The sequence below is a fragment of the Calidris pugnax genome, unplaced genomic scaffold (genome assembly GCF_001431845.1).
Source record: "Calidris pugnax isolate Ruff unplaced genomic scaffold, ASM143184v1 scaffold70, whole genome shotgun sequence".
NCBI lineage: Eukaryota > Metazoa > Chordata > Aves > Charadriiformes > Scolopacidae > Calidris > Calidris pugnax.
Genome location: NW_015090862.1, coordinates 5006986 through 5079074, shown reverse-complemented (window position 1 = coordinate 5079074; position 72089 = coordinate 5006986). Strand labels below are relative to the sequence as shown.

Genomic DNA, 72089 nt, shown 5'->3' with positions numbered 1-72089 from the left:
CAACCATGCATGCAACCCTGAGTGTTTTGGCCTTCCCAGCATGACTTTATATTTATTTGAACACAATTGCTGAAGGTCTGCAAAACAAAACTGGTTTTGGGTTCTGTGAATCCATTAATCTGTCTGTCAGGTTTCTCTTCTATTGGGTATGAGAATGGAAGACAGCACTGGATACAAGCAGAGATTTATGACATTAAGGAAAAGGATTCTTCATACTTTCATCTCATGGTCTTTCCATTTTCTTGGGCAACAAAAGTATTTTAATTCTTCATTTTGCAGTAGGTAAATGGTTAAAATCCACTTAACCTTTCTCAGAAGACTCAGTACAGTATATTAGACTGCCAGCATTTAAGAAGCATATTGTCATGAATCTTGTAAAATGGAACAGTATGTTTTGTAAAACAGAGATTATTGTTTTGCTGAGAAATATTTTCCCTTAGTAATGACCTATCCCCAGTTAAATCCAGCACTTTTATCCCTTCAGTAATCATTATACATGAAGTGATAAAGAATATCCCTCAGTATTGGTAGAGTGCTTTGCCATTTGTTTACTCTGCTTATGTGGCAACACAGGAATGTATGGATTGTTTAAATTCAGCTGTCTCAAGGGGAGAGGGGGCAGGCAGATGCTTTCAAGGCAAGACTGTTCAAATTATTTATGGGTGAAAAAGTACAGTTTTCACAATGTCAATACTTTCATCTTGTGAGATATTTTTCACAATAAAGTAAAATGTGCAAATTCAGTAATTTTTTAAATGTCAGCAAAAATGTACCTTCTTTAAGATCTTCTCTTCTGTTATGAAAACATCCCAAATGAGATTGTGATGAAATGCTGTTGAGAAATAGTAAATTCTGAATTTTGTTTCAGATTTCTCATCTTCTGAGCAGAGTAGAGCAATCAATAATGCAGCAAGAAGCAAAGCTGAAGATTGCCTACAAAGAGAGCAACCAACAGCTCCATCTTCTGGATACAAAGTGAGTGCCAGGGAAACCCTGCTGCTGCCATGGGAGACAGGGCCCCAGTTTTCCAAGCTTGACTGTTGTAACCTTCAGGTCTACAAAGTCATGAACGTGTTCAAATACGAGTGTGCGTGCAACGGGTGTTAGAAAGGTGTGGGGATATATTCCATGGAGATATTACCTCCTCCCCAGGCATTTCACTCAGTGGCAGTCCTGGCTTAAGCCACCCACACCTGTACTCCTTATTGCTATCCTCCCGCAAGCCCACCGGTTACATCAGTGAAACCGATTGCAAGCCAGATGAAAGAATAGATCCAAATTTCAAATATTCACTGTAAAAAGACTGCCCCAAGAAACAGTTTCACTGGCACAGTTGGTTGGTGTAAACTTGAGGTGGGTATAGGCTTTTATGTACCTCTAAAATAAACGGGTACCAAATCTTTGCTCAGATTCAAGGCCTATGGACACGAAGACTATAATCTGAATGGATGACCATATTCTGTTCTCAATGATGCAAAGAATTTGCACCTACTATGCCTCAAAATGTCATGCTGTGTTTCATATAAATAACTCCTGTTTTGTTGTGCTCTTTTATCTTTATTTTCTAAAACAACATTACTTTATCCAGTTCAGCAGCCTTAAAGTTCAAAGGTTCACCTTATTATCATGTCAAGAATGTATTCAGTTGTCATCAATTATTTTTATGAACACATTCATAAAAAAGTCACTGTTGAATGATGAAAAATTCTGCTCTTTTGTATCTGCTAATTTCTATTATGCTCTTAGATTAAAAAATGCTATTGAGGAACTCAGCAGCCAGATTTTGTCTGCACGTAGCTGGTTGGAACAGGAACATGAAAGGATTGAAAAAGAACTTGCGCAAAAAATCGACCAACTCTCATTGACTTTTAAGGAAAACACTGTAAGTTTCACTAAAAGGTCCTAACAATACTTCTCAGGAAGTATTCAAAAGCATTAGTAATAACTAAGGTGATATAATTAAGATATTATTTGAGTGAGATTTTCAGAACTCCTCAATATTTGTATAACTTTTCACTGATGTCAAGTATAACATCCCTACAGCCTGAGAACCTTCAAATAAATGTGATCACTTCTAAATAGATCAGTCATTTAGCCTACAGTAATCAAGTCAGTTTAAACCATTTAATTTAAAAATTATAATTTCTTACACTTTTGAATTTCACATAAAAGATTATTAATCAATATGGATTGCATGTTTGGGAAAGGCCACTGTAATTTCATATACAGAGTAAATCATTACAATTCTTTTTTCTGGCTCTAGGAAATGAGTGAAAGAGCTATAGAGATGAAATTCAACCAAATGGCAGAGAAAATTGACAAAATGGAAGAAATACAGAAGATAACCATGGAAGCACATGAAGCCAAACAGACTGAAGAAAAGATAAATATTCGCATTGGAAAACTTCAAAATGAGATAAATGAAGATATAAAAGAAATGAAAGCTGAAGTTAATGCCGGTAGGACCATAGTTATCAAGTTTTTTATTCTGAATTGTGGTAACAATGATCAACCTATAATAACGTGCAAAATGCCTTTGCTTGTATCAAAACAGTTTAAAGATTTTTGGGTCAGATCAATGGCTATACCTGTGGCATTAGAAAGGATATTCACTAACAGTGAAGCTCACAGCAACAAGAGGTGACATCTTATTAGCTTGGAAGTGCTCTCTCCAGAGGACACACGGGCACAGCTTGGCTGCCATCGGGGGTGGGTTTTGCCATCAGCACACAATGATAGCCCTATTTGTCTCCAGAACTTTTGCTGCCTTCCTAATGTAGAGCAGAGCATTATGATAGGAAGCACATTGTGGTAGTAATTATGCTTTTTACTCTTGCTTTTGATTATAAACTAATTTAATTTTCACCTGCAATCAGGGTTTGCAGCTATCTATGAGAGCATTGGGTCTCTACGGCAAGTCCTAGAAGCGAAAATGAAGCTGGACAGAGAAGAACTACAGAAGCAGATCCACCAAATGAAGCAGGAGGTTCCAACGTGGGGAGAGGCTGGACCATGACTAGAAGATTTGGTCTGAGAGATTAACGTTTACCTGGCTAAATAGGCAGACTATAATCTTGTTCCAGTCTGCAGTACAAATTAAATGCATGTACCAAATGACATGCTGCTGTTGCACAGGCCCGTACGCTTGCTCAAAGCAGTAAATGCAAGCTCTTCACAGACCAGCTGACACCAAGCTTTTACGGGCTGAGGTGCTCATTTGCCACTGCACTACTCCAGTTGCTCTCAGGAGAATAAGCACCGTGTAAAACTGGAGTAATATATTGGTGAAGCTGGCACCTAATTTGCTAAAGGCATTGCAGTGCTCCCCAGTTTCACACACTTGATCAGGCAGGTGTATGCTTATAGATATATATATAAAAGCACCTGCACACACTCCCCTTTTAAAAAAAAAGCAACCAAAAAACCGAAAAAAACCAACCCACACACAAACAAGGTGGCACCATTTGTTTAGTATCAGTTTGGCAAGGTTCTACACCATGATACAAATTACTTAATTGAAGCCAATGGACATTTTTACAGTGACTTTCTCTACTACTAACTTCCTGGGGAGACAGAATTGGTACTAGACAGACCAATTTTCAAAACCTAGATACCACCAGAACATTTTTGTTCAGTTTTGCAAATATCCTCTGTGTGTGTGTAAACTAAGTAGTGTTATAAAATGTAGTTGTAGACTAAGATGATTCATGAACAACATAAGAAACTTAAATCACGTGGTCTTAAGTATTGTGACCTTTTTAAATTAACAACCAAGTGGAGCTGAGACAAGGTGTATATAGAGTATTTTATAACTGGGCATGTGTTCCTGTGACTTGTTTCATTATATTTGTAAAAACTTTCAAAGGTTTGAAAACAAAAGGGAAGGTGACAATCTAACATAGTCTGAAGAATGTAATGTAAAATAAAATGCAGTTTATAATCTGCTTCGAAATTTTTATGGAAGTAAAACAACTGACTTCAAATTTGAAGTAGAGTTTAATAATTTAGTAGGTTCAAATTGCTAATTGCATTCACAGTATTTCCAAATAATGGTGCTTATTTCCACTCCCAGAACAGATTACATAATGAAAATCAGCACCAATATGGCATATTAATCTAGACAGGAAAATATATATATGTTGATTTTGTATCCTTATTCATAGCTTGATACTGCTCCTCAGTTTGTAAATCCTGCAGGATTAGGCATTTATGAAGAATAAAAGACTTATTCCAGTATCCTATTAATTTATACTACTAACAGTAATTCATATACAAAACCACTAATATTTTATACAATCATTACTGTTAATTTAAATAAATTAATAGGATGTCTCTGCACTGTCTTTAATGGACCTTTCTTCTGGCCAGTATTACAAAACCATATTCCTATTTGGAAAATCAGTGGCCAATTTCTCATCATGTCCCTGAAAGAAGGCTTGGCCCACAGAGTCACCATATTAAAAAAATAAAAATTAGCTCCAAAAACTTAAACTCATTAACTTCAGTAGGATAGCATAGTATGTAAAAATCATAAAAATGCATACATCTTTACAGGGTTAGCACCTAAATATATGTTCATTTCCTAGACAGCTGAAAGTAATTTAATGTATCAAAGATACATAAAGTTTTCGCAACTCTGGCATCCAATGCTCTCTGATAACAAAACTGCCTCTGTTACTCCCATTTTGTATCACCCGTGTGCTGTGAAATATAAGTACAATGGCAGCTAAGGGGAAAGCCCAGTTCAGCAAATGGGACAATGAAATGCTTGCAGATATTTCTTAAGAATTGTCTTAAAAATTTATTCTTTCTTCATGTCTCTATTCTTACCTGTTCTTCAATATTTAGCGATGTGCAGTGGAAAAGCTATCACTGGTGTTTTATAAAAAAAAAAAAGAAAGAAAAGAAAGAAACAAAAAAAGACAGAAAAAATCTAGCATTTCTTTTATTTCTGTAACTGGAAAACTGAGAGAATCTGGTATGATACGAAGGGCATACAAGGAATCTGAGAAATAATTTATATAGGACTTTAATAAAATGTTTATCTGGTAAAAATCTTGTATTATTCATCCAGATACAAAAAACCCATAAAAACCCTACCCAACTTTACTTTTGCTGTTTTGAAAATATTTTTTTTTTTGCTAACTCTCAGCTAAAGCAAATAACTAAAAGGCCCAATATTGAAATGTGAGCTACTGCCAAGCAGCGCCTTCCAGCTGTATCAGTGCTGTGCGGAGGGAGGCGCAGGTTACGGGATTTGTGTGCACAAACAGGGAGCTAGTCCTAGATGGACACACACCAGTGCAGCCTTCCCACCCAGTGCTCTGACTGGGCAGTTGTGGAAGAAGTCACATAGTTCAGACCAAGAGGGTTCTGCAGAGAAACTGAGGAAGAGCCAGAATGGAAAGAGGTAATATGAAGAAAGCCTGAAAAATCTGGAGGAGTAACGGAGGAAGAGAGTAAGTCAGAAAAGTGGAGCAATGGAACAGTAGCTGCAGGGGCAGAGGCAAGGAAGAGTAGCCACCTGCTGATGAAGCACAGAACAGGTTTGAAGATTGTAGAAAGAGCTGAAAGTTACAAACAATATAATATTTAATATAAGACACAGAACCCATTAGGATGGGCACATAGATTGATTTGTCATAATTCACACTTACTCCCCTGCTACACTTTACTCTGCTTCAACAATTGGAAAAATAAGTTCTTTTTGTTTGTTTTCCCTTCAGTTACTTTCCTTTTTTTTTAGCTGGGGGTTTTTTGTTTGGTTGGTTTTGTTTCTTTAAGCCTTCTGCAAAAATAGGTCAACAATGTCTTGTCTGCACAGTCTGTCAGGGAGTCCTCATATCTGACAATTAACAACTGAGTCAAGGAAGAATTAGAGTCCCTCTATCTTTCAATCATCTTAAAGTAGTATGGCCAAATCCTCCCCTCAGGAACAGCACATGCCTAGGGGGATAATTGTGACACCAGGAGGACAGTATTACAGACACAATAGTCTATGAAAGCTTGATTTTTCAAAGCAGAAACTTAATTCTGAAAACTAACCTGCAGAGACCACATGAAACCAAATATAAGGAAATAGCTGTTCTTGAAAGTGGAGCTGCCCCTTTAGCTTTCTTTTTCATGCTGGTCTCCAGTGGCATTCCTGCCGGCCAGTCCTTCAGCAACAGAGAGGGCTGCTGATGGTGGCAGTAATGTGCTTTCTTCACTCAACATCGGTGCCCTACAGATAGTGACTCACAGTGCGAGTACCTATCACAGGGTGCCAGTGCCAGCAAACGAGGAGAGGCAGGGTTCTCCTGGATGACACTCAAGGAAATGGAATGAGACAGTGTATTTGGGAAGTGAAATCCTGAATACATATGAAATACTATTTAAAAGACAAAGCACACTGACATAACCATAAGCTCACTGAAGGAAGGACAGGGACAACCCTTGAGAAACCATCTGCTCCATCCCTCCACTTCAAGACAGGGCCAACTCTACCTAAAATATTTATCACAGTCATTTGTCCAACCTGCTTACAAAAATCTTTCAAGAATAAATTATTGACTAACACAGTCAATTCCAATACTTGAAGAACCTCGCCCTGCCATTCCAATGCCTAACCTAAACAGACTCTTGATAGGTCAAGACATAACGGGCCAAAATCTCAAGCACAGAGGGCACAAAACCTAATTTATTACATTCTTCCCTAGATTTCCATTCATTTTCTAAAGTAACTTTTGTTGTACTGAAGATTCAGATGAAGTTTCACAGCAATCTGTGCCCAATATTTCTTAAACACTTTTCTCCTTCCTACACCTCTAAAAACAAACAAAAACCCTAAAACCACCACCAGCAAAACCCAAGCCAGCCAAAAGCAGACCACTTCCTCTCATGAGGTTTTAAAATCTTTTGTCAGCTATTTAGCATGCATGAGGCTTAAACCACTTTGCAGCAGACCATAATACTCAGTCAGCTATGTTGCCTGAATGACATAGCAAGTGTCCAAGGATAAACTCATTAAAAATTTTTTAACTGGGGTACATGCTTTTTACATTAGCATGTGATAACACAGTAGAACTATCATACTGTGCAGTGCAGGACTTAACTGGAAACGGAATTATGTCAGTAGTTACAGAGCAATTGTATCATTTAGACTCATTAAGCAAACCAAAGTAATGATGCAAGTAAGACATTAAAAGGACGATCCTAACTTCAACATCTAGTTTTTTATGTAGTACTTTTTTATATCACGGATACTTTGTCATCACATAGCGATATAGTTGCATGAGGGGTTTCCACGTTAGAGAAAAATGCTATGAAAGACAATGAACAGCAGTATACTCCTGTAACATCAATTTAAACTGAAATGTAATTTTTTTTCTTCTTTTCTCAATTTCTACATTTCTTGCTCTATATTCTCAAGTCTCAGAGTGTGCTCTGTATCTTTGAATAAAAGTGCTCACTGGACGTGTATTCCAATAATGGAAACGTCTAATGAGATACATGACAAATCAATGAAGCCCTCCTATAGGTAGAGAAGGAATTCCTCCCCACAGCATAAGAAATTCAGAGACAAATTTGAAAGAAAATAATAATAATGTAAATTCGATGCAAGTCCTCTACTGAATTTGCCACAGGGTGTCACTGTTACTCTTGGCAAGTAAGGGAAGATGCTCAATATATCTATGTAATCCATAAATGCATACCACTGCAGTGGGCCTGAAAGTATTAACAATATTATGCATTTTGACAAAAGAAAAAAAAAACAAAGAATACTCTAAAGGCACCGCTCTGTAAAATCCAAATACTCTTGAGTAAAAGCCAAATACTCTTGGGTGTGACCATGATGCTCCTTTAGACAATGCTGAGTGGGGACCAAAGTTCTCCTTTGAGAACAGAACTTTGTCTTTTTCTGTCAACAGAACTTTGGTCAACACAATGCACTCTACCTAAAATATTTATCACAGTCATTTGTCCAACCTGCTTACAAAAATCTTTCAAGAATAAATTATTGACTAACACAGTCAATTCCAATACTTGAAGAACCTCGCCCTGCCATTCCAATGCCTAACCTAAACAGACTCTTGATAGGTCAAGACATAACGGGCCAAAATCTCAAGCACAGAGGGCACAAAACCTAATTTATTACATTCTTCCCTAGATTTCCATTCATTTTCTAAAGTAACTTTTGTTGTACTGAAGATTCAGATGAAGTTTCACAGCAATCTGTGCCCAATATTTCTTAAACACTTTTCTCCTTCCTACACCTCTAAAAACAAACAAAAACCCTAAAACCACCACCAGCAAAACCCAAGCCAGCCAAAAGCAGACCACTTCCTCTCATGAGGTTTTAAAATCTTTTGTCAGCTATTTAGCATGCATGAGGCTTAAACCACTTTGCAGCAGACCATAATACTCAGTCAGCTATGTTGCCTGAATGACATAGCAAGTGTCCAAGGATAAACTCATTAAAAATTTTTTAACTGGGGTACATGCTTTTTACATTAGCATGTGATAACACAGTAGAACTATCATACTGTGCAGTGCAGGACTTAACTGGAAACGGAATTATGTCAGTAGTTACAGAGCAATTGTATCATTTAGACTCATTAAGCAAACCAAAGTAATGATGCAAGTAAGACATTAAAAGGACGATCCTAACTTCAACATCTAGTTTTTTATGTAGTACTTTTTTATATCACGGATACTTTGTCATCACATAGCGATATAGTTGCATGAGGGGTTTCCACGTTAGAGAAAAATGCTATGAAAGACAATGAACAGCAGTATACTCCTGTAACATCAATTTAAACTGAAATGTAATTTTTTTTCTTCTTTTCTCAATTTCTACATTTCTTGCTCTATATTCTCAAGTCTCAGAGTGTGCTCTGTATCTTTGAATAAAAGTGCTCACTGGACGTGTATTCCAATAATGGAAACGTCTAATGAGATACATGACAAATCAATGAAGCCCTCCTATAGGTAGAGAAGGAATTCCTCCCCACAGCATAAGAAATTCAGAGACAAATTTGAAAGAAAATAATAATAATGTAAATTCGATGCAAGTCCTCTACTGAATTTGCCACAGGGTGTCACTGTTACTCTTGGCAAGTAAGGGAAGATGCTCAATATATCTATGTAATCCATAAATGCATACCACTGCAGTGGGCCTGAAAGTATTAACAATATTATGCATTTTGACAAAAGAAAAAAAAAACAAAGAATACTCTAAAGGCACCGCTCTGTAAAATCCAAATACTCTTGAGTAAAAGCCAAATACTCTTGGGTGTGACCATGATGCTCCTTTAGACAATGCTGAGTGGGGACCAAAGTTCTCCTTTGAGAACAGAACTTTGTCTTTTTCTGTCAACAGAACTTTGGTCAACACAATGCACAAAAAAACCCCCAAACTTCCAAATCCAGAAAAAAAATCAGGGGCAGTTCTTCTGCACTTTAAGTTCTTAAATCAAGCAAAGCTCAAGGAGCAACATGCATTTCACACTGATCTTCCCAGGAGCTGCTACAGACATGCAGAAGAGGTTCCTCTTCCAGCCATGTCCCCCCCTCCAAGACTCACTTTAACTGAAAGACCATCTGAATAGGTACTACCAGATGAAGCTCTGGGCCTAGCACAAAAAGCTGCCCTCAATCCACGCAAGGATTACCTTGATAAATAATACAGTGGAATAGCCTCAAACATTGCAACTTATGTAGTAGAGCCATAACTTTTGCTGGCATAGATCAGTGAAACAATGTTTTGAGCTCAGCAGAGCATCAGTGATGTATACCAAACCAGGACCTAGTTTAAGAAGAAAACTGAAGTAATAATTGCCATTATACAAAAAGCCTGAACCGCATGAGAGGATGAGTGGAAATTACTGGTGAGAGAGGAGAAAGGAGATTTGCTTCTTGTAGAGAGGCAGAAATGAAAATAACACACCTCATGCACTGCTGCACACACGCCAAACAGCCACTCTCATTAAACCCGACTTTCTGCTAAGGGTCATTTTCAAATGCCACTGCAGTAAACAGGCTTCCATTAGAGGCAACTAAAGTTGAAGCAGACTATAAATGAAGACAGATTTTACTGACTTTGCTGTCTCATTCTTGTGCTACCATTTCCTGATGACAGCAGGACTGCGAGGTAGGCATCCACTTCACTAGATGGCCTTTGTGATCTTGCTATATCCATTAAGAATAGCTTTAAGGGTTCAAAATTGCTTATTAGAGTATCTATATGTTTGTATATATAACACTGAATTTCCACGTTACGACACGATCTTTTCTTCTTCACTAGCTCTGAGAATTGTAATTTCAGTACATTGCAAGTATATTATCTTATATAAATCATGAAATTCTAGGAAAGTATAACAACTCAAAGTTGAGCTTTTAAAATGCAAATAACTGAAAAAATAGAAGTTAAGACATATTTTATGCTACTGCCATGCTTTGAAAAGATAAATGCTAACCTGTTTACTATTATAAATAATAAATCTTATTTACTTTAGAAAGATCTTACGGGGATTGATCACTTTGTATCTTACACAAGTTTGAATATGTGAAGCGCTGTGACCTAATTCCACATATGCTTTCTTTCGTGAGATGAATCTCCCTAAAATGAATGTGGCAGCTCACAGCGTCTGGTAAACTGCTTGCTTACCTCTTTGCATTCATAATGTTTTATGTTGCAAAACAAAAGGGATTGCTGGGCTCTGGTATGGTCTCCTGGTATCCAGCCACATTAATAGCAAAATCTCAACCTTTACTTAACATCATGGGTTTCCAGTTATCATAAACTAATGAAACAAAAAAATAATGTAATATTATCACCATTTATTTGTAGTAATGTGACTCCATTTTCCAGGGTGAGGGGAGACTAGAAAGATCCAAATAATACTGGCACCACGAGACAGAGCACAGTGGTGGTATATTGGATCTCCTCATTGACCTTGGGCTAGTTTGGGCCCATTATTATAAAGGCTTTGTGCCCTTTATTTCAGTAAACTACCTAGTCATGAATTGATTATTTATATGCATTAAGTTGCCCTGACTGTAGTGACTCCCACACAACTTTAAACTCAAAAAATTGAGGAAGGACATGAGTGTTATTCTGCCCCTGAGGCCCTACTGCCACCTGATGTCACTATTCCTGTCAGGTAAAGGCAGGCAGTCAGGCTGCGTATCTGCAAGACCTGCCAGCTCTGGAAGGGACCTAAGCAGGTAGGAAGCACTCATCATAGAATGGTTTGGGTTGGAAGGGACCTTAAAGATCATCTAGTTCCAACCCCCCTGCCACGGGCAGGGACACCTCCCACCAGACCAGGCTGTTTAAAGCCCCATCCAACCTGGCCTTCAACACCTCCAGGGATGGGGCATCCACAGCTTCTCTGGGCAACCTGTTCCAGTGTCTCATCACCCTCAGAGTAAATTTCTTCCTAATATCTAATCTAAGCCTCCCCTTTTTCAGTTTTAAACCACGACCCCTTGTCCTATGGCTCCACTCCCTGATGAAGAGTCCCTTCCCATATCTCCTGTAGCCCCTTTAGGTACTGGAAGGGGATATAAGGTCTTCCTGGACCCTTCTTGTCTCCAGGCTGAACCACCCCAACTCTCTCAGCCTGTCCTCACAGCAGAGCACCCAGGGAAGCACCTCTAAGGGAAGTCATACAAATTATTTCGGTAAGTCAAAAGATCATGCCTTACAGAGGGCAGTTGCTCAGACAAAGCCATTAACCAAGGCAAAACCAGAGACTCAGTTAAGCATGAGTCTCCTTGTGGTCTGCTGAGGCTAGGCAGGGACTGCTCGGCCCCTGGGCCACACAAGTGGGTAGGAATTCCACAGGGAAAACACCATATCGGGGAAAAAAGCCCTCCTCCACTTGCACTACTACAGCTTCGTTCCCAATAAAGCATAAAGTAGGAGAAACTCCTTAAATAAGATGATAGTTGTCTGACACACAAGATCTAAGCCCAAGCAGAGACCAAAGAACCTCACACATTTCATGATGACTGTGAAGCTTGTCATTGGCCCTGGAAAGAGTCCTCATTAAGCTGACAGGGGAACACCTGGGGATTCAAGGCAAGATTTAAACAATGGGGCCAGGAACAGAATCCTCTATACTACAGCAAGGTAATCATCTGTGTTCCCATCTGGGAAGGGCAATGGAGCACTATGGTATTAAAGGCAGAACAGCAAGGTTTTTCGGTAAGAAGACACTTCAATCATCATTCAGAAGTTTAAGAAGGAGAAATAAACAAAATGCACATCTATGCTCATTTGAGAGCCTTTCGCTTCACGAGCGGTCAGAGAAACAAGGAGAGGCCTGCTGGAAAAACAGCAGAGAGTCTGGCTCTCAGGGTCTTCTCAGCCAAGGCCACGAGGCAATATTAATTGCAAATGATGAGCAGGCTTAATTGTTATTTATACTCTTGCTCACAGAAGCATGCAGTAGTTATATACTGAAATATCTACATATATTTATATGTGGCATCTAAAATACATCTTATATATTGCATCTAAACAAATTTGCAGCTTCATGCATGATGAACCTGGTTTTCGCATGAGCACAAGACATATTTTAAATGGTTGGCTCACGTGGGATGTGTCAGACACCTTTCTGTGACTCTGGTTTCAGTTACACTATTAACCAATACCACAGAGTCCCAGAATAGATCACGCTCATGCTTGTGACAATCTACTATCAGCTAAATCACCATCTTTGTGCAATGTACGAAAAAAAAAAAAAAGTACATAGGCATTAATGAAGTTAGTGCAAGAGAAAAAGTGTCAACAACCACAAGTAACAGAAGGGTCTAGATCTTGCAAACTGTGATCAATTTGAGCTCCTAGTTTGGTACCAGTAGAAAGCAAAACCATTGCAAGATAGTGTTCCAGACAAGTAATGGCCTTTCTTTCTGTGCTGACTTTTTTTTCTTTCATTCAAGGCAATTAAATTAATATATTGATGGACCCTGGTTATCTGTCATCCTTAACTCATCCACTACTGAACCTGATGGTTTCAAATTCCCAGAAGCTGAAGGAGACCCTTTGTGAACAGATGTTCTTGCTGCACATTGGTTATGTCTAAGCACACCGATACCATTTTGTTGTATACTAAGATAATTATCAGTTTTACAACATCCTTGTTAGACATAACAATTTAAGCTAGAGGAAACGGCACACCATTAAAGTCACCTCTCAAGATTACACAGCAAAACTACAACACAAGTAGGTAGCAGTCCTTACTAGTTCCCACTTACCAGTGATAACCATCCTCAAACATCAAACTTTCAATTATACCATGACAGTAAATAAATGCTATTTATACAAAGCTTGCAGCTACAGTGTTTTTATAAGTGACTATGTGGGAAGCGTTGTCAAATATCAACTGATAGTTAATATTTAAATTGCTGCTCATTTACACTTTAGGCAAGTTTCATTGCTGCTATTTGCAAAGAATTTCAAAGCTCAGAATTCAGTGATTCACTTCAAGAATTTTTATAAATAGCACTATGTTTAAAAAAAAAAGGATAAAAGAAAAACTTATGACAAGAAAATCTTCTGGCTCCCAGGGGAAAGAATTGTTTCAAAGACAGTAATTGTTTTTTTTTTTTTTCCCCACCTATCAAAAGGACAGTATATACAAAAAACGTATTCAGGAAAGGATGCCTAAATCTTAAAGAAGTCCCTCAGAAACGTCATGAAAAAAGATTCTACATAGGATAATCTGCAGTTTGAAGTAACACAGAAGATATTTCTACTTTAGCAATGGCATAATTTACTTTAACTAGTGATGGTTAATGTCAGATTATTAAGACTGAGTTCCACAAGTAATACAAGCATTAATTTAAACAATCACACCCATGTTTCCTAATGAATTTTGAATTCTTTTCTATAAGGTACTCCAGACAGACAAGACGTGGATGCCTTCAGCACACAGAGAGAGAGAGAAACACATTTAAACCCTGCATGTATTCCCAGTATTTCTTCCCCACTTTGCTTTGGGTGGCTCTCTGCCCACATACAGAGGCTGCTCCCAGTTTTCCACATCTACCTAAAGGCACTTGAATGAAACTGGGGACCTTGCAGGTTAGTACCACAGCTTTGTATGGATGTGGGTTCCTTTTGTTAGCTCCTAGTCATTAAACAATGAACTTTCAGTTAAATTACACAGCTCAAAGTAACATTGGAATGATGCAGTTAAGCCTCGTGGGCCTAAGAAAATAGAGATTCAGCAGCAGAGCTCTACTGAATATTTTACCATACTTCATTTTAATCCTATTTTGTTAGGATTTAATGGGATTTTCCTAAAGGAAGACTCTTTAGAATCATGTGGCTCCAGCACAACATTCAAACAGAAAAATTCAAAACTTACCTGGTTATTATCTCCTAACTTGCTCTGTGTCTCAGCCTCATCAATTCAGCAATGACATTCTTCTCTTCATGGTCTATGCAGTCCCTGTTGAAGAAAATGGATGCATTGAAAATATCTGAATAACTCTCACTGGATTATGAATTACAGAAGTATGTTCCTTAAATGACTAACCTGAATGTGTGCTAGCACCACCAACAAAGTGTTCTATGAATCCCCAGAGTTCATAAAAAAGAAAAAAAAAAAAAGCCCCAAACCAGCAGTCCTACAATTAGCCCCTTTCTTAACAAAGCAAATGTCATATTACAATTTCCTCCAAAATTCAGTTAATCCTTCCCCAAAAATAAACCATATTGGCTAAGCAGATACCAGTTCAATTCGAAAAGGGGAGAAAAAAGCCATATATATATATAAAGAGAGAGAGCTACCACTCTCTTAGACTGCTAGCTAACACTCTCAAGAGAGCATCTCTCTCTCCTGCTCCTGTCCTTAATCCCAGAACCCAGTCAGTCTTCATCAGGTGGGATCCCTATCACAACCTGCTCATTATCACCTGGGCACTTCCACATTCACCAAACAACTCTATTTCCGCCTCCACAAAGGAATCCTGCCACTTCCTCTTAAAAACTAGAAAAAATTATACAGTGAAACTGGAATTTGGGGCTGAATTCAGCAACGTAATGCACAAACCAAACCAACTGCTACACGGGGATAAAGAAGCAGCAGAAAGCCCAGGGCAGCTCAGAACCCATTAGAGAAACAGAATGATTTACTGGAGTGACTCAACTTCAAACCAGGTCAACGGTGAGGAAAAATGTGTGACTGCCAAACCGCTGTTCTGTGAACTCTCAGGATCACGCTGACAAGTTAGTCACCAGTCCCCTGTCACAAAACACCCTGGAGCGACCCGCAGGGAGCCAGCACCTGTGCTTGGCTTCCATAGACACCTTCAGCTGATCTCCCGTCTGTGAAAGGAATTTGGGGAAACTGTGTGTTCTTGTAACACACTTAATTGGGGATTTCTGGGCTTCGACATTGACAACTTTAAATCTGAGCTTGTTACACAATATCTAAACTTTAAATACTAAAATTAAAACAAATTATAGGGTAAAATTTTCAGAAACATTCTGGTGATTTATCATTTATTTAATTCCTAAGAATAAAATGCGGCTGCCTGCTTAGAAAACCCACTCCTAGGTATATAAACTCATTTGGTCCCCAAAAGACTTCAGCTCCCAGGTGATCAGAATCTCTTTAAAAAGTATGACGTAGGCTGTAAATCACTGCACTGCTTTTAAAAACTGTACTATTATTAACATATTCTATCTTCTGACCATCATCATGTAAAAACACTGAAATGTTTGGGTTATAAAAATCAGTAGCATAGACAATGCATCAGCAAACTGATAAATTAAATTCTTACTTAAAATATTCTCAGCTACTTACAAGCTATCCTTGCACCCTGGCATTAGCAATGTCACTGTTGCCTCTGACCTGCCACATCGTATTACCTTCATAATTAAGCAGGAATCCAGAATAACAATTTTGACCACGATAGAAAGATAGCCTTGAATTACAGCCATTAAAGAGATCTGCAGCATTTTTATTTATGCATCCCAGAGGATTTATTAGGAGCAATGGCTTCAATTAAAAATTACGATTCACTTATGTAAATTAGCAAAAGTGGGAAAACAGTTTTAGTTAGGTAGACATTCTATGTATAGAGCAAAAATAGACAAATCTCTGAAAGTTTAGTTTCATTTAAAATGTCTGGGTATCCAAACATCTCTAGTTAAAAAATCAACTTGAAATATGAAAAGAAAAAGCTTTCAAAAAGCTCCCATAATTTTTTTGCTTTATTTGCCTGGCTCAGGTATCCGTGATAATTATTCTCATGTTCTAGTAACATACCAAATGGATCAAACTCAATACCAACAGAGTTACAAAATGAGGGATCTGGCTTCTTGTCTTTGCACTATCAAGACACGCAGAAGAAGAAAGTCCTAGAGCTGCGTGAAGCAAGATTATCTCTCAATGTAAGAAGACATTCCAAATACGTTGGTCTAATTGGTAGACAAATTTTAGGTCAGGTCACTTCTTTTTTTTTAAGGTTAGGTCACTTTGTTTTTATCATATCTTTGATCTTATAATTAGTCATTAAAACAACCAGTAGTCTAAAATTCCTCCTGCAAAACAAATGCTAAAGGAGATACCTGAAAGCTTATCCAAGCTTCAAAAATCCTCCAACCTCATTAAAATCACTAAAAAGCCCAGGCAGTTCCCTCCTCTCTGTACCTTATGGCCTCATTTTTCCTTTTTTTTCATCCTCTTTGTCATAGTAAAAGGAAGTTCTACCAAAAAATGTCCATAATAATTGCAGTCTTTAAACCTAGTTCAAGAAAAATATACCGAAAGCAATTCATATTCACTCAAGACTAACAGAACCCTTTTGATGTTACTGCAAAACAGGGGAGCTTTATTCTGAGAACTAACTATCACTAAAATCAAAGGCAGTTTTATTACTGGAGAAGTCTTCCTTCCGTGCACATGTCAGTTTTCATTGCTACCACACAGCTTGCTCATAAAATGGTTACTTCAGATATCTATGTGGGACCATTAGTCAGTCATTTATTCTGTCAGGTTCTCCAATGCTGAGGAGGTGAATCATGTACAACTGTGGGCTAGATTTTCTATATATTACTTAATTACCTGATTATAAGAGACCCGTTCATATGAATACATACCCCCACTGTGGTGATCAGCCCAGCTCTCTGGCACGAGCTGTTCACCTGCGGCTCCATTTAGTCAAGTGCCAGGGGCTGGGGGCTTAGATAGATTCACAGAACCATAGAATCGTTTTGGTTGGAAGACACTTTTGAGATCATTGGGTTCAACCATTAACCCAGTACTGCCAAGTTCCCACTAACCTATGTCCCTCAGCACCACGTCTACCTGTCTTTTAAATACCTCCAGGGATGGTGATTCCACCACTTCCCTGGGCAGCCTGTTCCAGTGCTTGACAACCCTTTTGGTGAAGAAATTTTTCCTAATATCCAAGCTAAACCTCCCCTGGCGCAACTCGCGCTGTTGCTTGTTACCTGAGAGAAGAGACCGACCCCACCTTGCTACAACCTCCTTTCACGTAGCTGTAGAGAGCAATAAGGTCTCCCCTCAGCCTTCTTTTCTCCAGGCCGCACAACCCCAGCTCCCTCAGCCGCTCCTCATAAGGCCCCTCCAGACCCCTCACCAGCTTTGTTGCCCTTCTCTGGACATGCTCCAGCACCTCAATGTCTTTCCTGTAGTGAGGGGCCCAAAACTGCACACAGTATCTGAGGTGGGGCCTCACCAGTGCCCAGTACAGGGGGACCATCACTGTCCTAGTCCTGCTGGCCACACTATTCCTGATACAGGCCAGGATGCTGTTGGCCTTCTTGGCCAACTGACTTCAGACTGGCTTTTTCACCTTCATTTACAGCAGCCAGAGCTGCTCGTGTGCACTCCCCTGCTTCAGGATTTATGCAGCTGACATTCCGTACACCCATGAACAGTTACTGGCCTTGCTGGTGATGCAAGGAGTAGACTGTCTGGTCTTTGTTTAAGCCAGGAATGAGCAGGGGACAGTCCCAGTTTGCAACAAATAAAAAACAGCACTCCAGCTGGAAGAAGGACTCACTACTCCCCCGCACTTGGCCATTTCAGCAAGCTTGGGAGCCAGTCGGCGCTTACACCTGCCACATCTGGAATGCAGAGCAGGGGCTGCCCAGGGCCACGCTGCCTGTACAGAAACACCTGGCTGGCGTTCCCAAACACAGCAAAACCACAACCCATCTTCCGCAGCACCTTGGACACACAGTAACTCAATCTGTATTTCTCTGTCTGAGGGATCCAGATAAAATAGATCGCATCTAGCAGTTTGAATTATTTTTAGTGAATTTTCCATCAAAACCTGTATTTAAAGTAGTTTAAGTTCCTCCCTCAGGAGGTCCACAGCTCTTTATTGGTGAAACAATCTAGTAGCTGCTCTGAGGGTTCCTCTGAGTCCAGTGAGGAATCACATTTTGAAAATCTCCCTGTCTCTGACAGATCCACAGCCTCCAAATATGCTGTATTCTGACAACAAAAATTACTCTTTTTTGTTTCCATTCTCTGACTGCTATCATTTGTGACACTATCCCTGAAGGAGCTGTCACCAGCTGTTTGGAGACAAACAGCATTTTTTGCTGAGCCATGGCTGCTGTTCTAAAGAGCCGAGAGTGTGGGTTCCTCTCCTGTCTCCAGCAGCTCACCATGGCATTTGCCCCCTTGTAGCCCGTTGCTGGCATCAGTGCACTGTGCTAGTATAAAGGATTCAATTATAGCGAGAGGAAAAGATCTCATTTAAAATAGAAGATGATACATGATGTTTGTTGTTCTGTATGCTTAGAAAACATCAGCCTCACCTTCACCAGCGATTAGTTAAAATAAATCATACATGGCCTGCACTGATTTACTTTACGAGTGATACTGTGGCTCTGCAGGGGAAGCTGGGAGGGAGTATTAGGGAATGCTGCGTTTATGCAATGTAAGAAATATAGCCATAAGCGTGCAATCCATGCATTCCAAGACAAAATGCAGAGACCTGCAAAAAAAAAAATAAAATTCTTTCTCCCCTTAGCCATATTAAAAATGCATGTGTTTGATGAACCGAAACTTAACTGTTAGAATTCTATATGACAAAATTCAGTGTCTTCTAGCAGAGGAGTGCACCCTTACCTACTTTTCTTTTTAGAAATCTTATCTGTAGAAATTTGGCTTTATAAGACTGACCTGTTTCATATCCCCTGCCTCAGCTATAACTCCAAAGTCGAAATGAATTTACTCTCAGATTCAATACAACATTATTTAGCATTGCCAGGAAAAAAAAAGTCACATTTCAAACATTTCTGTCTTTGAAAGGATTAGAGCTTTGCTTTATGGTCAAAGGCCTTATTAGCACAGTCCTTACAGATCAAATGACCATTTTTGTGAAATTCATGTTAGTTATTTAAATTGTAGCAGATGGTAATTTTTTCAGCAAAGAAAAATTTCTAGTGCATTGCTTTAGGACAAGATAAATAAAGCTGATCTTCAGATGCTTATAGATGAGGATCTGCTAAAGCTGCAGGCCTAAAATGCAGATTTCTTGTCAACTTTAATTAGCTTCTGTGAACCCTAAATTATGTAGTTATTTAAAATTAACCAGGGTGAAGAAAAGCAGTTTTGCCAAGTTTCCGTTGTTCACACTCATGCAAAGAGATGGCGAAGTGGTTCTCTAATGCTGTGAATTTTGTGTCGGTGAGAAATGAATGCCAAGCCCTGGAATTACAAAATGACTCAGAAGGACCTGACAGAGGCTGAAATGAAGGAACAAGTATTTCCTTATACAGAAAGGAAGGCACAAATGCGCTAAGCATGACGTCAATGAAAACCTGTGATATCTTTTGACAGAGAAAAGCACCTGTAGGGTAGATGTGCTAAGAAATCTCTGCAGTTATTTCATTTGAGATATTTCATTCACAATACCACAGTGGTGTTGCCACTGTTGTTTAATAAATATGCTCACACTTTAATGTAAGTGTTTGCTAACAGTAATAAAAGGCAAGAATGAAATTTGCAAGATGTTGGCATTATAGAAATGACTGTGGGCCCTATTTGTTAGTTATGCAAATTCATTAGGCACATTCTTACATTTTACACATTCTTATTCTAACATAATAGTTTGTGCTCTTCTTTATCCTTCCCAACAACAGGAGATTTGGGGAATGGATCGTTTTCTGGAAATCACATACTGGTGTAGGAGCAAAGAACATGGGAAGAGATTACCTTTGTGAACCTCTGTTCAAGATTGGATGTATGGAATATCAAGTTTAATTACAAAATTAACCAGATTTCAGATCACTAATTTGTCCTTCAATAGAAACTCAGTATCAAAACTACCTGCTATCAGAAGAAGCAATATATTGTTTCAGGACATTTTACTGAAAAAATCAAGGTAACCACAAACACATTCTCCAACAATGAGACTACTAGTTGTATAAATAAACAACAGAGAATAACTAATAACAGGAGATGTAATTACTAAGGCTACCTAAAACTTAAAAAAGAAAGGTAACAAGTAAAGAGGTAATTTAATTAAAATGACATTCAAATAAATGTGGGTATGTCTCATCTAACGTGTGCTGGAAGTTATCATTTAAAATACGAGCCTATTCTACCTTCTTCTCTAAAAAGAAGGAAAAGCAGATTTATTTTTTTTTATATGGAAGTCCCAGATCACTGCAGCCGCACAATAATTAGATCAAAGTCAGAAAGTGCTGTGGTCACTTTAATTGCACACAGTATAAAATGGTCACTTCTTCACTATCAGCCTAATCTCAGTGCTATCTTACCACCTTCTGCCACACTAGGAAGGTGCATGCTTTTGCTCATCCATAAATCTGTGCAAAGAGAAAAAGAGGCTATTCCTCACACTCTGGCATATTATAACCCCTGGACAACTGCAACGTCTTGTAATGTCTGCACGAGTCATTCTGAATGTTCTTCAGTCCTTGGTTGTTTTAACTGACCAATGTGTGAGCCTTATAAATTAAACTAGGAATGTATTCTTCGGGTATAAACATCGTACAATTACAATGAGGGTCTTTTCTATAGACACACTAACTATAGGATTTCTACAGAATCCTGTACCTGTTTCTCTAATAGCTCTGTGCCACAGACTCTCAAAATAGATCTGAAATAATACTTGAATGAGGACTTTTGCCTTTTGGACAAGGCTATCTTTGCTTCTTTGCCTACCAGAGAAAGGAACTGTAGGCAGCATGCTGATATTACATACATCATTCTTATGCCTGACCTTCATGTGAAGCTATATGATCTGCGCATACTGTTATCTGCATGAATATATTGGGTATTCACAAATAGACAGATACAGAATTGGCTATGTCTAATTATGTCCAATGTATATGAGAAACAAATTGATATGAAGGGCTTGTTTTTATTCTGGCAAATACCCAACAGTGGGAGCTGGGCTGGGAGACCCACTATAGTTTCTGCAGCCTGTAATTGTAAAATAAACTTGCATTCATCATTGTGTCTAAAAGTTACTATCTGGGGAGGGGAAACAGCTCCTTCCAAATCACCTGGCTGTAGAGGATACAACAGAAAGAAAAATTAAAGCTCAGAGAAGAGTGGGTCTTATCTCTGGTGGGCCCTGGAGGCAAGGAGAAAAGCCTTTGCTGGCCACAGGCTGTACAGCTTGCTTCTAAGTTGTAACCAATAGACATTTACAAAGATAACTTGTGCCCTAAATGAGGGCTTTTAGAGGACTTCAGTGTAGGGTTTGTTAATCTTTCTTTGCTAGTATCTAGCCAATCAACCCATATAAATATTTGTGAAATTAACGTCTACTAGCCAGCATGTCTAGAGAAAGCAAAGGTAACCCTTCCTGCTGTTGTGTGTATTCACACCAGAATCTCTGACTAGAAAGGTAAACCCTGTAGAAGGAATGCACCTGACTGAACACAGCTTAATCAAGAAGTTGGGCTGCTGATTGCTATTAAAGAATATCTACAGAGGAGAATTTCTGAAGTGCCTCTAAAATTTAATTTGCTAACATCAAAATCAAATGAGACCACCACAAACCAAAAATAAGTCAACATTTATCAAATAAATACTTATGAATTATTCTTCCAGTGCTTGTACTACTGGAACTTGGGGTTTCAGTACCATCCCCTGAAGAGTTTACCTTTTGAGTCCCCTAAGAGAGCTCTGAGGCCCATGGCAGCTTTCACTTCACCACCCAGGGCGAGGCAGTTCTCAACACAGCAATGTGTAGAGCAAAAAAATGAGCCAACAGTAGAGGTCAGCCATGAACTGTAGATTTCCTTGCCAGATTTCTTGCCTGAACAATATATGCTGTTTACTGTGCACCCAGAAAGATTTGGGCACCTGTGCCAAAACAGCAGTGGATAACAGGAACAGGAGGAAAGAAAATGAGCCTCATTTCAAAAATGAGACATAGCAAAAATCTGTGTGCTAGGAGCACTGCCATGGGAGGGCTGAAGTACAAATGGGTGACAACACTTGGTTTCTCTGTGTGTAACAACAGAGCTCTCCTAGCAACTCACTCCTGTCTGCTAGCTGGCCCAAAAGGGTCAAGATCTCCACTATCCTTTGGTAAAGTTGTTTGGCACATTGGGTCATTTGAAAAGGGGAATGTTTTGGTCCACCTGTATGTTACAGCTGGGACACGATGCACCGATGTGCTGGGCTACTCAGGTTGCCCTGGCCCCATGCTCAACACTCGAAGATATTTAAACAGTGGCTACATAAATCAGGTCAGTGCTTTAGCCAAAACAGATTACCTGGATTTTTAAAGCCGAGAATTAACATGGACTAATAAACTGCTGTTTGCTGGGTTATCTGAAAATCAAGCATTTAGTTACCCCTTGCAAATGAGGACACTCTTCAATACCATTCTCCCTTCAATGCAGCTGCCCATGACATTAATTTAATTCAGCAACTGGATTTGAAGGGCAGGGATTTGGACTGAAAGAAATAACCCACGAGTGCTCTCACAAATGTGCTTAAAGTTGCAAGTGGGAACCAGATAATCAACAAAATGCATTGAATTTTCTAGGCCTCAACAAAATGCATTGAATTTTCTAGGTTTTCCAACTGCGGTGCATTATACCTACACCAGGCAGGAGCTCAGGCATCATTTCCTTCAGTCGTGTGGTTGTCAAGCACTGCACACAACGCCCCTCGGCCATGGCTGTTTTTCCCGTATCCAGACAAAACATCCAGCACCTGAGCCCCCAGCCCTGCATCTCTGCTGGGGATTTAACAGCCATGTGTGCAACATCATTTTGCCCATCTCCCTCCTTCCCAAAACGTGACCGAAGCCAAATTGCTGGCTAAGGATGCTGCCCTGGCTCCCAGCCCGGCTGCCCTCCCCTCCCCCGGGGACACCCTGCCCGGGGCACCCCGCTGCCCCCGGGGCTAATTCACGCCTGTCACGGCAGCAGCCGCTACTGACAGCAAAGGGGAATGACCGAACGCTTGGGCTGGGGAAGGGGGGGGAGCTTTAGGGGGGGAGCTGCCCCCGCTCCTCTCTATAACGGCGGATCTGCCGCTCTGCCCAGCGCACAGCACCGCTCCGGCTGCGGGAACCGCCTGCCAGCGGCTCCGCTCCCCCCGCTCCGGCCCGGGAACGCCGAGGGAGCGGGGAAGAGAGGGAAATCCACCGGGCGGAGGGGCAGGAGGCGGAGGCGGGCCGTCAGCATCCCTCCGCTCCGCCCGAGCCGGCGGCGCCGCAGGGCGAGCTCCGGTGAGGGCAGAGGAAAGGGCCGAGCTGCCGGCGGTCCCCGGCCATCCCCGGAGGCTCCCAGCGGCCCAGCTCGGGGCCGGCGGGGCTCGGCTGGCGGCCGGTGTCACCCTCGGTCTCCCGGAATGGGCCTGCAGGAGCTGGCGGTGTGGCTGCTGGCGGCGGCGGGGCTGGTGCGCGGTGAGTGACCGCCGGGCAGCGCCGGGAGGGATGCGGGAGGGCACGGGCAGCTGCCCGGGGGTCCCCCCGGCCCCACGTCCTGCCGCTGCGGCGGGGGGCTGCCCGCTGTCCCGGGCCGGCCGGTGCGGGAGCTGCCGGGAGGGGACCGGGGAGCCGGGCAGGGCGACGGGGATGGGGAGCAAACTCTCTCAAGGCACTTAAATGGCAGGTGCTTCAGGACAGAGGCTGTGGCTTTTTGCGGGGGGAGTTCAGGACTAGGAGGTAAGAGGGAAGAGGAAAGTCCGTCTGGAGCGGGGACAGGGAGGGCTGGCATCCCGAGGACCTGCTCCTACCCTGACCCAGATTTCCCTCCATTCTGAAACTGCCTCTGTCCCTGGTCTGCTCGGCAACATCCGCCTGGACCTGCTCCCTCTCCCTCCAGAGAAAAATGGCAGAATAAAGACCATCCCTGGATTTGAGATGTAAAAAGGACATAAATCCTTGAATATTATCACATATATTAATGTAGTGTCTATCAGCTCAGCCAGGAACCCTGCACCCCCACTTTATTTGTAGCTGCATGAATAGAGAATGAAGAGGAGAGTACTTGCCCCGAAGAGTTCTCAGTCTGAAGCAGTCTGAGAGCAGGATTCAATCTAACCTGTGGCCATTTTTCTCCCATTGTCTTGCTGATGCCCTCTGCCGTAGCTGTGCTCGGCTTCTCTGGCTATAGCTGTGCCAGGACAGGTGTCAAAATACAGGTAGTGTATTTCCTCATCATCACTTCTTGCTCCTGGGATGAAAAGAAAGAGGGATACATTTGCACCAGGGTTTTGCTGTAGTAGGTAATGAACTATATGAATTACAATGGCATTTTTCTGGGAATGTGGCCGGTAAAATAATAGATACATAATATCTGATAGAAGGAAAATAGCTTATGTCCTAGCTTTACTTTCTGATGTAGAATCCTAATTATTTATTTATTTCTGTGCCTTAAGAGTCCCTGCAAGGAGAGTTCCAAAGGAAGCTTTACAAGGAGCTGCTGAAAAATTACAACCCTCTGGAGCGACCAGTTGCAAATGATTCCCAGCCGCTCACTGTCTATTTCACTCTCAGCCTCATGCAGATCATGGATGTGGTGAGTTTGTAAAACCTTCTAGGAAAGTATTTCTTTAAAAGGGTGGCTTTTTCCTTTCCAGAATGGAGATTTGTGATAGCGAAGCAAGACTGCAGGATATTGGAAAGCACAAATAATTCAAGACACAATGCCGAATTTCACTGCCTTTTTAAAGAACTAAACTTAAAGTTTGCCTCTTTTGTAGATCTCGTCAGTACTTCCCAACCTTCTTGTCAGTATGAAATATTTACAGTGAAACTCAAACTGCATACTCTGCCTTTTGAATCCTTAACTGTACTTAGAACCAACAACAAGTGTAGTCTCAGGGTGAGGAGGGGTGGGATGGGCAAACCCAAAGTTTTTGATTTTTGGTGCTCACTAAAGAACTTCTTATTTTTGGAGATGGGTGGTGGGAAGGGAAGGGTGTGTCCCAGCCAAAAGCCAAGTGATATTATTTCTTATCTTATTTGGACAAGATCACTACAGTCTATAAGCTTAAATTTTAGCTGCTCTATTTGCACCCCCAGTTATCTGGTATATCAATAGATACTCCTGTGCCGTGCTTGGCAGGCTTGTAAAATGCACTGTAGGATCTTTTGGGTTCAAATATGAACCCAAATACATTCAAATTTAAGCCTCACTCTGTCACAGTGGCACAGAGATTAAACTCTACACAGAAGTGGGTTTACAGTATTCATTTTTACTCAATTCAACTAGCTATGGCCACTAATAAAGAAGTTAATTACTTAAAACTAGTAATTAACCTCAAAATGCCATTATCTTTCCATCAGCTGCTTTAAGTTTGAGGAACAAAATTATAAAAAAAAAAAAGAAAGAGAGATGGGATTATTCATGACAAGTGGCTTGCTCTCTGTCTTACAAGCTGCCGATTGCCAAAACACAGACACTGTTCATTTAGTATCTAAAGGTCACCACACACGCACAGAACTCTCTGCAGGTTTAAGTGCTCATAGTGTTTCCATGCACATTTTTTCAAGTTTTAGATTTATTAGACCTAAGGTGAAAGCTGGGACGTGTATTTGCAGTGTGATATTTACTATTTGCTAAAGTGAGAGCAGGCAGCGGTAGTCAGTGAGCTGTTTCGGTGTCACTAAAGCCAACAGGCAAGATATGTCAGTTCTACCCGTGTCTACGGCAGCCAAGTTTTAATTTACGTGATACCAATGAGAACAGAAGCTATATGGAGTCATATATTCTTTGAATGATGGTGAGGGAAAAATACGTGTTATGCAGTGTGGAACAATTTCAAAAGGTGCTGGCAGCCTGAACTCGATGCAGCCCGTGGCTGCACTGCAACAGCACCCGGGAGAGGCCAGCCAGGCCCTAGACCCAAACTTTGATGTGAGATAAAAGCCTGTACCAGTGGGCTGATACAACAGGTGACACTAACACCCCACTAACTGCACGTGGGCATGCTTTTGTTGTTACTGATGTTTATCACCAGTGGGTTTAAAGAGTTTTAAAAAAGGGGATCTCCTCACACCGAACACTCTGCAGACACAAGTGGTAGGTGACTCCTGACACAAAGAGTCAGTCTAAATGGACAGGTAAGCAAGAATGCCTTTGGACAATCAGAGATGGCAGAAAAAGCATAAAAGCAAGGATCAACACACAAAGGAATAAATGATAGTGTGTTAATAAGGGATATATTAATTTAATGATTCATCTTCTAATTGGATTTCTTTAGAATGTGTCAAGGTAACACCAAGAAAGAGGCATTGAAGGGGCACTGGAAGTCATGAGGACAGGGCAGTTCATAGGCAAGTAAGAGAAGGAAACTGAAGTGAGAAGAATGAAGGGCAGCATGGGACGGACAGTCTGAATGCCCAAAGGTCCCCTTTTGGGCTACTATTGCAGACGTTCTCACTATCAGACCTCCACAGGTCTCTTGCCAGGTACAGCAGGGAAGGTGGTGGACAGGACAGAAATAACCCCTCAGTTTTCTTGGTCCCATATCATCTGTGTGATGGAGCTTTGCTCTAGATGCAATTTCCAGTGCACCAGGCCCCTTTAGTGGCTTCTGCAGCAGCTCCTGCTGGCTAGAGCCTGCAGTGGTAGCTATAAGTTCTCTGTATCTCTGGTTTTAGTTAGGTTTTTCTCTTTGGTAGTAATAGGCCAATTTGGTCAGGAGAGCTTACCCAGGCTGTTCACGGCCTGTTCAAACTAAGCACCTGAACAAAACTTCACATTTTAATGTATCCCTGCAGAACTTGGCACAGTACATAGCGCTTCAACTGAATCTTAAACCAGATTTCAATAAAACCCCTTCCCAACCATGGACTTAGTTTACAAGACCTTCTTCTGCATCTCCCTTTTAGGAAATGATCTCTTGCTGCATGTGTGCCTTCTCACAGCTACTGGAGGATCTTTTGCTTTAGTACAGGACAGTAGTGCCCTCTCAAAGGATTTTTGCACAACTCTTTGTACAACTGTGCATTCAGGAAACATTTCTCTACTGCTTGTTTTATTTTGATAACCCCCTGATGCTGTGGGGTTTTTGTTGTTTGGTTAGTTTTGCTACCATTAGTACTACACTACATACAATTCATTTCAGATTTATTTCAGAAGAGGAGAGCTTGAAAAAGCACTTTGATCCAAAATAAAACAGGGCTGTGAACAGATCCATTTTTCTCCCAGCTTTCAGAAATTGCACTTCTGGTGTCATTCTATATGTCTATTCATTTGGCCTGAATATGTTACGCTAATGTTTTTAAATATTAACCACTCTGGGAAAGGTTGGTTGTACGGCCAAACCCTCCTAGTGATGGCACAGCTTATAAATGCCTTCTTTACATCATCAAAAACATTTCCTGAATAGCCCACGAGACTTTTTTTCTACTTAAATTGCATCTATACTATAAAGTTTTCCTTTGCATTTCTATGAGTTAATAGTGGGGCTCTCTCTTCCCCACACGCCTGGCATGGCTATAACCCTGCCCTTGACTACTGAACAGTTGGCTGCCAGAGACACAAATGGCTAAAGGCCAGCAGGCAGTCAACTTCACACAGTTAAGTTCTTCCAGAGTTGTCAAGTTTAATTAAAAACCATACAAACTGAAGGGCAAATATCCACAGATCATTAGCCAATCTGGGTATAGTCAATGACTGACAGTCTTAGCTAGTATGATTCAAAAGGGAGTTTTTGATCCTGCATGCCTTTCAAAAAAATCCCTTCGTAATCAGTACGAAGCCATAGGTTTTGTACTGGCAGTTTAGTTACAGCTCATTCTGCTTGCTATAAAACTGACTGCATTTCTCTCTCAGAGATCTGCGATTGACAGGCAAAGAAAGAAACCAACCATGAAGTAAATTAAGCTTCACACTATAAAACAAATGAGTTTTCTTCATTGTCAACAAGAAGCAAACGCTAGTGGGAATGACAGCTACTTGCAATGACAATTACTGGTTTAACAAGCTAGAAACAAAACATGTCACCATCATACTTTCCTGTAGTTAATATATTCACTTTAATGGCTTCTCAGCTGATACAAGCTGCATGGGGCGTTAGACCTATCCAGAGCAGATCTGTCAAATCCCTGCCAGAACAGACAGAGCCAGGTTGCTGCTGTTCCTGACTTGAAGCCTCTTCCATTCCACTCTGACTTTGCTGATAGGAAAGGGGAGACAGTACATGAAACCTTTTCCAAATACAGTGGATGTTTCCTACCTTACATTTACCTTTTACATTTCCTACCTTACCTTTCCTTCTAAAACTAGCAATTATTTCTATCCTATGCTTGCAGATATGTTTTTCTTTTATTGGTATTGCATACTAATATGCATGCTAATATCAGGACTACATAATGAGGGACCTGTAAGTGCTGATTGTCCCAACTTAGTTCAGTCCACTAGACTTAGTGAACTGTCTAATGAGAATGCAAGCTGGCATAGTAAATTATACAAAGTGTTGCTACTTAGGGAGGGGAAAGAGCAGCAGCATGAGAAAAATGCCGTTGGGGGACACATGAATGAAGAGAGGAGCTAGGAAATTTGGGGAGTGCTCAGAGGAGAAGTAAGAGTGCATGGCAGACCTGAGAGACAGCAAAGGTATTTGGAAGAAAGGTGGAATTTAGGTGGAAGAGGATGGGGGACAAAATGGAAAGAAAGACATTTGAAAGGCATGGAATTAAAAAATAGTTTCTGTGCCAAGGGAATGAGACCTCAAGAGAGAGGATCTAGATATCTTCCAGTTCACTTTATTCCTGTATTCCTTAATAGAAAAATCACTGCTCTTAAACCTTTGCAAACAATCTTGCAATTAAATCATCCTGAAGTGAAAACAAAGTGGAGACAGCCAACAGGCCAGAAGTGCTTTTCAAGGACATTTGAGTTGTTACAGCATCAGAAGATGCTGTTTATAATTATTTGCTTCAATTTTCTTGGAATAAGAAATGCCAAGCAACTCGATGGAAGACATGAAAAATAACCTACTCCTCTCTGATTTGCTGAAATCTTGTTTCAAAACTCCTTCCAGGACAGAAACACATATTGGAGGAGTAGGCTGATAATAAACATCTCTCTGGATCTAAATCAGAAAATGTTTGGAAATACCTAACTTAAGAAAACTGAACAAAATTTAAGAATAAGCAGAGAAAGAAAATCTTAACAGACAAATACTAAGGGTATCTGCATACCTTAGGGGCAGGAGAGGAAGAGAGGTTAATGGATGGTCATGGTTGGTCAAGGTCATAGCTTCATACAATGCCAAAAAAATAAGGAACATGATGTAGAGAAGCTACTTTTTTCTTCACATCTCACCTCATGGAAACCCCAATACCTGCACAAAAAACTAGCCTTTGGCCTCTGCCTGTCTAGTATTTCAGCGTTGGCATGGACCGTGAACCTAACTTACACTTCAGAAATAACTTCCAACATACACATTTTTGAGAAACAGGTTCTTGAAATACGTTGACATATATAATTTCCACACTGGATAAAATGACAGCCACCACTTCAGCCTCTGGCAAACACCTTCTAACATTCTTATTTCCTCTAGTAACATCCATCTCAATAATATCATCAGAGGAGAATATTCAGCTGCTACCTATTGGTTTAGAGGGAACCGTAGGAACAGACACAGCAGCAAAGCTGTTTCTACTCTGCTACATCTCATGCAGAATAGTGAATGGCATAGAAAAATGAAGGTATTAATTTTGTGCCTAGCCTGACATTTTTACAATAGACACATTTGTATCTACTGTAAGTTAACACAACTAAGAGAAATCTATCTGAGGGAATTCCATCCCCCAAAGTCAGAAGATGAAACCTTAGAAATTAATGTAAAATGATCATACATTTACACTGCAAATTACTGCTTAGAGACACAGATATGAAGAAAATACACTGAGATATGCAGTAATAGTTCAAACGCAATTTTTACTGCTATCTAAACACACAGAAAAATCCTAGAGTCTTACTTTATTTTGGAAGGGGCCCCCAGAGGTCATCTAGTCTACCCTCCTGCTCCAAATATGTCCAAATAGATCACATTACACAGGACTGTGTCCATACAAGTACTGAACGCTTCCATGGAGAGATTCCACAACCTCCCTGGGCAACCTGTTCCAATACTCAACTACCATCATGGCAGACTTGTTTTCCTAAGATCTAAGCAGAACTCCCCATGTTCCAACTTGGGAACAACATTAAAGAACACTTCTAAGGAAATGAGGTGCCTTTCCTTCTTCATCAAAATTGCGTACATGGCATAAAGATACTTTCAGTGAAGTATATCAGATTTCTTGATTGTTTGCAGCCAGGTACATATTTTGACTTTACTAAAGAAGCCTTTTGGAATAACATTTTTAGCAAAAACCTAGGGAATAAGGCTTTGGTAAACCCATATGGCAGAACTGGTTAGAAAATCTTAGAGTGGTTGTCAATTATTCACTGTCAAAATAGGGAGATTTAGTTACATTGTGAGATTGCCCAGGAACCAATCTTGAGTCATTTTTTTCAATTCATTTCATCTTGAAGACAGACTAAGTAATATTTTTATTAAATTTGCAGATGACATAGTTTGAGAAGGGCTCAGAGAATGCCGAGGGCTAAACTAGAATGTAACATCTTGTAAAAGTAGAGTAAAAGGATTGATTTGACCCAATTTGATGCATGTTTTTTCAAAGCCTACATTATGTAAAATTTTGGGTATTGTATTTTAAGAAATATTCGGATGCACTGGAAATAATTCATCCACTGGAGGCTTTGGTTGGATTGAATCAGTTAAATTTGATGCCTAAATGCTTTCTTAACTGGAGCCAAAGACAGGTCAGTACTGCCTCTCTATGACGACAGTTATTTGTATTATTTTTATCATTCCATCAACTATAATTATATTCACAGTCCAGACTTTCCCTGTGCTAGATGATATATAAACACAGCTGAAAAGATCATCTTTGTTTCAAAACATTTACAAACTAATTATATTTTGATAGACTAGATCCTTTTAACATCAGAATTGTTCATATCATAATAACTGCTGAAGCACACAAGACAGCGTCAAAAAACTTTATCACGAAAAGACTAGAAGAATTATTGAATTGGGATGGGAACAATGGCTTTCTGATATTAATTTTCATAAAAATGTCCTCTTAGATTTTTCTGAGGAATTACAGCAATTTTACTCTGCAACTGTTGAAAACACTACTGTGTTGTGGGGCTTTCTGGTTTGAATCTAGAATTTATACTAATTTTCGATGCAGGACTTGGGTCAGCACTTTGTGAGTGTCCTAAGCTGATCTCGGAGCTCTGCTGCTGAAAGAAATGTTCTCACTGACTTCTGGCCTTACCCTCCTCCCCCTTTGGCTTGCACCAGTGCTCTGGGGCTGAGCAATTAGTTGTGTCAATTTTTTGAGCAGTCATTTTTCTAATTGACCTGTACTTAGTTGGGATTTAGATTAGCTTAAGTTTAAGCTGCTCACAAACCTCTAACCCTGGTTCTTCTTCACTTAAAATCTGTCATATAATACACACACACACATATATATACATCAAACCCCCAAGCTAGTTCCTTCTCTATCTAAGCTTGTGACCTCTGTAGCAAGACTTAGGGTGACAAACATTTTGGTGGGTATGAATGTGTCCATTTTGGTCAACTCTGATCACAAGCTATTTTATTTTTTTTACTAGCAAATTAATCAACATTTACTAATTTATTTAAGAAATGCAAATTTAGTTATTTATCTACATGAATATTCAAGTTCTTACTTATGTTGTGTAAGTCTGTTTAGTCAGGACTCTTTCATGGTTCCTCTAGACATTTACTAGCTAATTAAATCATTTACTACTCAACAGTTTTTGCTTATTTTCCAGTTTCTCCTGTTTCTTTTTTTAATTTCTAGTTAGGGAAAAGAAAAGTGCTGAATAGTTGTTTGTATGTAGTGAGCAGCAGCAGAATCTCAAGAGAAATCCTGTTCCTTTAGGCTGCTCAGCTCGCTTGTGCAGACTAAAGGAAATATGAAAGCACGCAAACTTTTTAATGTTTATCTGAACTCAGTCAAAGTTTGCTCATCCTACATTGCCCTTGGTTACTTGTATGACTTAAATTTATATATTCAAGGGCTTTTGTCCTTGTTTCATTTTACACAGTGTAAGTTGACTTCAATGACTTACATACAGTACTGAATAGAGCTCCTACATAAGAATTGTGCAGCTCAGAATTTGCAATCAAGTACCCTGGACCCACCGGGCAAGAGAGTCATGTGAAATAGCTTGACATTTTAAAATGAAAATTATGCTGTCATTCAAAGATGCAGAACAGCTTCTGTAAAGAAACAGACTATAAAGCAAACATCTCCCCCACCAAAAAAAAAAAAAAAAGAAAAAAAGAAAAAAGAAACTGAAATCTGGAAAGACGACTAAAACCACCAAATCAAGAAGCTCATTGAGAAACGGTGCTAGAGAAGCTCCTAAGCTGTTTATCAAACCTCAACAGCCTCTTTGCAAATAATGGTTGTGGCAGAAGCTCATCAAATTGCATTATTCTTTAAAATTTTAGCATTCTTTTGTGTACATTAGAAAAAGTCTCTCCAAGCTTTATTTTCCTCTCACTTTGTTGTTTGATCTGTATTCCCTCCATGCTAAAGGGAAAAAGTATTTTCACTTTCATCTTGCAGCCATTTCCATTCTACCGTGATTTATTCCTGAGAGTTTAGAAAACTGGAGCAATGCTGGGACACGCATTCTGATATTTTTACTTAGTTCAATACCTATGAAAGTTACTGGGCTATAACAGGAAACAGAATACTCTGCTCCCCCAGGAAAGATGAAGAACAGATCTTTTCAAATAACAGTCTAAAATATTCTGATCATGAATGTATTTCAACAAGCAGACAACACCTCTTCCTACCATACTGTGGTGAGATACTGACACACTAAGAGAAACTGCAACCTTACTTCTGTGATATTTTGCCCATTTTTCCTGTGCTTCTAAATACACTCTGGCTTTTTTGACTATTTTTTCCTTCAGCGTCTTTCTTTCACCTAGCCTTCTCAAACAGTATTAGGTCTGGAAAGATATTTTAAACACAGTCCGTATTCTGCAGGATGGAATGGGGAGCAATGAATTTAAACTTATTTAAAGCAGTATGCAGGAAGGAAAAAAGGACTGACTAAAGGCTATAAAAAACCTCCTGATAATTGTTAACTGGAGGACATTAGAGATGTTCGTTGTATGTGAACAGCAGAACTTCTGTTCTGCTTTCTGCTTCCACAGAGAGGTCTTTGGAATTGTAATACAAATCAGTTGGGATTTTTCTGTTTGGTTTTTAATATGAGTAAAGCAAAGCAGTTTCTCTAACGTTTTTCTCATCCTTTGTGACATAAACAATCAGTGCAAATCATAAAAGCTCAGTACTTCATTTCTTTGTTCTCTAACTACATTTGAATGGGTGCCTCATTAACTTCAAATATGAGTAGACATCGACTGGTGTGCTACCTGTGATACAGAAGCTTTGCTTCCTTACTGTGAAAAGTATGATCAAGGTCCTAGAAAATAGATCCTGTTGTGATGGATTGCTCTTGAGTAAAGGGACCAGAACACAATTCTGGTCCCTGTAAAAAACATTCACATTTTACACAGGACCTCTTACTAGAACAACAGAATTTGCAAAGTCACATAATCTAGTAATTATTACTAGTCCTCAGTAATCAGATAATAAAACAAAATTACAATACACAATTTCTGGGAGTCAGGTCTGGCTAACTAGTACTAGCTCTTATACAAAGTTTTTAATTCACAGAACTTTGGGGAGTGAAATGAATACACTCCCTGTAATATTCAGAACTGTTCCTCTTTTTTTTTTTTAAAGTTAAAATGATAGTTAAAATGACAATATTCCTGTTGTACTCAAGTAGTGGACAATACACCATGTCACTACTTAACTACCAAGTTGATATCCATTTCCTTCCTGGGAAGGCTTCTGGAAGTGCTGTGGGCTGGATGAATTATCCGGGGAAAAGCAACCCACACCTGACCATCATGGCCCCTGCCCCGGTCGCTGTGGGTGCCCAGGCTGGCAGGAGAGGGATGCAGCAGTTGGGGGATGATGGGGCAGGAAGGCGGGCAGTGCTGCTAAAGCAACGTGCCCAACCTCCAGCACCATCCCCAGGGAGCACCAGGGGTTCTGTAGGAGCCTGGGAACGAGGTTAGGTTATCAGTTGTGGTTTAACATTTTAAATGGTAACCCTGGTCCTGATGGGCTACGGCTCTTGAACAACCAAGTAAGTGGTGCCTGCTTTTCTCTCAGAAAAGCACACACTATAAAAAGTTTTCAGCAATTTACGAATATAATAGTGCTGACTGCAGTTGAACAAAGTATTGTCAATAGACTGCATGCAAATGCTTCTCTAGCTATGAACAGTGTATTAACATAGAAACATTCAAATGTTAATTACTTCAAATTTAGATGATACAGATGTGAATTCTCCAGTTTCTCCTGAACTCCTCGCCATGCCTGAATAGACTACTAAATAATCCAACTGTTCCCAATCTAAATATATCTGAGTTACAAAAAAGGAAAAAAAAAAAACGTAAGATCTCACAATGGGTTGGCAGCATATATGTACAAGCGCTTATATAGAAAAAGAAATCTTTTAAAATTCACTTTAGAATTTTAATTACTTAAACAATTTATCTTTAATGTGTTAACTAATTTATTTTAAATTTTTAATTTATTAAAAAATAGAAGAATTATTTTCCAAGAATAAACAGAAGTCTGAAGTAAATTTATATTTGGCTTTGACCTTCACTTACGGTTGTACATTCATGTCTGAAACTAGAATTTGGTTTGTGAAAAGGAAAGGCTGTTAACTCTGCTAAAAGCTTTAACAACAGCTAACTGGGAAGTGCTCAGACCACAGCATGAAGCCATGTTGCTGCTGATTGACAGAAACATAAGAATATCATATCTCCAAAATGCTCTGAGAGTGATGTGAAGCCTATTTGCATGTCTATAGTCACATCTCCATATTGCTTAAATGATCCTCATAATGGAGTAGCTTGAAGGGAAGGCGATGGACAACCCTGTGCAGAGTTGGTGGACCCACACACGTGTTTAATTATACAGCACAACTGCTTTGGACTTTTATTGGCTTGTTTTCTGTGTTCAACCATGAGTATTAACATATTTCTGTGGGTGGCATCCCCATAATTACTCTCAATAACTACGGTTATGTCAGTTCAGTATTTGAGAGGAAAGAAGCAGGCCTTTTCCAACTACGACCAATGCTACTAAATGCAAGAATGAAGACAGAAAAAATAAGGAGCGCTGGTAAGTTTGACTGAACAACTCAGAGCTCAGGAAATTCAAATAAGCTTTTTTAAGGATTTTGGAGTGTTCACTCCATCTCTGACCCCACCAGAGAGAAGTGTTCTTTTTATAGGAGAGAGTCTGCTCTTTTGTGTTGCAGAAAACAGCAGCCTGAAGGACTGCGTAGGTGTTCTGACATTTCAGTCGTGACGCTTGTTGCATTTGTGAAGAGAGAGACACACAGTTGATTTTCATCAATGTAGTCCTCCCAGCCGAGCTCACTGTTCCCCAGTACCTTTGTCAGTGATTCTTTACAGGCATTAAAAGAGAAGTGGGGACCATATGGATTTTTAGGGAAAACTGAAAATGAAGACTCTGTAAAAGAGGACTCTCAAACCTGTCCCTCAGAGGATGTAGAGTAAGGAATAACTAGAATTTCTGTAATGCTGATTTATTCTCTCTTCCTGAGTTATTAAGGTGTCTTTGTAATACTTCTGTGTCAACAGCCGCAGAGACATTCAGCAGAATAAGCAATTTATTTGGTACTATTACCCTTCTCCAGGGAATTTTTTAGTTGCAACAGTGATGTCTGTGCTGTATCCTAGCTGGAACAGAGACCCCAAGACATCAAGGACAATAGGTTATGTTACATATTACAGGAATTTTGGAGCTACTTCTTCCTTAATTTGCCTACACTTGGAAAGCTGGAGGTAAGACAGTACGGTTAGAGAGACTGGGATGAGCACTTTGCTACCCGGCCCTCTGAAACTAGCTTTAGCTGTGTCTGTTTGTAGTGGAGAGAGCTATTCCTCATGCCTGTGTCCTAGTCGGGTGTCTCCATCCCTGTGCCTCTGGTGTTCCTTGAAGGTTCTGCAGTTTCAGCCTGTGAACTGATGCTAAAACATGAACACCATGCTCTGGTCAGGTGTGGAAATCCCTGTTGCTGTTATTCACAAAAATAGGACAGAGGAACGCCAGCAGGAGGCTGGAGCTGGAGTTGTGTGCTCTGCTCGCACGAAGGGAGAAAAAGAGGCACCTTCGTGTTCAGCTCCTTGTTCTCCCCTAACTTTCTCTTCTCTACCTGAAGGAATGCACCTGTCCTTCCACTTTAGTTTCCTAAATATATGTGCTATAACAGCATTTCCATATGACTTTGAACATTTTGAGGAGAAAGGAAAGTCAAATATGACTTAAAGTTGATGAGCAAGAATAAAAATAGAGTCAAATCCTTTGATGTAATGCTGTCCTGACATTACATCCAGGGGTCAACTTCTACATTTTGCAGCTAAAGCCTAGGCAAAGAAATCAAGTTCAAAAGCTTTGATTCCCTCTTGTCTTAACACTGTCTAAGGACTGGGGCTTTGTTATTCCCTCTGAGCCTGTAGAATGGTTGGTAGTTCCCAGATCCCAGCAAGTGTGCAGAACTGGGATGCCTATCTGTGTCAGACTGACAATGATCAGCAGTACCTAGAGCCAGTATTTAACAATAATTTAGGGTTCCATCCTCTCAATAGGAGTCTGCTACGGAATACAATGGAATCAAGGATTATTTGTAAATAAAGTAACAGAACGCAGTTGTTACTTTGCCTGCTTACAATAAATGTAACTGTACTTCAAGCTCTATACTATATTTAATAATGGAACTGAGTGAAACCTACAGTGAATCATGGGAATTCATAAGATAACTTGAAAAAATGCAACCTCCCCCTCTTGCTCTTCAAAAGAATATTTTTTACACACAAAATATGCTGAAGTACGTTATTAGTTTTGCTGTACTTGGCTCATTTCATATGCCTGATCCCTGCTAGTCTTTGCAAAGATGAATGTGTTCAAATCTAAATACAATCTCTTGTTAACAATGATGTACCGAAAAAAAAAAAGAAAGAAGACTGCTATTACAATTATGTCCCCATGGTAACAGAAATAGTACATCATGAGGCTCTTACACATATTTATAACCTCTGCTTCTTTTCTGTGAAACTCAGTGAAAATCCATCTCAAGCCCAGTGCCAGGACAAAGCCCTGTTACAGTCCGTGGCACGCACGACTGTCACACCGTGTCAGGGTGTAGATGGAACAGAAACAACGCTCCCCCATTTTGCTTCCTCACACAGATGCTCTGCCCAGAGCTAAGATGGCACTTCCACGCTCTTGCTCCAGCAGCTTTTCTGCTGTGTAACATTTGCATCCATCTGGGATGACCTCAGTACGTTTAGAGCAAACTCCACCTTTCTTTTAAAGCAAGATAAAGTAGCTGGGGAGAGAGCAAATGCTTCTTGCAAAAGCACATGAGATTAGCTGGTGTGAACAAACCACTGGAGTTTTTCACACTTGCAAAATAGAGCACACATGGCAGAACTGAAAAAAACCAAAACACACAAAACCAAACAACTTGCCCCTCAGAATTTCACTTGAATTAAGCTAAGATATCAGACTCCTCATCTCATTTTCCAAACTCCATCTTAGCCCAGATAAAATTCAAATAACATTTCCTAATTTTTATTTTAAAGAAAAAAAATTAAGATATTCAAAAGGCCAAAAATGAGCATCTAGTCCTATCCCAGCAGCACAGAATGCTCTGGTAACATTTTAGCATTTTAACTCTAGAAACTTTAAAGCTTTTGCGGAACTTTAGCTATAAACACAGAAGCACACTTGTCTGCTGTATTCAGGTTCGCTTCCTCACTCTTTTGTTTCTCTCCTACTCACACACCTGCATGGGGCAGGTGAACTCCAGGCTTCAATACCCATGCAGAACATACACCTGAAAAAACCCATTTTTTTTTTCAGAGTTACACATAGGTCAAGCTCTACAGTCACTTAAGTCTGAGCTGTAACTGTGGGTAGGCTCACAGCAAACCTTGGATTAAATATGCACCGGCTCAAGTGTCAAAGGCAGACCAGAACTGCAGCTGGTCTAGTGCTCATACAAACATCTGGAACGCATGTCAGCAGATGTGGCAGTCCTAAACTGCGTAGCTGTGTGCAAAGACTGTACTGTTAAGGATATTTATAGCAGTGCTGAAATCTGCAATGCCATGCAATAGTTTTGTAGCATTACTGCAAAGTATTCATTCGATACTGTTATTTGTAGCTGGGCACCATTTTCCTTGTGTTTAATTTGCTGAAAATTAATGTGCTTGTAGGTTAGAAGAAAGATTTACAAAGTCATTCTTTAAAAAGCATTTGTTGATTTTCTACTAATTTAATTTCATCTATAATAATTCACTAAAAAACCCCAAAAAGAAAATAAGTAGTCTGAACAATTTCACCTGCTCCTGATGGGACATGCTTACAAACTCTCAAGAGAGGAAAATGCTCTACAAATACTAAATATCATTTGCTGTAAGAGTAATAGCCCAAAGTTAGACCCAGCAGAGCACAGCTGGCTCGCTTCAGGTACTGCTGGCACTGGGTTACTCCACAGCCCAGCGAACAAAGAAAATAGCATTATACATATATACATAGGCCAGCCTGGATGTGTGCATTTCAAAGGAAGATTGCATAAGTAGATATTACTTTGAATTAAAACTTCCGTATCTTTAAACATTACACTCAGATTAAGTAAACATTTGTGAAGATAGGTCTTATTTTGAAGATGAGAAGCTGCAGAGAGTTGAAGTAATAGTAAAATGAGGTCCTGGCTGTCACAGAGGACTACATGCTAGAGAGATACAGTTTGAGCTGGAATGTTTGGTTTATCCAGCACTGTTTCTAGTAAGTGTGACCCACTCCTTAACTTGTACGAGAGAGAGAGCTCTAGTAAATATGGCCAGACAGAGGAATCACTGAATGTAGGTCACAGTTCTAAAACAAAACAAGAGCAATGAATAAATAGCATAAGAGTGCAGAAACAGACCTTAATCCCACCTGTCTCATGCAGGAAACTTCACTGGATTAACAGTGGCCCTCTCCTACAAATATTTATACATTGATTTATGAAATTGGGCCAGTACATACAGTCAATAGCCCGAACACTTTGCACGGGTGATACAACTCTTTCACAAATACTCTTCAGCTGCATTCTCCTTTCCAGCTGTACATCCTAGCGTAGGTTCTTGTTCAGTTCTGCTGCATTGTCCCCATGATGTGAAGAGGCTGATATTTTAATTCAAATAGGAAATAGAGGAACTGTCACTGCACCTGGGACTGCTACTGCCACTCTGTCCTTCAAGATTATAGAAGGTGCTTAGGACAGCAGGTTGTGATGGGAATATGCCAAAGATTTACTCTGCATTGTTCCTGGCTAGAGATTTAGGGGACTTCAATAAACTTTACTCACTGTATCACAAACAGAAGAAGTGGGTCTCCCTACAGGAAAACTCTGTCTTTCCCATATAACTCTAAGTATTTCACTTACTCCCAGAATAGCCATTCATTGCCGTGCTCCTCTTTGAATTTACAGTCCAAAGGCAGCCTCCTTAAAATATAAAAATGGCTCATGGCAGCAATCTGTGCCAGTCTGTGTTATCTCCAGCAACAAAACTCTGCTCTCCCCAGTCAGGAGCAATTCTCCAGGGCAGTTCTCTATTCACAAAGACCTTCAGCATCCATCCATCCATCCATCCATCCATCCATCCATCCATCCATCCATCCATCCATCCCAAATCTAGTAAACCTAAGAGCTCAATAGATAAGACATTTTATTTTCAAATTTCATTTTAATTAACTACTCACATTTTGGCTTTCCTTAAGATTTGAATTCTTTGATTAAAAAAAGCTAGAGGAAATAAAATCAAAGATCAAGAAGCACACAAAGTAAGGAAGACATTTTTAGGCTGGATTTCAGAGATTTAACTGCAAAACTCACCTTAATGCTTCAGGAGATATTTAGCTAATTCCCAAGCACAGCTGCAATACCTCATCCCTAAAGGCCTGAAAGAGCCAGAGAGATTGTGAGTTGGAAGGTGTGGAAGTCAGAGCCAGATATCATCCTAGCAGAGAGGGTGCCTCAGGGCTGAATTTGGCTTTGAAGTGGAATGTGGAAGAGAAGAAATGGTGATGTCCTAAATGCCTTCAGCTTTCACTAAGGTCACTAGCAGCATGGAGTAGCTGAGGATGAAATAATGAAGACCAATTTTCAGGAGGTTCTTTGCACCAACAGAATCAGGGCTAGTTAGCAGCTGATGTAAAGGGAGTTGGTCTAAGGCAAGCGCAAGCCCAACGCCAAGTCATGCAGAATTGGCACACCATGATGATTGGGCTGTGTAGTAAAACCACATAATCTTAAACTCTGCTTAAACAGTTTGCAACAGTTGCTGTAATTTTGAAGGAGTGTTGCTTCCCAGCAGTAGGCTGTGCCACTACAAGATCAAGTCAGAGCTCAGTTTTTGTATAAAAATCTCACTGATACGGCAAAAGTCAGAACACCAAATATAAATGCGTGTTTAATTTTGAAATGGTCTTGAGAAAAATATAGTGAAAGAGTTAAAATTTATATTTTCCAATTCTGACTTTTTATTGAATCACTTCACACTTTTTGCATCTATTTTCAATAAATCAGACTCTGCGGCCTGTTCCTGGTGTTGAGCCTTACATGCTGGATCACAGAATATTATTAATATTATTTATGCATTGGTAATGCCTGTTTATACAGCATTTCCTGCATAGTGGGAAATACGTATTGTAATCTGAGTCAAAAACATTTTACTATGATAAAAAGGTATATTGCTGACTATTGGAGAAGTGAAGGGTAACAGCACTAACCTATTCCTTTTGTGGTCGAAGGGAAGTCAGGTGGGGAAGAGGCATTAAGAGTTCATATCTCTTTCATCTCACAAATTCTGTGCACTGCTCTTTTCTTCATCTTTATGTTGCCTAAAACACCTGTTTCAAATTGCCAATGCTCTGTGTAGCTTTTTATTCCTGTGCAAAACACCTTCAACATTCCTTAATTCCATCCAAATTTGCATTTTAATTAATCTTACCTTTTGGCAGGTGCAATGTAGGTGATGCCTTAGGCTTGAGGGGTAATAAACGCACACCCATCGCTGGGCAGCCTGACTCTCCACCCTCCACTACATTCTTCAAGATCAAGACTTGCTGCAGCTACAGCCCCCACCTATAAACGACCAGAGGTAGTCCTTGGCAAGCAGCTGCAGTTTTCATTTCAGTGTCCTTGCAGAAGCACCAGCCTGGCTTTTTTAAGTAACTGAATCTTATCCTTAACCCTGAGATAGCAAAATTCAATTTTGCCTGCACCACTAAGAAGCCTTGAGCCACCTTTGATATAGAAGTTTAGCGCTGACCTTGGCACACGAGGGGAAGATAACTGCAACAGTCCCTGCTGCTGACTTAGTGCTGTAAAGAATGTGAGGTCAGGATGGTGTTTTCAGATGGGCTCCAGGTGGGTGAAGCTGGACCACATCAGCTCTGGCCTCTCCTGGAGGCTGGCCACACAGGGTGCTGATGTGCACCAGCATGATGGGCAGGAAGAAGTCTAGTCCCTTCACTGCTCTCCATAAGTTTCAAGAAATTCAGATTCATCTTGCCACTACGGCGGCCCTAAGTATGGTCACAGAATCAATCTTTTGTCAACTCACCACTTTATGAGCGCTTAACTCACCTTCCATCCCACTCTCTCAGTACTAGTCTTATAAGGATTCAGGCTCTTTCACTTTATACAGTTTAGTGAGCTCAGTGCGTGACACTTAAAAGGAAGAGGAAGAAAATCCCAAGCTGTGTGAAGCAAAAATTAAACATTACAGAGTTTTAAAATCATGTGGGAAAAGCCATCATTAGGTGGTAGCAATTTGACGCTGTGGATCAGATGATGTTGAGAATGTCTAATAAGCAAGTGCTGAGACAATGAGGCAACAGCTAATGAACTGATTAACCTGTTGGTTCAGTAGGATGACACTCAAGCAAACAAAAGTGAAAATCTATATAGAAGTGCCTTCACATTTCCTGCTGGCTGCAGCCCATTTTTAACTTTAGACTACAATTATTAACATCAGTCTTGCTATGAGGTACCAATCACAAATGTAACACTGTAACAAGAGATGTCTTAAAATGTTTCTACAAACTCATTTATTAAGGTTCATAGTAACTAAAGCCCAGTTCAAAGTTACTTTTTCCATAATTTAAGTGAAACTCAACCATGTAAAAATAAAGAAATGCAAGAATTACAGCTGATAGATTTCAGTCAGGACACCACTTTATGCAAGTCTTCTGGAAAGTAAGTTCTTGCTACATCACTGTCTACGTGCCAGTCTGTAGGCATGCACGCTTATTTTACTTCTTTTTCCCCTTGCTTTTTTGCTCCCTATATTTTCTAGTATGGATACTAGATGTGCTGATGTCCATGTCATGTGCTGAAAGTCAGCATATAATGTTCCTTACAATGTCTGTAATGTCCAGGCTAATGCCATTCACAAAGCATCATCAAATTTTCATCTCTTCTTTTATATATTCTGTTGAACACAGGGTAAGGGAAGGACAATGTGAGTAGCTAACACTATGTTTCCAGAGGTGATCCATCTGATAGACTGTATAAATTGAAAAGACAGATAAAACCAGTGATGGAAACCGGAAGAATAGAGACAGTGAAACTCCCTTCAAAAAATTCCAGAAATCATTGCCTCTATTTTCAAAAATGAATGAAGGATCATTCAAGTCTTCCTGATGTCAGCTACTTTCCCTTCATTGCCTACACTGCCATAATGGAATGTAACAAACAGTCCAGTGGCACTTTGCCGTTTTCCCTGGTAGATTATGACTACAGTTACGAGTTGAGAAGACCGAAGCAGCCTCCCACCCACCTCCCTCTGCACTGGAGTGGTTCCTCACTCTTCCTCAGCCACACTACTTGGCCAGTACCGTCTGAACATCAAGTAACCTAAAGTTTCTGGTATGGGAAAAAAAACCCCACACCAATCCAAACAACATAACAGAGTTTCTGGTCTCGTTCCCCGACTAATGTCCCCAGCACCTCAGAATATGTTGTGAAGTCCTTTTCCTTTGCTCCTTTACAGTAGAAGCAGTTTGTAATAGGAGCTGCCTTGCTTTTGTGTTCAACGCTTTTTCTGTAAGTGTTCACAAAATACTGCAAAGTGACAAAAACTGGTGAAGTTCTACAAAGCATTTCAAACCCACTCATCATTTCATGGAGAAGTACCGCACAACTCTGATGAAAACCAGAGTTAATGCAGTTTGCTGTAAAGCTTTTAAAAGAGTGTCCAAAAAACTCCCCTAGCCAGGAGAAATCCTGCAGGATGTCTCCTGCCCACCCTTCACTGGCTGCACTTGGGACCACAGAGAAGGACAAACCCTCTAAAACCAGAATCTTTCCTCTAGTGATGGGTGAGTCAATCCAATAACAACTAAAATGTTGGAAGCCATTTGCTCCAACAAACACTATAAAAAACCCACCACTATAAACCAAGTGTCAGCATGCAGCAAGGTTTTTATAGCTGAGGAGCAGTGATGGGATATATGATTTAAACACTTATGGAACCGTAAAAATAGTAATCCAAGCGGGAGTTATTTTATTCATATATACTCTTTCAGGCTCTAAATGCTTAAAATAACAGACAGAAACAGCAGGAAAACAGCATGGTCCATCTTCACTTTGGGCCTATCTTCACTGTACAAGTTACTTTTGAGTTAATTCTCTCAAGATACCCTCGTTGAGCTGGGTTTGCATGAAAGATAACGCTTCAGCCTAACTCCTGGCTTTCAGAATGCATCTGCAGAGTCTCCTGCAGGTGAGCCCGTGACAGCTCTGCCGTGTGCTCAGAGCCCACTGTCCCCCTCAGCTCTGCCAGTCTGGCTGCTCAGCGGTGGCTCTCCAGCCTGGTCCTGTGATATGTACAGCTCCTTTCTGGTACTCCTAAAATAGTTCATCCAACTACGCTGTGCACTCAGGGCTTCAAAATAAATCCCCACGGCGTATCGTTAGCTTAAGCACTCCAGCTTTAGTACAACTTTTTCCTGCTAGAGAAAAGGGAATTTTTGAAACATCAGTAATCTAAGGCTGGGGCTGTTCATGTGTATGAAGAGATCACACTGGGAATAAAATGTGAGTTTAACTCAGAATTTAACCATGCAGGAGCACATGCCATTCAGCTAATAGTCCTGAAACAAGCTTCCCACAACATAATGGATTCTGAATTGCTCTGCACTTTTGGGTAGCCAGTTACGCCTGTGCAAAGCAAAACAACTACTGTCTGCCCTGCAGAGAAACCACACAGCAGCAGCGCTCTCAGCTTTGCTCAGGTGCAATAGATGGGGCAGTGCATTATAGGAACTTGTTGTGTTCATCTGTGACAGCACACAGAGCTTTGAGAAAATGCTATCGGACTTTTAAAGATCATTTATCATTGGTAGTATTTACATCTGACCTAAAAATGGCTGTGATGAATAGAAACATATATAGGTTTTACGTGTCCTTAATTTGCAACACTTGTCTATAGACTTTAGGTTTAGGTCATGGTGACAGTGAATGAACTCTTAAGGATTGTTTCCTCATTCAGGAATTAAAGACCCCATGCAAACTAGTTTTGTTGTGCCCTAACACTATAAGCAGGTTTTTGAGAGAGGCACCAAATTAATGTTTGTAAGACTAGAGAATAACAGCTATTATTGCAAATTAATTACTGCTTTGCCTGGCTGACATCTTCAGCAATGCCTTCAGCATGCTAGTTCAATGCAGGTTAACAACGCAGTCCTGATATCAAAGGGTTAAGGAGACCCGTTTCCCCAGGATGCCATTTAAATGAGGTGCTCACTTGAGATAGTTTTGAAAAAATAAGGCTCCTGGAGGTGATGAAGCAGGAAATAGAGAGGAGAAGTGCTGAATCACAAGCCGTGGTGTGTGCTTCCTTGTATTTTTTATTTTACTATTCACTTCAAAGGAAAGTAGGAACGTGCATTTGACAGCAGACCTTATTAATGCGCAATACTGATCTTTACCTAAAATCTTATTTGTCTGTATGTTGTACATTTAGTTGTAATTATACATGACCTAGTAACACTGGCACACATTTACTGATGCTCCTCCTCAAAAGGCTTCACTTGCTTTAAAAATGCCACTATCCCTTGCACTGCATTTGACTTTACATGCTGTGTAACTTTTTATTATTGTGCTTCCCTAAAATGGCTTCAGTTAAAGGGTGAGGTGGCAGAGCCCTGGAACAGGCTGCCCAGGGAGGTTGTGGAGTCCCCTTCTCTGGAGATTTTCAAGACCCACCTGGATGCAGTCCTGAGTGACGTGCTCTGGGCAACCCTGCTTTAGATCTATAGATCATCTATAGATGATCTCTAAAGGTCCCTTCCAACTCTGACAATTCCATGGTTCTGTGAAAAGTCTCTCAGGACTTTTGCTCGTATAGAAGTCCACTGAACAGCAGCAAAAGAATAAAGAATATTGACTTTTAGTAAAGAGCATTATAGAAAAAAATGAAATAGCATTTTTTTTTTGTATGAAATGTGATTACACATTGGGGGAAGGGGTTTGGACATCTTATTGCCTTTCAGAACAACATTTAAGTTCAAGAGTGACAGATTTCAGTTCAGAGGTCTACACGTACAAGCAACTCTGACAGTTGCTGCTGTATGAGTGACTGAAACTTGCTATGATGCTTCCATAGACTATAAATGAAGCTTTGACCAGTGTTGGGGTAGGGATTGTGCATTCCATTTGGGGAATGTGTAATACTGACTGTATAGCTTAGTATATCCATCAGCCTCACACAACCCAGGTAGATACTGATACAGTACCTCCACACAAATAAGATCAATAACATTTTCCTGTGTCTGAGGAGTGAAGAATTCAACTCTTTAATTAACTGCAGTATTAAGATTCGTATTGTGTCACCTGAACTTACATCAAATAGTCAAAGTAGGCGAGGGGGAAGGCCTTCAAATTGGAACTGTTCCAGGCAGAGTAACAATGTTCTGCCCTGACAACAGTCTTCTGGTAAAGCTGATACATCACTTTTTGAACAGTTCCACTGCTATCAGCGCTGCTACTTGCCTCTCAACACAGCCTCAGCACACATCACCTCAGCTTAGGTACACTTTCTTTGTTCAATATTTCTTCTGTTACCTGCATATGTCTGGTTTGTCAGGTTAATTAGTGAGAGGTCTGCTGCTAACGAAGGTGAAACAGGCAAGCCCTAGTGTAATCTGCTTTGTCTTTTGAGATTCTTTATTAAAGAAGGAGCCCCAGGGAAGAGTCTGGCAGAAGGATACCTCAGGAAACAGTTTGACTGACTGTGGTAATACGAAATACATGAAAAAGTGAAAACCTGTGAAAACTTCTGCTGCAGTTAAGTTCTAGGCAATGATCCCTTTGCTTTAAAAGGTACCTAAGCACAAAGGGCTATTTCAAAGTAGTCTAATGTATTTAAGAGTGTGGTTCTAAGTGTATAGTACTAAGCTGTGATTTGTTTTTTTCTCCTTCCTCTCAGGATGAAAAGAATCAAGTATTAACAACAAACATCTGGCTACAAATGGTGAGTTTTAAAAAAAAGCATGGGTTTTTTTTTGCCCTGTTGTTTTTTGAGTTTAATGAATTTGAATTTTAGGAGACTTTCAAGGTTTTGTTGTATGTCTTGCTGCATAGTGGGCAAAGCTAAGCTGAATGGAAAAGTGTAAGGCTGAGATTTAGGTCTTGATGTTGGTTTAGGTATTTCTGAAAATTTTAAGAATTTGTGTCACTACATCTAAGTAAATTACTAACTCACTGTTCTTGGTTCAGTCCCAGGCAGAACCACTGTAGGTGACAAGAGCCTTATCAGCCTTTCAACAAATCCACTATGTTGTGGTCAATCATTTGACTGTGAAAGAGAACTCCACATGCAAGAAATGCATTTCATCTGTAATAGCTGTTCTGATCAGCACTCTGAAAATCGCCAGATGGCTCTTCTGATATATGGGAAAAATTGTGCCAAAGAGGTTCATTATCTCCTGAGAGATGCTGCCACTGTCCCAACTGAATGTCTCTGCCATCCCACTTGCTTTCCTATCTCCTTAAGAAACTGCAACAGGATTTTAATTAAAATGGCTGTGCTGTTCTCATGTTGTTCAAAACGCTGTTGTTTAAATATAGGTTGTCATCAGAAGTTAACTGTGAACATGAGAAGTTTTTTATGTTACTTCTCCAAGTTCTGTATCTCAGTTACATGACTAAAAAAGGTACTGGAACATCAGTGCAGTTTCCTAATGTTCAGCTGGGAACAGTATACTTTTTCCTGGTTTCCCAGTTTGTTTTGCCCACAGAGGGTGTTCATTTTTCAAACAGTAGCTTTATTTTACCTTTTGTTGCAATAGTTGGTTACTATAGCTGTCACGGAATTTCACATCCTGTCCTACCATAACCAATACCACCACTAGACACCACAGCAGAGAACTTTGCCCCCATTAACTCCTGGCAGGCATTAAGTTTCATTCACTTTTCAATAAATAGAATATTCAAGAACTTTGTGCAACCATTTTAAATTTATTTGCTCTGTAAGGTTAACTAGCAAGAGAGCTGCTCCTAAGCAAAGAAGCCTACACAGATTTATTCTGATTTTTGCATTAGTTTAATTCTAAGATTTAGAATTAAGAAGATGCGTCTTACTGTGCTGACTACTGTGGAGACCTAATGCTTCCACAAAACATTTCTACCGTAAGTTTGTGCTTTACAAAGATGGGGTGACATGGGGAGCTCTCTCCATCCTATAGCAGCTAGGATGAGAATTTGCCATTAATTTACTTCCCCTCTGCATTACAGGAACGGAACTGTTTGGGTTAAGATTTAAAGAAGAGTTTTATTATTCAAGATAAGCATGCTGCTTCCACAGAACTTTACACTTCTCAGTTTCTTTAGTGCATTCAGTTTAAATGTATTCTTCTTTCTTTTAGTATAACATTTTTTGCAGAGCACCCTTTTTGCAACATGGTAGGCCTTAGGAAACAAATGAAAGACTATTTTGATGACCTACAAAGGAAAGCATGGCTAGTCCATTTATTCACAAAGAAAAGTTGACATGGAGGAAGCATTCAGCTCATGTTATTTTTATAGTCTTGTTGTACAGTAATATTAAAACTGTCAAATATAATATGTTGTTGGCTTTCAGCTATAATGACAACAGTTGCTATGATTTCTTACCAGGAAAACAGATGACAATTTATACTCAAGAAGCTATCATTTCTTTTCCTTCTCTTTTATCCCACAGCATCCTTATCCTTTTCAAGACTGGTTTTTTTTTTTCCCCTAGGGAAATTCCTGATTCTCTTATATATTCTGTATTTCTTTTGATTTTATTCACCTTAGCACATAGTCTATGTGGAGCATGTTAAGACTGCAATGAGCTGATCGCTTGATGACTACAAAAATGTAGCCATTCCTCATGGCCTATGTACACACAAAAGAGAAGTGTTTCTATATGAACTGTCTATTAATGGTATGCTAGACAGATCCAAAGCATGCTTAAGGCAAACATATGTCATTTTATTATGCGAAACGGTCTGAGGTAAGTTTTACCCTGAATTTCCCTCTTCACTCCCTTTCTTGATACAGGTGTGTGTATAATCAGAGATTTATCTTAAATATAGTTTATCTAATCATCACTGAAATACTTAAATACAAAAACTAACTTGGGAGCAAGGGGAATATAAGCCTAGTATTTATACATGCAGACTCTTTGATCCTGACCACTATCTCCATGGCAATACTGTTCAGTATTAAAATCTTAAACTTGATTTGAGTTACAGCGAGAGCCTTGCCCAGTCTCACACAGATTCATACTAACCCAGGTACCTTGAGCTTTTGCTATTTTAATACGCATCAAATATATTTCAGCTACAGTGGAGATCATAGATTTAACTCTGAAGTTAAATCTAAACAAGGCAGCTGGATGGGTAAGCACTTCGTACACATAGCGAAACAGAGCAACTGTACAATCTGCTTAACATTATCTCGAATCCAGACTTTAATATTAAAGTTTTCTATCACCCTTTGACTGTCTTTACATCATTCAGTGTCACCCTGTGCTACATCATGTCAGCCACAATAACTCCTAAAAGAAGTTAAAATAAGAAATAATGGCTCTATTGATATAAATATTATATTGTGGGCAGTGAAAAGAAAAAAAATATGAACAATGCCAATCATATATTCGGATTTAAGATTTCTGTAAAAAACTATTATCTGTAAAGCAAAAGGAAAAAGCAATGGACAAGTCTGATCATTTGTCCAGGTGAAAATGTGCTACATATTCATAGTAAAAATGACTTAGACAAATATGGAAGCACAGGCCAAGAAACTGTATAATAGAAGCTTTACAAAAGATGTGTGATGAATGTTATTAGATGTGCTGCACACAGCAAACTGATCATTTACAGAGCTCTGTTCTAGAGGTACAAGGATGAGTTTGAATACCTGCAGCGTGAGGCTAACTGGGGACTTGTTTGGTGCAGCAAACTGCAACTTGCCTGTGACAGTAATGCAAGGAATTATATACAACAATTTTATATGAATACCCTACACGGATGATCAATAACATTACCTCCACACTACCCACTGGAAATTTTTTCTGACTTTATTGTCTCTCAGAGATTTTAACAAGGGCCGCTAGATTGTTGAAGGGATAAAAATTGTACATTTACTCACCCATTTTGAAGCTTACATTTAAAAGACTAACATTTGGCATTACAACAGCACTGTAAATCTGGAGAAGTTTTCACTCTAAGTTATGTGATGCCTACAGCAATGAGAAATTAATGCAAATAACATAATATGGGTATTGAGAGAGACACGATATAATGAAGCAGAGAAATTACACGAAAAAATAAATTTTGTGAAACAAAATTAACTATCTTATTCATACCTTTTGCATACAACAGTAACCAACCACCCTTGCATCCCAACGATTCATCTGCTTAGTAAGGGGTGAAGTGTGACCTCAGTTTCAGAAAAATACAGTAATTCCTTCTAACGTTTCTCAGGAGGCCTAGAGGTAACCAGCTTGCTTGAGCTGCCACAGTACTTAGCTGCCTGCAGTTTGGGGCAGGACTTTTGTTTCTGACTGTCCACGACCGTATGTTTCAATGACAGTGTCTGAGATTTAGCAGTGCTAAACACAGAAGAAAGCCCTGTTGGTTTGACTGCGGCAGACTCCTGCCTCTGCTGGCAGCCAGGGCCAGCTGGAGGGGCCACAAACAGTCCCCGGGGTGGCTGCCCAGAGCAGTATGGGCCAGCCAGCAGGGATGCTGCAGCGGGGCTGAGCATCTGCGCCCCAGGCTGCCTGACTGCCGGCCATGGGAGCTGCTGAGACCTTCGATGCTGGCATTAACCATCCTACCATTGCAGTTCTCCCCATCAGCAGTGACTCTTGGCTGCTCTACCTCATGTCTATAATCAAGCTATTACAACCTGAGAATTTCCAACAGAAAACGATTTTCTATGAAGAGAAACATAATTGAAGTTAACATATGACTTGTAAAAGAAAATCTATTCTATTCCACACTGGCACTTGAGAGAGTACGAACAATAAAATACAAGCACCCCAAATCTTCTTTTATAGGCTGTTACGAGCACTGCAGTGTGAATTGAAAATGAGATTTTTATGCTTTCCATTGAGCTCTAGGTGGCTTAATTCACCCTTTCCAAACATTTCACAGCCTGAAGGTAAATAGTATCTCATTAACAAGAAAACACCTATTTTTTCAGACTATCCAGTCTGCTATAGAGAACTATAGCAAACCAGCAGATGAGATAACCTAACTTACTTTTTTGTGTATGTCTTAGTACTGGACAGATCATTATCTACAGTGGAATGTGTCTGAATACCCAGGAGTGAAGAATGTCCGTTTTCCTGATGGACTGATTTGGAAGCCAGATATTCTTCTCTATAACAGGTTAGACACACTATTTTTTCACGTGGGGAAGGAGAGAAGATCATAGAATTACAGAATCACAGAATAGCCCTAATTGGAAGCGGCCTTGAAAGATCAACTGGTCCAACCTTTTGTGGGAGAGGGAGCCTAGATGAGACTATCACTCTGCCCAGTTGCAAAGAGAAGGCAAGGCAAATGATATAATCATCTCATCAAAACGGTTTTGAAATTTTCCAAAACTTTCTAGGTTTTCAAAGTACTGGAAAATTACTAGTCTCCTGTTTATGCAACAGGAGGTCATGTTTGCAAATACTTCAGAAACAACAAGATCGTCCCTACCATCAATTCTAATTGGGTTTTGTGAGATGATTGGAAAACTGAACATTTCAGGCTGTGTTTAACGATACAGGTAGTGATACAGGTAGTTTTCTCTTAAATTATTTGTTTGGTCTAAACATCTAATGGTGAATTCAAATCTGACTTTCAACTACTTGTCTAGTTTTAGTTTGGGTTTCACTACAGGCAGGATAGGTATATGCCAGTAAGTATGTTTGCATCTTCCCATGTCAACAGTTTTGGTGTCATTCTTTCTTCCTGCTACAAAAATAGCTAGAATATTTGCTGCTCTCCTCTTCAAACTATCTGTTCTGAGTTGGGCTTATTTCAGGGACAGAGAGATTGCCATCAATCCACTGCAGAACCTTTGGCTGACATTGAGAGATTCTTTGGCTGCACCATTGTGTGGCAGTTCCCATTGCAGAATTTATTTAGTTTAAAAATACAAAGCACCGAGAGCTGCCCGCTCTTTAGCAACTTGCCTTTTTCTGTAGTTGTTGTGGGCCTGTGTGCTGCTCCCCAGGCACTGGGAAGACTTTACATCTGCTCTGTACATGCTGTCCTGGCTCTTTTGTGGTAGCCAGAGCACGTTGTTATTGGCATGAACCTTTTGTCTTCCTAATGACTTTGTTTCTCTGCCATATGTCTACTAACACTACACCCCTCCTATGTTTATCAACCTGGATTCCCCTCCCCACTTCAGGAGTTGCTTTTTCTTGCAACAAGACCTAGAGAATAGCTGTACTCAGTACATCAGCTGCAGCTTTGCACCCTCTTGCCATTTGATGATCACCTTTATGAGCAATGTCACTGTCACAGGTGGTGCTGAACTGTAATATGTGATAACAGCAGCCAGTGACAGCATTTGTCACCCACTTACTACTTCTCTTCAGTCCCTTCCTTCCTGCTTTGCTTACAGCATGCTGCAGCGTTGCTCTTGAAGGTACAATTAATACTAAATGATTTGAGGTGATCCCCATAGAGTTCACCACACTTAGGGTAACTGCCTGTCAAGATTACTTCTTGTTTCTGGTTTAAACATGGCAATTGGTGCTTTAGTTGTCCACACACCAGCCTAAAAAACCTTTCAAATGCTCTGTACACAAAATGGAGCACCATGCAACCTGGACAGGCATTTTTGCAACATTAATCTTTCTTAGAGTATTTTTCAATTCAAATTTATTTTCTTAAGCATTTATTCCTTGTTACCTTGATTCTGTAAATGACAGCATTCTTGTGAGAATCTGACAAATCACACCATCATTTCTATTCTCCTGCTGAATAACACACTGTGCAGGCCATAAAACTGGTACTGTACAGCAGCAGTTTAGAGGTTTCCAAAAGAATGAATTATGACAATATACTTCCTCACATATATCACATACCTGAGAGACTTTCAGTGCATCTGAGGATTTATGCTTCAATATTTAAGTAAGTATATCCAAAATGAAAGGGTAATTTTTTTAGAAATTAGTAATATTCATACATACATGCTAACTGTAGCTGAAGCACATTATAGAATGACAAGGGTAACTTAACCTGAAATTGTCTGTTAATACAGGTTTTTGATTTGGGATTGTTCACTATGGCATGGTGACAAAGTAATTATTCTAGTGTTTCTATTTCGAACACATATTTAATCCAAATCTTATTCAGTGTTTAGTCAGAGAGCAAAGCTATTTAAAACAAATTCTTATTCCTGCATGAAATTGCATTGGGAATGTTATGATGTTCTCTTATACTGACATGGTATTTTGAGATAGATGCTTTCAATTTCTATACACTTCACGAGGGACATGCATCTGCAATTACAAAGAAATTAATGAACTATAAATTAATTTTTCTTTTTAATGAATACATATTTCATTATGTCTTGAGTCCTTATGCATCTTACTGCAGCCTACTACAGGGAAACTTGTGGCAGCTGTATTAAATTTTGCAACCAGTCTACTGTGAAGAGAGCAGGGCCAGTTCATCTGTAGATTTTCTGAGGGAAGAAAATCTTGGTCTATGTACAAATCCCAGGATTAACTGTGTTAGGGTCATGGCTCTCTTCCACTTTGCTAGTTTAACTAGACTTAGTACTTATTTTCCAAATGGCCACATAGTCTTGGAATAACAAAAATTCTGGTAGTTATGTCTCATTTTAACACTTTCATTTCTCCAGTTTTATAAACCTGAGATTCTCTGTATGGGTCCCAGTGGGATTGTATCTGCTAGGTACAGCTCTGTCACCCCAATGTACTGCAGTCAATATTTGCATTCAAGTGGTTCTAGCCTGAAGAAGAAATGTAGCAGAAATAGTTTTCTATCATTACATTTGAGTGCAAAGTCCCATCAAGCTAAGGCTTGGCTGCTTGTGCACTCCCAATTGAAGAATCACATTTCAAAGAACAATTAGAAGCATAGTGTAAAAAAACACATATGCTTCTTTTTAAGGAAAAAAAAATCATATTTGAGTCTGAGTACCTCGACATTCTTTTAAGAATGTGTCTTATGAAAGGCAAAGTCACAGGGCAATGAAACCCAGATTCCTCCATCACTTGTGTCTTTTTGAAACTTTTGTTTTTGCCAATTACCAGAAACAGCAGCAAGGTCTAGGAAGCAACCCTCTGGTGCTTAACTGCCCTCCGCTGAGGGGAAGAGAACAGAATGTAGCTTAGGAGGCTAAGAATTTTACTTCTAGTCATTACTTTCCACTTTAAAAAGTAATTTGTGGAGCATGGATGTTTTTACAACCTAAATTTTACTACTTGTTTGAGTGTCATCATGTAGCCCTTATTAATTTCAAGTCAAAGCAATTACTTGTCTATTTCTAATACAGAAACCTGTTGCAAGACTTTAAGTCTGGTTTTCTAAGGAAATGAGCCATACACACCTGTGTGAATATACGTGTTTGTGTATGATCCCTCTCACTGCCCCTTTCCCCAATATCCTCTGAATCCATTTCTGCCAAATTTAGCAGTGTGATCAGTAGAGATCTCCCACAGAGGCAGCAGTTTCTTACAAATTTCATGAAAAGAGCAGCCAAGATGAGGAGGGAGAACAATTAGTCATCCAACTGGAGGAGAAGCTGCAACATGAACTCAGATCCAGCCAGGAGCTGTGAATCTGAAGTAGAGCAGGCTGCATTAGTTCAGCTGCCTTGGCATTGCCTTTTCCCCTAGAAATGCTAGAATCCATTCATGCTACATACACAACATTTAGACTTTTCTACTTGTTTTCAGAGTTTCAATTAAATAGTTGCAAAGATTTTCAACACTATGAGCCTTCTGCTCACCGCAGGAAAAAATGCAGCTCCAGATGGGCACGTAATTATTTGAATATAGTTTTTTCTTGTTTGCATATTTCACAGGCCAGTCCAGATAATTTTTAAAAGTAATTTCTTCAAATACACAAAGGGAAAATAAAATGCAAAGTAACAATGACAGAAATAACGATTGCTTTATTTTAGCTTCTGAGATACGAAATTTGCATCAGAATAGGCCCTCTTTTTAAAAAAGAATATTTCAGTACAGGTTTTCCTGCTGGAAAGATATACCATTTATTATCATTTATTTTCTGCTAGAATTATGAATATTTCACTTTCTCCCCATTTTATCTTACTGTATTTTTTGGGCCTATTTTAGAAAGTGATTAGAAAATTATGAGACACTAAACCACAAACAGGCACAGAGATGTCAGAGACTTGTCATGTTCCAAAACACCCTAGAGACAACACAGGTTTTCAGCCGAACAAAAGCACAAACTGCAGCAAGAAGCCAGACCCCAAGGCTCAGGCTACCTCCTCTGCCCTGCCCCAGAGTGGCTGGTACTGCATTTGTCTTGTGTGCCAACTTGTCCCCACAAGGTGACTTTGGAAACTATAAACAATACAAGAAAGTCCGGTAGACTGTGTCTCACTTTGCTTATCCCCTGCACAAATTAAAGCCTGAGAAAGAAGCCTATGTTTATAACCAGGGCCAACAGCCATCAGATGCAAACTCAACACAGCATTTCCTGAAATAATTTTGGCATGCAAAGATCATTCACTGATAGTACCTTCCCAGTACATTCTGTGCAATTCAACTGAGGCACCAGTTTCAGTACCTATGACAATTTCTTCAATACCTAGGTCCCAAACTTTAGAGGATGTATAGATTAGAATCTGTAGTACCTTACCACAAAAGCCTGCAGTAGTAAGTGGGAGCTGTGAACTAGGGCACAATACTATAAGAGTGTAATGTCAACATCTTCATCAAGTGGTTTAAGTCAGCAAACTTAAATTTTTCATAGGAAGGAGCCTTTATCTCATCATCTAAATATTCGAAAATAGGTTGCTTCCCATCTAGAATTTCTTAAAATTTTAATGCCTCATAAATTCCTGGATCATCATGTCAGGCGTAGTTGAGATCTTCCTTGGCAGGAGCTGCCAATTCATAATTTGAAGCACTGTCCAAGTAACAATATGATTCTTTTCTAGAAACTTTTGAGAACAACACACCATGGTGGTCCTGGCCAGCACCACAACACTGACACCTCCAATAGGATCTCTTTTTTTTTTTTTTCTGAACCCAGTTTGTTGGTTCTGAAGTAGACAATGAAGGCAGAAGCTGCATTAAACAGTCTTACGTATAGCATGTAGTAATACTGCTCGCCCATGCCCAGGGGTAGGATGAGACACTGGAGTATCTATCTCCTCCGTATTCATTACCTGTGGTTAATGTAGACAGCAAGAGAACAGATTTCCCCCGTATAGTTGCTTGAGAAGTTTTTTTAAAGGGCTTACTTTCCAAATGGAAATCAATAGAGCCAAGACAACACAGGTTTTCAGCCGAACAAAAGCACAAACTGCAGCAAGAAGCCAGACCCCAAGGCTCAGGCTACCTCCTCTGCCCTGCCCCAGAGTGGCTGGTACTGCATTTGTCTTGTGTGCCAACTTGTCCCCACAAGGTGACTTTGGAAACTATAAACAATACAAGAAAGTCCGGTAGACTGTGTCTCACTTTGCTTATCCCCTGCACAAATTAAAGCCTGAGAAAGAAGCCTATGTTTATAACCAGGGCCAACAGCCATCAGATGCAAACTCAACACAGCATTTCCTGAAATAATTTTGGCATGCAAAGATCATTCACTGATAGTACCTTCCCAGTACATTCTGTGCAATTCAACTGAGGCACCAGTTTCAGTACCTATGACAATTTCTTCAATACCTAGGTCCCAAACTTTAGAGGATGTATAGATTAGAATCTGTAGTACCTTACCACAAAAGCCTGCAGTAGTAAGTGGGAGCTGTGAACTAGGGCACAATACTATAAGAGTGTAATGTCAACATCTTCATCAAGTGGTTTAAGTCAGCAAACTTAAATTTTTCATAGGAAGGAGCCTTTATCTCATCATCTAAATATTCGAAAATAGGTTGCTTCCCATCTAGAATTTCTTAAAATTTTAATGCCTCATAAATTCCTGGATCATCATGTCAGGCGTAGTTGAGATCTTCCTTGGCAGGAGCTGCCAATTCATAATTTGAAGCACTGTCCAAGTAACAATATGATTCTTTTCTAGAAACTTTTGAGAACAACACACCATGGTGGTCCTGGCCAGCACCACAACACTGACACCTCCAATAGGATCTCTTTTTTTTTTTTTTCTGAACCCAGTTTGTTGGTTCTGAAGTAGACAATGAAGGCAGAAGCTGCATTAAACAGTCTTACGTATAGCATGTAGTAATACTGCTCGCCCATGCCCAGGGGTAGGATGAGACACTGGAGTATCTATCTCCTCCGTATTCATTACCTGTGGTTAATGTAGACAGCAAGAGAACAGATTTCCCCCGTATAGTTGCTTGAGAAGTTTTTTTAAAGGGCTTACTTTCCAAATGGAAATCAATAGAGCCAAGGCTACTGTAAGGAACAGTGGGGAAGGCAAGCAGCGAGAATGAGGTGGCTCACCTTCACTTACAGTTGTTAATGAGGAATAAATCCAACAGTATTGGGCCAGTTACTCTGAGCCCACAAAAAAATGGTGACAGGAGAAAAGCTGGCAAGTTTTTCATGAGAAATAATCCTTTTAAAAAGAATGTATTTGTTTCAGATATTCTTCAGCCAAAGAACATATAACCTATTTTGTTTCTTCCCTATTCTAGTGCCGATGAAAGATTTGATGCTACATTTCATACTAATGTTTTAGTCAATTCTTCGGGACATTGCCAATATCTGCCACCAGGTAGGCTGTTTTCACATCATAGATGCTGGTAACTCAGAGTACTTACATATGGTGTGGTTTCAAATTTGTCATCAATTCCCTGATATTTTATCTAGCTAGCTAGCATCACCTGACAGATTTAAGCCTAGATTAATAATGAATTTTTTATTGCAATTATGTAAATTATTCTATTGTAATGCGCTATTTCAGAAGTGTGGAAATATAAAAGCCCTTAATATAAAAAGGTATTGTTTATTAATAAAAATTTATTTCATTAATTTAGCTGTTTCTTCTATTTATATGTTAACTTTACGATAAGATGCTTAGTAATACATTGGATTTATTTTCTATTTGAAATGACTCACTGGATGCCTCATCGAAACAATTTATAGTCTGAAAGTGAAGTAGCCTGTGTTTGATATTTATTTGATATCAGAAGTATATCACTGACTCTCTAGATGTATAGCAGTGGAGTACTGTGTCTGCTCCCAAACTCAATTACCATAATTCTTAGAATTAACTCTTCCTAGAATCTGAATTTTAGAAACTACAGCAAGAGAGCCAGATGCTTTCCAGACAAATTAGCACTTCCATCTAAGATCCCCAGTGGAATTCAGGGGTTTGCCTGTTGTTCTTTTGATTTAAGATGTTCCTTTTAGTGGGGATTGTTTCAATTCAATTCTCAAAGCTGTTAAATGACAGGGCCTGACTTAACAAGTAAAAAATAAGACGTTAGATCATGTAAATCTAATAAGACAGCAAATAATCTTTATGAATTTCTTATTTTATTCACTAAAAGAAATAGGAGAACAGATTGCATATTCTGCTTCATTTCTTTCTGAAAAACAGTATCTAGAAATATGAGCTCTTCTCTAAATGTTCTCCCACTATGTGCCAAAATGAAAGCATATTTAAAGAAAATAGTTTATAACACCAATACATTAATGGTGCAGTTCTTTCCCTTTTCTATGACTGACTTCTGATTTTTACACGTCAAGACACAACTGGGATTAAATGTGCTTCACAAGTTAAAAACAGAGGGCACAATGTAGTACAAGATCTGCTTAAAAAAAATGTACATGAAATTATGCCGAACAAGCATTTAAATTAAGTGTTCTTGTTCAAAATCCTATCTAGGCATATTTAAAAGCTCATGCTACATAGATGTGCGCTGGTTTCCATTTGACGTTCAGAAGTGTAACCTGAAGTTTGGGTCCTGGACTTACGGAGGCTGGTCCTTGGACTTACAAATGCAGGAAGCAGATATATCTGGCTATATTTCAAATGGAGAGTGGGATTTAGTAGGTAAGCTCTTGATTTCTTATTTACACTGTGACCTTGCAGCCTTGTCTCCACTGCTGAAATGGAGAATAATGATTGGGAAATGAAGACAGAAAATAAATTAATAAATTACCTAGCTAGTGGCATTTGGAACTCAGAACAGATGTAAGATGAAAATTAACAGAAAAAAGTAGGTGACAAAATTGCTACTTGAATACAGCAAGTATCGTTTACCTGATTTTCCTTTGTTATCTGAAAGAAATGACTTAATTGGGAATTAAGCTTAAAGACGTAGTTTTACCTACATTAAAACTCAGAAAGCTACATTTATCCCTTTTTAAAAATAATCACTAAATAATATACAGTTTATTCACATTAATTTCTGGTTTTCTTTCTCTTCCCTCCTACACAGGGGTTCCTGGGAAGAGAACTGAGAGTTTTTATGAATGTTGTAAAGAACCCTACCCAGATGTAACATTCACAGTAACTATGAGACGTAGGACCCTCTATTACGGACTCAATCTTCTTATTCCTTGTGTACTGATATCAGCACTTGCTTTGTTAGTTTTTCTGCTTCCAGCAGACTCGGGAGAAAAGATCTCACTAGGTAAATCCTTAATAGGATATTGTAAAACATGACCAGAACAAAAGAAGTTGTCATTTTTAAAGTTTTTTAAACAGTCTTGGTAGGCAAGGAGGAATAGCTTGTGTGCCCTCTTCTGGCTCAGGAGCTGTTTTTACTGACTGATGTTAAAGCTGTGTGATGTCAGCTTGGGGTACACTCAAGTTGTGAAATGGAGAAATTCCAGCCAACCAAGCAGAAGTATGACAATTCCTGACTAACTTCCTTAAAAAGCAGAGTTTCATTTTTTGACATTTATTTGCTGAAGGAAAATCCCACATTCACTGAGTAAAGCTTAATTTTACAAATATGCATTTGAACACTTTCCCATGGAATTCTTCTTAATATTTCCTTTTAACAGTGAATTGTATTAGAAGCCTTCTCAGAAAGATTGATTCTAACTGCTCCTATTCCAATTTTTACAGTGAATTTTATTTATTTAGTATTGGTTTGTGAAACAGATCTGAGTCCTTGAGCCTTGAGGTGGAGGTTAAATATGTAATGAAACTTTTTGCCCCGTACAAAACTGCCAACGCACTGGCTTCTACTAAGCGAATATAGCTCTTAAAAGACAGAAACAAAATCGACATTTCCCCAGAACATGGTTTAATTGAGTAGTAACCTCCCTAATCAAGAAATCCCTCCCCATATTTTAAGACTAATTCTTTGTTCCTAAATCATCTTCCGTATGGCAATGACTCCTTATTGATTAAGACGGGTCCTGAGAGAAGAGTTAAGCCTTGTTCCGCAAAGATGGGAACTCATCACTGAGCAACAGAAGTCAAACTCCTAAAATCAACAGTAAAGACTGCTTGGGCATAGCCACGTGCCAGAACCCAACAGCTATTATCAAAAGATATCAAAGTCTTTCCAAGACAGCAAATCTGTTGTTCAGACATATTACGCACTACAGCACCTGTAGCTTCCACACCAATTAATCAAGTGTCATATGCTTAAATACTCAAAAATCACACTATGTTTCTAAAGCCAACAAGCAGCAAGAATTACTTTGATTTACGTCAGCTAATTAGTAAATGGTGATAAAAGCTGAACAGGTACAAGGATCTAAAACCACACAGGTCTGTGCAAACTTTGGTACTAGTTTGGCAGCACTGCTACCCAGAACTTGAGATAGTACAAGAAAGGAAAGGAGTACCACTGATCTGCTGGTGCGAGGGTAACAGCGGAGATGCAGCTTGCAAAGAGCACTCTTTCAGATTCATTTTCTGCTTCTTACTGCCTTGTAACTACAAGTTTCTGATCTAATTTCATACTTCATGTTTATCTTTCAGGTATAACAGTTTTATTGTCTCTCACTGTCTTCATGTTACTTGTGGCTGAAATTATGCCAGCAACATCTGACTCTGTGCCCTTAATTGGTAAGCAAACTACAGCTTTATTCACTCATTTTTTGTCAGCTGAGGTGCAGTGACTGTGCACAAAGGCTAGCAGTAAAGCAAATTACCACCTGTACAGTGGCCTATTACAATTGAATTAGAAAAACATTGCCAACTGATGTGAGAGTCTGATGGGTGTGATCCCCCATACAACTGGGAGGCTGGCTATCCTCTCAAAATAACAGCTGCTCTTTCAACCTTTGAGAAATCTTTAACAAGTACCTAATGCAGTATGTGCACCACAACACTATAAAAAAACCTTATTTCTATGTATGCATGTATATATAAAGACCCCTTTATAGTAGCTAAAAAGCAGTACCAGCCAAAGTATATTGCTGTAATTATCTGTTTATTTTGCAGCTCAGTATTTTGCCAGCACAATGATTATTGTGGGTCTTTCTGTTGTTGTCACTGTTATTGTTCTGCAATACCATCATCATGATCCAGATGGGGGGAAAATGCCTAAATGGGTAAGGTTTGATTTTCATTCATTATCCATTGCATAGATGTCAAGGTCAGGGATGTGACAGAGTAGCTAGCGACCCATGTTTACTTTTTACTTTTAAAAACATCTAAATCCTTCCTAAACTTTTTTTGAAAAGTAGTTTCACCAGAAATTAGATGTCCAGATACCTTTTGTGTGGCTGACTTCTTGGCGAGCATGTGTGTGCAAGAGAGAATGAATATATCTCAATTTGCTTCTACATTCAGAATCCCCTTCACGCCAGCTAAAAGCAACTCAAGATTTTGCTAAAACCTAAATATATAAATGAAGATGACTTTCAAGTAAGCTCCAGCTGTCAGAAGTGAAACAGGTAGAAGCAAAGAATAAGGTGCTGATGGAGATTATAAATGCATGAAATGCACTACCCTCAAGGTGCAACTGTGCAGCTGCTACATACTTCACTGCTGTGCATACAGAAAATCAATAGTCTAAAAAGCACTTGTTAAAGATGGCTGTTAAAGTGGAACTGAAATTTGCTCTGACAATCCTTGTCTTCACATTTCTGGTCAAGAACATTTGTAAAGCCCAAAGAAAAATTAAAGTCTTTTTCTAAGCGTGTAAGACACTCTTTATAAAGTACTTCTGTGAGTGGCTGTTTTTACAGAGAACTTTACACTGATATTGGATTACTATATATTGATGAGTATCATCAGCTGACTGTCCACTCTTCCTGACCTCACCCAGCTCATGGCAACTCAAGATGGAAAGACCTTTCTCTTTTTTTTTCCTCTCTATAACACTGAGTTATTATTATCCTTACTAGCCAAAAAGAATGTGCATACAGCAGTGCCCTGCAGACAAGAGATAATGAGATATTCCTATGCCTATTCTGGGGTAGTGACTTTAAAATAAATTTCAATGACATGAATAAAAGGTATATATCTTTAGATGCATGTTTGATAAATGGGGATAAATGTTTAGTACTGAGCCAAATATCCTCAGAAAACAGAGTACTTGAGGTTAAGGAGTGAGCTTTAGTGTTGAGAAGCTGAAGTCCATTAAACATTATTTGGATACTGGTGGATTTTGGAGCAGGCCCTCAGTTAATGGAATACTATCCTTCTTAGTGAAGCTTGATAGTGAAAACAGAGTTAACAGGGCAAGATCTGTCTCTTCTTGGGATGTTTGCCTGGATATAATATCTACTCTGAGTCGCAATCCACAGTCAGAATAAATGGGCCAAATCTAATATTAATTACAGTGTAAAATTTGATTATTATATGAGAGAATAATATTTCATTAGTGCTCTGGAAAAGAAATACTGAAACGAGCTCTTAAAGTCTGATTGAAATAAATTACAAAAGCTTGCTTCTGAAGTGGAACAGTCTCTGGCTGCTTATGCTTTTCTGCAAGGCTGCATTAAGGCAACGTGGAAAACAATAAAATGATACACACTGATTAAATTTACAAAGTATTTTTTTTAAATGAAAAGTATTTTTTCCATCTTTTCTCCCTGCTATATTCTAAACTCAACAATCAACTGTCATAAAAGCAACGTGAGAACAGAGCCAAAACGTCGCAAAGCTTAGTGGTCCAGTGCAGTCCAGTCTAGCATCTGTTTAACAGCCCTCTACAGACAGTAATGTCATGGGAATTTAATATTTTAGACCACAAATATGAGTGAAAAAACTGTAATTTATTGACTAAAATCTAAAGCAGCGCTATTAAGACTATTAAAAAGTAATTCTTCTTTCATAAGTGGGTTTTATTTTATTCACGGTTTCTAGTAAAGTTGGAAAAGGCTGACATAGCGCTGTCCAAGTGTAAGGAAAAAACAGTACGGAGATTCTCATCAGAGGAGGAGAGACTCCCAGTAGTGATAGTCAGCCTGGGGCAATCAACAGCACTACTAGAGTAAGAAAGCAGCCTCAGTGACTGGCAAATTAATCAGTTGGAAAACTCTGGCACCATTTTCTAGAACTGCTGTGCAGACTAAGCAGAGACCATGAACCAGCCAGCAACCCAGGCTGCAAAAATACCAATAGTGCCCAAAGACAGTGGCTGCATGAAGAGATGCTTATTCTCAAAAATTTTCTTTCAGACAAGAATCATCCTTCTCAACTGGTGTGCTTGGTTTCTGAGGATGAAAAGACCAGGGGAAGATAAAGTGCGTCCTGCCTGCCAACATAAACAACGTCGATGTAGCCTATCGAGTGTGGAGATGAACACTGTGAGTGGACAGCAATCTAGCAATGGGAATATGCTATACATTGGGTTTAGAGGGCTGGAGGGGGTTCACTGCACACCTACCACTGATTCAGGGGTGATCTGTGGGAGGATGACCTGCTCACCAACAGATGAAGAAAACCTGCTGCACAGTGGCCACCCCTCTGAAGGTGACCCAGATTTGGCTAAGATCTTGGAAGAGGTCAGATACATTGCAAACAGATTCAGAGACCAGGATGAAGAGGAGGCCGTTTGCAATGAATGGAAGTTTGCAGCCTCTGTTGTGGATCGGCTCTGCTTGATGGCATTTTCAGTCTTCACAATCATTTGTACAATTGGTATTTTAATGTCAGCACCAAACTTTGTAGAGGCTGTGTCTAAAGATTTTGCTTAACTACTGACTACAATCTGATTCTCTGATATGACATGTAGCAGATAAGAGTGTGTTTTTTGTTTGATTGCTTGTTTTTAATAAGTATATTGCTTCTCATTGTCTGTTTTCTTTTGCCCCCCTTCTCTGATCCCGAGTTCCTTTCGGGACAGTGGCACCATTTCAGAAGGGAAGCCAAGATTTCTCCCTGGGCTGCCTGTGTGCAGCTCCTCTGAGCGCTCTTTGGCGGGAGATGCAAAGTGGCTGCAAGTCCCTTCAGAATGACAGGGTACTGCACCACTGTCTCATACACATTTTTGAACTGGCTATTACAAAATAAAAGATAGGAAACGCCAGAAATGTCACTTCTTCCAGACTTTGTTACAAAAGATAGAAGGTAGTCCATTTCAGCTACTTGAATGAGTAATCATAAACACATATGTTTAGGAGAGGATTAAATCCAAATAGGTGGGATTTCAAACAGCAGAGAGAAAAGGGAGAAATGGTTTGCTTTTCAGTTACTACTTAGTGAGTTGTGGTATGTAGCTCTCCAGCGCACTCATAACCAGGCAGACCCATAACTCCCTCCATGCATTTTACATAGAGCAGATGGGACTTTACAGGATTCTGAATTTCTCTGAGACACTAGAAACTTGGAAGTTAATACGCTACACCATATAACTTGTTCTTCTAGATCTTTCTGGATTTGACCTAGAAGTTTGGCCTGAATTCTTAATCAGGCTTCGCAGCAATTTTTGCAGTGTTTACTACTTCTTCCTTCTCCACAGAAAGACAGTCTTTCAACTGAAGACCTTTTTAACTATCAAAAAGAAAATGAAGGATTTATGACGCCTTTAATCTCACTTGTTTTAAAAAAATAAATAAAATTACACACACTTGTCTCTATTGTTAACCAAATACCAATGTGGATAAAGTAACTCAGTGTCTTGTAGAGGCTTAAGCATAAATGAAGAATCTAAAGCAAAAAGAAGCCATTAAATTCTGAGATCAAGGTTTTAATTTAAAAATTGACCTGTAGTATGCTTAGCCTTTTAAAGACCTCCTTCTGTTGAGTCACGATAACACCACAAAAGAAAACTGCACCTTTTGGGCTCAGTTTATCACCCAAAGAGCACTAATGAATAATAAAGCTTTCTTAGGTCTGATATAAACTACAAACTGTATAAATATATTTTGATATATACACACTGCATACATGTCCAAGGAAAGGTTAAGACATAAATACAAATTCTCTTAAGTCTAGACAGACATTTGCAAAGGCAAATCCAATAGTTCATCACTTTATGTTATTTCTGATTCTGAAATTCTCCCATCAAAATATGGTTAGTTTTCATGCGGCTTCAATGTCTTCATGAAAAGGGCTGAACTGAGAATACCAGGACCTGAAACTTCATGCATACAAAAGAGCTGAGAATTAGTCTCTCACTGGCACACCAACATTCTTGACCAGTGAGGTGAGCGATGTGGGCGATGATTTCTTTAGCACTGACTGCTTGCTTTATCCTACTGAATCCCAACTTTTTGGCTGAGCTCTTCAGAAACGCAAATGGAGGCCGTGTTTTTACTGTGAAATCAATCAAGGCCTTGCTTTGTCTTTTAAGCTAATTTAAAATGAAGTGACTGAAATGATTAATCTCCCTAGGTAATACAGAGTTTGCTCCCTTGAAAGCAGTAGAATCAAATTTCCTGTAAACAAAGCCCAGAGTCACCACAGGTTATAGTCCCTCACCTGAATGAACACTTCACTCAAGCACCTGCATGCCAGAGAAAACGGCAGGAGAAGTGAAAGAAGGGAGAATATTTCTCACAGATTGTGAATTCTGTATTCCTGAAGGTGCATTCAGAATCTCACACTCCAAAGACATGAGCAAAGCATGCAAATCCTTCTTGAAAGCTCATCTTGAAACTGTGTCTCAGAATTATCTGTGAAGAAGTTATATTTTCAGGAACAATTATTAAGAATTAGTCATGCAATAATTCCTGCAAATAGTTTCTAGTTTGTAGATTGCATATGAATAGGAAACTATGAGTCCAAAATCTGAAATGTGAGTTTTGTTCATTTGTGAATAACTACATATCATGTGGCATGTGCTGCTCTTCCGACTAATGTTTCTAGAGTAGGCTTCCTGATGTGAATGTTGATTTCCACTGATATTTTTTCCTTCTGCAAGTATGCCTAAGTAGCTACGTAGAGCGTTCCATTTAGTCTTTGTAAAGTTTTGGGGTCCTCTTGGAGAAGAATTTTTCAAGAAGAAATGAAGACTTTTGGGGCCTGCCTTGTACAATAGGACAATACTATTGCAATCATAATACATGACGCATGTAATATAGGAAGCATGAGAGTACCCCTCCTTTCACCAGAATCCATTTACAGTATCTGTAGAAATCATCTTGCTAAATACAGGAGTTCTTCACAGAAAGGTGGAGAAAGCAATTTACAATTTGACAGTAAACCTAATTATCAATGACAGACATGCGTATGCTTAAAAACTAGAGACTGGTCTTTGGCCTTTAGTGAAGTCCTGCCAAAGTCTGTAACACTGAGTTTGTAGTGCTGTCAAAGTAATTCTGTCAGCAAATACCAGGGGTTAGACAAAGTAGCTGTGAGACACCAGCATCATGCCTACACTACTGCCTTTATTGTTGGCAAGATTAACATAAATGCACCGAGGGGACAAGGGAATCCTCATTTTCCTACTGTTAACACAACCTGTAAACATTTGGTAACAAAATTGTTATAAATTTTAAATACAACAGTGACAACTTCTCAGTTACGTTATTTTGCATCCATGAGTTAAATTTTCCTCTGAGCTGAGCAAAATTGGTATGTTTCTTGTCAAATTGTGTGCGTGTTACATATATTTGTGTATGCGTTAAACAGTATTTTGATCTAAATGCTGGGAAAAAATATTTATTTACAATTCTGGGCATAGAGATGGAAATGAAATACTGTATACATTATGTGTATATAAAGACTACATATTGATGGTAAGGATCCGTACACTCTTGAGAGAGTATCCAGAGAGAGGCTAAGCAAGGGGTTCACCACAACTAAGCTATGACTTGTCTGACACATTCAAAAGCTCACTCTAGAGCTCAGCTGTCATGTACAATACTATGTGTGAACAATGTATATTACTTCTTCTGGTTTTATATTGAATTGTATTGAATATTTAAAAGAATTTTTAATATTTAAAAATTTTATTTAAGTGTTAACACCAAAAAAAGTTCCAAACATGAAATTTTAAAGGTTAGTTTTAAATACAGATAAATTATTTAAACAGTATTTAAAATATTAAATTATTTTATATAGGAATTGATAATACTATGTAAGACTTTTTTTAAAGGTTTCTTTAAATTCTCTTTACATTCTCTCTAGCTGCAGGATGTAATCTCAGTTCACCTGTGACAATTCAACTTTTCACCTTCTTTAACAAGAAAAGAAGGTAAACCGATGTCCCAGATTTTCTTTCTTTTTGTTATACTATTTTTTACATTACGAAACATTGCATAAAGGGCATTAGAAAGAGATGTTACATCTGTCAGGTAGTGATTGTCATATAAGCAATTCAATACCTTTTCGGTCCAGTACAAATAAAAGATTTAGATCAAGAGACTTTTGAATCTTTCTCATTTTGCTAAGACGGAAACAAACTCAAGCAGTAGAAAACATGAATAGCCATAAAAGAAAGAAAAATGTCTTTGGATACATCAATCTGGGATGTCAAAGGTCTTAGAAAATTAAAAATATATTCATATCCTCCTAGAAAACCAGTCCCACACCAAATATATATTACTTCAGCCTTACATAAGCGATCAAAGTTAACCGAGTAGGACTGAAATACCATTTAAGTTTTGGACTAGCCTCAATGCCAGTATTGATTGACTTGTAGTTTAACACAGAAGAGAGAAACAAGAGAAAAAACAAATCCCTACCAGCTGAATGAACTGTTGATTTTGCCAGCTGCAAATTTTGTTTGTTGGCTACTGGTGAAAAAAATATCTGATCAGCAGAATATCCCCCAGACAGAAGAAAGACATCAGTGTAGTTTTCTTGCAGACAGACAAGCTGTACTGCCCACATGCTGAAACAGCTTCCTGGAAAGCTTTCTGTCTTTACAACACCCTGCTAAGCATGTGCCAGCACCAAAAATCAAGGATTTCTGAACCCAAGACTTTATTCTCTTACTGCTTCCACAAGCTTCTAAGGAACAGCTGGAGAAGGTGAAGGTGAAGGTCAAGCCACCAAGTCATACAGGCACGTAGTTGTTACTGAATCCAACCTGTCTTTGGCCAAGAGCTGCTACAGGTCACAAGTCAGATATTCCAGTGAGGCTCCTGCTGATGGCTGCTCTCTGCCAAGCCAGCTTGCCTACCCTCTTTCCTAGAGTACTGAGGTACAGGGCATCTCACCTCAGACTTACTGGCCTACTTCTACGTGGTCAGGCAGGCTCAGCTCAGCGCACACCAGGCAGTTTCCTGGTGCTGTCTATGAACCTACCATCGCACGCGCTCCATCTCTGAAGCGTTTGTGAATGGGGATTAAAATCAGCCTGCTGTCTGCTACCACTCTCAGGGACCTGGTGGGTTAATACGCAGACTGAGCACTGCTCGGGTGTAGGAGTTTACACATGAGCAGATCCAGCGTCAGTGCCCAGCGGGTGGCAATGTCCATCACAGCACTTGTGGCTGTTCAGAGTAGCAGTATCAGCCAACCAGTTTTAATCCTGTAAGAACAATCAAAACGTATTTTCTCTTCAACGTGACTGATTTCTTAGCATAACCTCATGATATGAAAATACCAGTAAATCTTAAAAGGCCGTGAACAGAATATGCACATTACAGCAAAACCAGCCTGGTAATCAACCAAGATCTTAGCAGGACTACAGCCACAAGTGAAAGCCTTTCACTAGTATCTTTTTTTTTTTTTACATTGCTTCTTAAAAGAAGCTTACATTGCTGCTTAAAAGAAAGCCTCAATGTTTATGTAACATTTGTTTGTGCTATTAAGGAATTTGCAGATTATGGCATAGAGAGAATAAACAACAATCTCTCACACTCCAATGATCACATTCAAAATTGCTATTTTTAAATAGAACATGAAAAGTCTTAAGTCCAAAACTTAGCACCCGTGTCTTATCTATACCCTCATTGTAAAAATATCACTTCACTACTAAATCACTGGGTTTTCAGAGCTGCAGTGACCTGCCCCTGTAATAAAGCTTTACAGCAACAGCAATTTAAACTCCAAAATAATTTGAACTATCTGCATATTTTTCCCTTAAAAAAAGAACCCAAAACTCAACAAAAATTTAACAGCCATGACATGATATAATGCTACTTTAAAATATGCATATACAAGAATAAAATCCATAGAGGTTTTCCTCTTAATTAAACAATTAGGATATAACCCATTGCCTCAGTGCCTGTGAAAGGGAGCAATCTCTTTCTACTGAGTCCAGAAGTCTGGGATCAGAACCATATTCAGCCCAATAAACTCCACAGTTATCACTTACGTATTACTCTGGTTCATGGTAGGCATGCAAATGGATTAAGAATAAGCCAGATATGAAATATTTACACTAAGTTGGCTTAAGGCTTCGAAAATAAAAATCTACGTCTCGGAGTAAGATACACACACAACATCCCTCAGGCAACATTATCTCACCTCTCTGTACACATGAATTACATACAGCTGTGAAACAATTCCATAACAACTTTCTTACTATACAAGAATTACTGTTTGAGACTGCTTCTGCCAACACAGCACATTAATTGTTTCCTGTCATTCTTCCAATTTCTGGCCAAATGAAACCCAATTAGCAGACTATTTTGATCAGAAGCAATGTTACAGGACCAACATTCAGGAAGAGTATGTAAGTTTAACCCTTGACTCAAGAGAGACTTTAGTCACAAAATTTGACTTTATCATGTCAAGCTGTGCCATAGAAGGAACACCCTCCAATGGAATATGGGTGCCAACGCTGCAGGGCTCCTACGCCTGTTGCGGTGGAGAGAGCTTCCCAGCTGGCAGCAGCACCCTCGCAGGGCAAAGCAGGCTCGCCAGTTCCACTGTGCGGTACCAAAAGGGAGTTCGTTTTCCCAGTTTTTCCCACTATGTACGTCGGTACAATGAGAATATGCTGTCTTCAATGGTTAGTGCTTAGCTCAGCTTGTAAGGTATTTCTTTCGACGAGGTAATAATGTTAGAGACTTGGAAGCGATAGGTTGCAATACATAGCCCAGCTGGTCTTTTCTTAAGACTATCAGAAACTGGCTTAAATGGACTAAGCTGAAACCAGGTTAGTGATACACACAGTGGTTGTAGTTCTTTCTTCACTAAACCAGTTATAAAACCTATAGGAGTTAAACTGCTGCATCTTTCACTGCAGTGGAGGTTAGCACTCATTCATTACCCTGTCTACAGCTAGCAAAGACCCGTGTAACATTGCTTGATGATACTTCACACACCATCCATGCTGTTTATAATGAAAGTATCTTGCAGTGAAGAGACTATAACAAGGACAAGCTGCCAAAGTATTGTATCTTTTAAAACAAGTTGTAAAAGGTTAGAAGGGCGCATGAAGGACTGGTAGAGAACAGGGGGAGGCAGGTTTTGGCATCATCACCACCAAGGAGGTGTGACATCCATCACCAGCACTGGAGCTGTACTGCAAAGCCCAGCACGGGAGAGCTGCTTTGAGCCAAGGCCACTGAGTGACAGCCTGGTCTGTTTGTGCCCTATGGGGGCTGAGAGGGGGCAGGTTCCCCACCGACTGGGGACAGACCCAGCACTGATGGCCACTCTTCCATTTGGGTCCTTAGCATACACGTGCAGAGCCTCACTTGTGACAGCTGATCTGAACCGCACTTCATTTAATGGCGTACATACGAAAAGGTCTAGAGATGCTCATCGCTTGAAGCCCTCTTGCCCCTTTTATCTAACTCAGAGAACACCTCACTGACCTCCCCATGTTTCTACATGTACATATAAAATCTGCTTCTTCAGGGAGACAGAGTCAAAACAAAAAATACTCAAAGATGTAAATAAACACTTGCAAAATATTCTGAAAAATGTATGCAGAGAAAGTGTGTACGTTAGCTCAAAACCAGTATGGTTTCTGTTGCTAAAATTATACTGGAATTCATAGCTTTCCAGTAGTTTTTCAGTTGCAGTAATATGCCAGGGCTTTTAGTATCTCAGCTGATAAATGGGATGGGGGTAACAACCTTCTTGCTGAAATTTTGAAGCAATCTGTGTGGGTTGAATGGGGTATAAGTGAAAGCTCCAGCTGCCAAGCACAACTTTCAGCCCTAGCACACTATAGCCTGTCTTTTAAAAAAGCTCACTCTTCATTTGCAGTCATTTAATGGATTGTTCTGTGCACCCAACGGAAGCCAACCCGTAATGAATGGCACTGCAGAAATCTAAAGCGTCCAACCTCAGTTCTGAAAGACTGGATTCATGCCCACTAGATACAGTAATAAAAACCCATTTATTTTCTCATGCACTTTCCCTAGTGCACTGGAAAATGTCCTATCTACTTGCAGCAATACAAAACCTGCAGTGCAAATTCTGAAATTTACATCTCCAGACATTGGCTTTATCATGTTTTAACAGTAAACCCTACATCA

General features: G+C 39.6%; 2 protein-coding genes across 3 annotated transcripts in view; both read left to right on the top strand.

The window, feature by feature from the left end:
• The window catches only part of FAM81A (family with sequence similarity 81 member A), a 17492-nt gene extending 13154 nt beyond the window's left edge, over positions 1 to 4338 (top strand). For both annotated transcript variants that reach the window (XM_014944751.1, XM_014944752.1), the window contains exons 6-9: positions 869 to 975; positions 1747 to 1882; positions 2264 to 2459; positions 2877 to 4338. In XM_014944751.1, the coding sequence (XP_014800237.1) occupies positions 869 to 975; positions 1747 to 1882; positions 2264 to 2459; positions 2877 to 3016 (579 nt within the window). In that variant the 3' untranslated portion in view covers positions 3017 to 4338. The remainder of the gene's footprint in view (positions 1 to 868; positions 976 to 1746; positions 1883 to 2263; positions 2460 to 2876) is intronic.
• Positions 4339 to 23489: 19151 nt separating this feature from the next.
• CHRFAM7A (CHRNA7 (cholinergic receptor, nicotinic, alpha 7, exons 5-10) and FAM7A (family with sequence similarity 7A, exons A-E) fusion) lies at positions 23490 to 68070 on the top strand. Its single transcript, XM_014944766.1, has 10 exons — positions 23490 to 23883; positions 24861 to 25000; positions 47160 to 47204; positions 51485 to 51594; positions 58034 to 58113; positions 59230 to 59397; positions 59786 to 59980; positions 61288 to 61374; positions 61753 to 61862; positions 63939 to 68070. Exons 1-10 carry the CDS (start codon positions 23829 to 23831, stop codon positions 64455 to 64457), a joined length of 1509 nt encoding a protein of 502 aa, XP_014800252.1. The 5' UTR covers positions 23490 to 23828; the 3' UTR covers positions 64458 to 68070.
• The last annotated feature ends 4019 nt before the right edge of the window (positions 68071 to 72089 follow it).

Bases quoted from the DNA above. Each gene is read 5' to 3' on its own strand.
- CHRFAM7A (XM_014944766.1), top strand. From the start codon at position 23,829: ATGGGCCTGCAGGAGCTGGCGGTGTGGCTGCTGGCGGCGGCGGGGCTG. The intron at 25,001-47,159 runs GTGAGTTTGTAA...CCTTCCTCTCAG, and splicing joins TCATGCAGATCATGGATGTG to GATGAAAAGAATCAAGTATT. The intron at 47,205-51,484 runs GTGAGTTTTAAA...TGTATGTCTTAG, and splicing joins CAAACATCTGGCTACAAATG to TACTGGACAGATCATTATCT.